Source organism: Phyllobates terribilis, unplaced genomic scaffold (genome assembly GCF_046119375.1).
Source record: "Phyllobates terribilis strain yellow unplaced genomic scaffold, ASM4611937v1 Scaffold_2__4_contigs__length_985480577, whole genome shotgun sequence".
NCBI lineage: Eukaryota > Metazoa > Chordata > Amphibia > Anura > Dendrobatidae > Phyllobates > Phyllobates terribilis.
This window is the reverse complement of record NW_027362762.1, coordinates 150,819,879-150,891,967: the sequence shown is the minus strand read 5'-3', so window position 1 is coordinate 150,891,967 and position 72,089 is coordinate 150,819,879. Positions and strand designations below refer to the sequence as shown.

Sequence of the window (72,089 nt, the reverse complement as noted above, 5' to 3'; positions counted from 1 at the left end):
CCATCACTCCCATCATCCACATTAGCTGCCCTGAGGCAATACTTCTCCCGTGGGGAGTTATCCCATACTCGGCTGCGCAAACAACATCAGCCTCAGCGGTCGGCAGCGCAGCGGCGGTCCCCGCTGACCGCAATCCACGGGTGGCGTAGTCGGACATTGTTCTTACCTATAGACTGCCACTGGTTTGACCGCCCTGGGCACGGACCGGGTCACCGCCACGGAGGACTACAACCCCCAGCGATCCGGCTCCGGGTATCCCCCTGCACCGCACAGGCCCAGGGGGCGCGTCAATAGCACACATCACAAGTATAGCCTGTCCTTCAAAAGAGAACTGCCACAATTGCCAGTAGCCATTTTGCAAACGGTGTGTGCCCTGTTGCATATACTTGGTGCAACTATGCCAGCAACACATGTGCCCAACATGAATTTTATAGGAACATTACAATTCATTACTAGTAGTAGAGAAATAAAGTAAATTAGGTTCTGATAGCCCTACTGCATGCTAAGCATACATGATTCATCATCGATATGTATGTTATTAGTCACATCAGTGCCATTGCAGCAAGAACATAAACTAATGAAGTTCGTCTTTCTTTGCATTTGCACCTCATGGTTGATTGACTTATTAACTAAATTATACAAAGATTTTCTAGGATCTCTGACTTCATTGCCGATAATTAATGCAATTGAGATTTGGCAGCTCTGCCTTAGGGTGTGCAAATTCTTTATGATGGCATCGAGACAGCAGTCAACCGCTATGAGCTAACTGATATTTTCATATAATGTGTGATAGGAAGGCTAGATCAGCTTTTATCGTCCTTACCCCTCGGCGACCTGGAGCCTGGGGTCATCTGCAGTGTGATGAGAAATCTAGATCAACCTTGAGCCTTTCTGGAGGGGGAGGCTGCAGAAGACAAGGAATATAAAAAACGAGCATCTATTGAGCTAATATTTAACATACAACTGAAAACTATAGTAATACTAGAAAATGTTGGCTGTAATGCTTGCTAAATCTGATTTAAAGATATATATATATATATATATGTATATATATATAAATATACAGTACAGACCAAAAGTTTGGACACACCTTCTCATTTAAAGATTTTTCTGTATTTTCATGAGTTTGAAAATTGTACATTCACACTGAAGGCATCAAAACTATGAAATAACACATGTGGAATTATATACTTAACAAAAAAGTGTGAAACAACTGAAAATTTGTCTTATATTCTAGGTTCTTCAAAGTTGCCACCTTTTGCTTTGATGACTGCTTTGCACACTCTTGGCATTCTCTTGATGAGCTTCAAGAGGTAGTCACCGGAAATGGTTTTCACTTCACAGGTGTGCCCTGTCAGGTTTAATAAGTGGGATATCTTGCCTTATAAATGGGGTTGGGACCATCAGTTGTGTTGTGCAGAAGTCAAGTGGATGCACAGTTGATAGTCCTACTGAATAGACTGTTAGAATTTGTATTATGGCAAGAAAAAAGTAGCTAAGTAAAGAAAAATGAGTGGCCATCATTACTTTAATAAATGAAGGTCAGTCAGTGCGAAAAATTGGGCAAACTTTGAAAGTGTCCCCAAGTGCAGTTGCAAAAACAAAGAAACTGTCTCACATGAGGACCGCACCAGGAAAGGAAGTCCAAGAGTCACCTCTGCTTCTGAGGATAAGTTTATCCGAGTCACCAGCCTCAGAAATCGCAGGTTAACAGCAGCTCAGATTAGAGACCAGGTCAATGCCACACAGAGTTCTAGCAGCAGACACATCTCTACAACAAGTGTTAAGAGGAGACTTTGTGCAGCAGGCCTTCATGGTAAAATAGCTGCTAGGAAACCACTGCTAAGGACAGGCAACAAGCAGAAGAGACTTGTTGGGCTAAAGAACACAAGGAATGGACATTAGACCAGTGGAAATCTGTGCTTTGGTCTGATGAGTCCAAATTTGAGATCTTTGGTTCCAACCACCGTGTCTTTGTGCGACGCAGAAAAGGTGAACGGATGGACTCTACATGCCTGGTTCCCACCGTGAAGCATGGAAGAGGAGGTGTGATGGTGTGGGGGTGCTTTGCTGGTGACACTGTTGAGGATTTATTGAAAATTTAAGGCATACTGAACCAGCATAGCTACCACAGCATCTTGCAGCGGCATGCTATTCCATCTGGTTTGCGTTTAGTTGGATCATCATTTATTTTTCAACAGGACAATGAACCCAAACACACCTCCAGGCTGTGTAAGGGCTATTTGACCAAGACAGAGAGTGATGGCATGCTACACCAGATGACCTGGCCTCCACAGTCACCAGACCTGAACCCAATCGAGATGGTTTGGGGTGAGCTGGACCGCAGAGTGAAGGCAAAAGGGCCAACAAGTGCTAAGCATCTCTGGGAACTGCTTCAAGATTGTTGGAAGACCATTTCCGGTGACTACCTCTTGAAGCTCATCAAGAGAATGCAAAGAGTGTGCAAAGCAGTCATCAAAGCAAAAGGTGGCTACTTTGAAGAACCTAGAATATAAGACATATTTTCAATTGTTTCACACTTTTTTGTTAAGTATATAATTCCACATGTGTTAATTCATAGTTTTGATGCCTTGAGTGTGAATGTACAATTTTCAAATTCATGAAAATACAGAAAAATCTTTAAATGAGAAGGTGTGTCCAAACTTTTGGTCTGTACTGTATATATATATACAGTGGTGTGAATAGTGTTTGCCCCCTTCCCGGTTTCTTTTTTTTTTTTTGCGTCACACTTAAATGTTTCAGATCACAAAACAAATTTAAATATTAGACAAAGATAGCACAAGTAAATACAAAATGCAGTTTATAAATGAAGTTCTTTATTATTAAGCGAAAAAGAAGTCCAAACCTACAGGGCCCTGTGTGAAAAAGTGATTGCCCCCCCGCCCACCTCAGGCAGCATGATGTCTAGCCTTTGAGGATCTTTTGGTCTGCTTCACTTTGTCAGGCAGGTCCTATCTAAATGATTTCTGGATTGAGAACTGGTGTGACAGTAATCAGGCCTGTGTGTGGCTAGGGAAATTGAACTCAGCTTCCCAAAGATGTGATAAACCACAGCTAACTCATGTTTTAAGGGTGGGGCAATCACTTTTTCACACAGGGCCCTGTAAGTTTGAATTTCTTTTTCCCTTAATAATAAAGACCTTCATTTAAAAACTGCATTGTTTTTTTTTACTTGTGTCATATTTATCTTATATTTAAATTTGTTTTGTGATCTGAAGCATTTAAGTGTGAAAAACATACAAAAGAATAAGAAATCAGGAAGGGGGAAAACACTTTTTCACATCACTGTATATAGGTTTAGGTCATGCCTCAAATGGAAATTTAGGTCATAAGCTACCCTGAAAAACACTGTGATAAAGCCTAATAAACTCCCCTATTAATTAACCTAAAAAAATTACATAAAACTGCACCGCCACAATGTGTGAACTGGGCCTACCTATTATTTTCCTGATGTCGATATAATTATTTTTTTATTGAGACCATAAATAGTTAACAAAACATTAAGATTTAGTCATCCAATCAAACCCTATCTAGGATTTCATAGTTTCATAGTTTTTAAGGTTGAAAGTAAGTCCATCGAGTTCAACCTATAGCCTGCCTACTGCCTTCCTCTGTTAATCCAAAGGATAGCAAAAACCCCATGAAACAGATGCTAGTTGCCCCATATTAAGGAAAAAATTTCTTCCTGACTTTACATACAGCAATCAGACTAGTTCCCTGGATGAACGCCCCATCTCAGAATCTAGTGCCCATAACCTGTAATATATTTTTCAAGAAAAGCATCCAGGCCTCCTTGCACTTTTGTAGTGAATGAACCATTACAACATCATGTGGCAAAGAGTCCCCTAATCTCACTGCTCATACAGTAAAAAACTGCTATCTGTGATTATGATTGGGCTTTCTTTCCTCCAGATGTAGAGAATGCCCCCTTGTCACCACCGCAAGCTTTGGGGTAAAAAGATCATTAGAAAGATCTCTGTTCTGTCCGCTCATATATTTATACATTGTAATAAGATCACCCCTAAACCTTCATTTTTCCAAATTTACTAATCCCAAATTTGATAACCTGTCTTGGTATTGCAGTCCACCCTTAATAACCTTGGTCGCTCTTCTCTGCACCCGCTCTAGTTCAGCTATTTCCTTTTATACACTGTAGACAGTACACAGTATTGTAATGTGGCCACAGTAGTGACTTCTATATAGGCAAAACTATGCTCTTGCCTTGAGCATCTATGACTCTTTTAGTGCATCCCATTATTTTATTTTACTTGGCAGCAGCTGCCTGGCACTAAAGTTGAGTTTGCTGTCCACCCATACACCCAAGTCTTTTTTTTACTCAGTGTTCTACAATTTAGCGCATAATTATACATTTCATTTCCTATACCCAAGTGCATGACCTTACATTTATTTACATTAAACTTCAATTGCCATTTTTCATTCCAAGCCTCCAGCTTACATAATTCCTTCTGTAATATTAAATTATCCTCCTCTGTGTTGATTACCCTGCAGAGTTTAGTATCATCTACAAATATTGAAATTCTACTCTTTATGCACTCTAAAAGGTAATTAATGAATGTGTTAAAAAGAAGAAGGTCCAATACTGACCCCTGTGGTAGCCCACTGTTAACTGTGACCCAAGCTGAGTGTGTTTCATTAATAACCATCCTTCCTATCCCTGAGCCAATTGTTAATCCAGTTACACAAGTTTTCCTCTAGTCCCATTTCTCTCAATTTATGTACCAACCTTTTAAGTTTGCTCTCAGTGGGAAAAATAAGATAATCTTGTAGTTATGATACCTTTTAATGGCTAACAAAAATAAAATAATTGATGCTGCAAGGCAAGCTTTCGAGACAACTTAGGTCCCTTCCTCATGCATGGTATAGCAAGATATATGAAGAAACACAAATATATGCACACAAAAAAAAAAAGAAAAGCAGATGCATGGTATAATAAATTGACATTGAAATAAACAAACAAACTGAGCTTAGAGAGTGAGAGTGAAATAGAGTGGTCAAACATTTCTGTGGTCCGGGACACAACTTCAACAATATAAAAGTTGTCTGCTTCACCGCCGACACCGGGCCCACAGCATCTCACCGCCCCTGCCACTGCCGGGTTCCTGAGGGAGGGACCCTGCTTCCTGCTATGCCGCTCCACCACCACCGCAAAACCCCCTGCTGCTGGGGCACCGCCTTCTCCCACCCAGGGCCCTCTGCAATGCTACACTTCTGCCGGCTTCCTGAGGGACCCCGCCTCCTGTGACCCTCTCTCCACTGCTCCCCCGGTAAGAGACCTATTCAGACTATAAAAACGGACCCCTATCTTACAAAAGAAAAAAAATCCCATTTCCACCCCAAAATGTGGGGTGCGTCAAAAACTTGTTTCCTTTGCTGAACCTTCAAGCTTCTGCTCCCCAATTTATATCAGAGTAGTAGAAGTCCCCCATTATAATTACTGATCCCTGATTGTCTGCCTCATCTATTTGCTTTATGGGGATATTTTCTGCCTTTTCCATTATATTTGAATTATAACAAACCCCTATCAATATTTTATTATTCCTTCTCCCTCCACTTATTGCCACCCACAGTGACTCACATTTTCATTAGCCTCACATATTTTGTTAACAATATAAATCTAAACTTCCTGGAATTTCAACTGTAAAGTTCTCAACAGTCCAAAATTTGCATGAATTGTCCCGAATTATTTTTTGTAGTTTGGATTTTTGCCACTTGGGGCAGGATCTAAACGTCCATATTATACCAACTGAGGTTGCTACAGGTAATAAACTAATCCAACAAATCAGCTGAAGACACCAAAGCATTTATTACCCAGTAACAAACATTAAAATTACCTACTTCCATGGGGATGGTTATTTTTGGACCCAAGTTTAGAGTATTAACACCATATGACTGGCTAGGTCAAGAAATTATGCTAAAAAGGCCTTAATGCTCAACTTTGTAACTAAATACTGGACTTGCTAGTTTCAAGATGATGAAATTGAATTTCTCACCTGCTAAACCTTCAAAATGAACATAGGTATTCCATAGGGATGTGCCAAAATAAAAAAAGTTGTTAACCTTGTCCAATATAATTGTTTGCCACTAGAGATGAGCAAATCTTTTGAAACTCAAATTCGTTAACTTTGTTGAATGTTTCCTAAATATTTGATTTGCAGCTAATCAATTTTCCACAATTTACAATAATGAAAATACTCCAATTGCCTGAAGGAAATGAGAATTTTTCCCCAAAAATAGTCGAGAAACGCAGGTACTCCAATTGCCCTGAAAAGATGTATATAGCAGTCTAAGGTCTCCTAGAACTATATCCAACCCCCTTTGAGCTCTTTAACCCAAACAAAGCCTTATTAAAGTGATGTTAACTGATAGTAACGAAATATCCTGTTTAATATTTCACAGCACAGACAGCCTTTTCATTCTTTAAAAAAAAACTATGCAAATAGCCTATCCAGAGAGGAAGAGGACAGAAACTCTAGAGTCAACTTTGGAAGGAGCACACCCAAAAGTCAACATCAATCCCTTAGAAGACATTGCCACATGACTTAGGATAAGAATCAAAACCAGAAACTCCCTCATTATTGCAAAGTAGTAAAGCTGATTTGGCTACCTGAGCTAAATGAGAATTTGATTAAAGAAAATTGCAGATACCAAACAGCAGGATTTTTTTGTTTCAGAAAAAAGTTTGCCTTTTGTGCCTAGCCCTGCATATGGGCCTTTCCTACACAGTGTCCTACCAGGGTAATTCACCCTAGTTGATGACCAAAAACTTAATTTCACAAAAAAATGAAGGAGAAGCTGAGAAGGCTTTCTTCAAGAAACAAGGGCATCTTGGTATGTTCCACCGAGGCTGAGCGCACGCGATCATTTCACAAAAGGCAGCACAATCCAAGTTTCTATATCATCGGATTAGTGTGTTTTCTAGGCATATATATGGCAATTGACAATGCAAAGGACAGAGACTAAGAGATTACGGAATTCAATAGTTGAGGATGATCATGGTGATGATGACAACGACCAGGCACTACTTGAGGACGTGGCCTGGTTACCAGAAAGATGACCAATAGAAGAAGGAGGACAGCTTGAGTCTTCCTCACATTGCTGCTCAGTTCACTTCCCCCACAAGAGCAGGTGATGCCACTTCCTGTGCGGACTGAGAACCTTGCTTCGTAATTTGTGCCGGAAAGTCCATGGTTTATTTTCCTACTGCAGAGCCTCCATACTACAATAGATTGGTCTTCAAGCACATATTTAGAAAATCTTGCCCACAATATTCAACTTGAGAAAAATAGAACACATGAAATTATTATTATTATTATTATTATTTATTTATATAGCGCCATTGATTCCATGGTGCTGTACAAAATACAGATATCACTTACAGTAAACAAAACTAACAATGATAGACGGGTACAGAGGGAAGAGGACCCTGCCCTTGCGGGCTTACTTTTTAAAGGAATGGGGAGGAGACAGTAGGTTGGGGGGGTTGCAGTAGCTCCAGTGTTGTTGAGGTGGCAGCAAGCAAGGTTATGGCAGGCTGTAAGCTTGTTTGAAGAGATGGGTTTTCAGGTTCCGTCTGAATGATCCAGATGTGGTGGATAATCGGAGGTGTTGAGGCACAGAATTCCATAAGATGGGGGATATTCGGGAGAAATCTTGGAGGCGATTGGATGAGGAATGAATAAGTGTGGAGGAGAGAAGGAGGTCTTGAGAGGACCGGAGATTACGTAAGGGAATATATCGGGAGATTAGTTCAGAGATGTACAGAGGAGAGAAGTTATGGATGGCTTTGTAGGTCAGTGTTAGTAGTTTGAACTGGATACGCTGGGCAATTGGGAGCCAGTGAAGGGATTTGCAAAGGGGGGTAGCAGAGGAGTAGCGAGGAGAGAGATGAACTAGTCGTGCAGCAGAGTTAAGGATGGACTGGAGGGGTGCGAGAGTGTTAGCAGGTAGACCACAGAGGAGGATATTGCAATAGTCAGGGGGGGAGATGATGAGGGCATGCACAAGAAGTTTAGTAGATTGAGGGTTGAGGAAAGGACGGATTTTGGAAATATTTTTGAGCTGGAGGCGACAGGAGGTGGCGAGAGCTTGGATGTGAGATTTGAAGGACAGGGCAGAGTCAAGGGTTACTCCGAGGCAGAGGATTGCCCGTACAGGGGAAAGTGTGATGTCATTTATTGTGATAGAAAGATCAGGTGGGGAAGATATGCGAGAGGGGGGAAAGATGATGAGCTCAATTTTGTCCATATTGAGCTTAAGGAAACGAGAGGAGAAGAAGGAGTATATAGCTGATAGGCATGCTGGGATTCTGGACAGCAGAGAGGTGACATCGGGGCCAGAGAGGTAGATCTGGGTGTCATCAGCGTACAGATGGTACTGGAAGCCATGGGATTTTATGAGCTGTCCCAGGCCAAGGGTATAGATTGAGAAGAGTAGGGGCCCTAGGACAGAGCCTTGAGGGACTCCAACAGAGAGGGGGCGGGATGAGGAGGGAGTGTGGGAGTGGGAGACGCTAAATGTGCGGTTAGAAAGGTATGAGGAGATCCAAGATAGGGCAAGGTTTTTGACACTAAAGGAAGAGAGGATTTGTAGTAGGAGGCAGTGGTCAACTGTGTAGAAGGCAGAGGACAGGTCAAGGAGAAGGAGTACAGAGAACTGTCTGTTATCTTTGGCTGTAAGTAAGTCATTAGTAATTTTGGTAAGGGAAGATTCGGTGTAATGGTGGGGGCAGAAGCCAGATTGTCAGTTGTCGAAGAGACTTAGATGAGAAGTGAGAGGAAAGTTCAGTGTGAACGTGTTGCTCAAGGAGTTTGGAGGCAAATGGTAGCAGCAATATGGGGCGGTAGCTGGACAAGACGGTTGAGTCAAGGGATGGCTTTTTGAGATGGGCGTGAATGTGCCATGTTTGAAGGCTGCGGGGAAGGTACCAGAAGTTACTGATAGGTTGAAGAGATGGGTTACAGATAGGATGAGTGTGGAGGTGAGGTTGGGGAGGAGGTGGGATGGGATGGGGTCGGATGCACAAGTGGTGAGGTGTGATTTGGAGAGGAGACGACTAAGGTCTCCTTTAGTGATGTTGGAAAGAGAGGTTATGGGGGAAGGGCAATGATCTGGAACACAAAGGGGTTGTGGTGGTTGGACAGTAAAGACTTGCCTTGTTTGGTCAATCTTGTTTTTGAAGTGTGTGGAAAGTCCTCAGTTGAGATGTCAGAGGTTGGAGGGGGCAGTGGAGGGAGGAGAAGAGAGTTAAAAGTGTTAAATAACTGTTTGGGGTTGTAGGATAAGGAAGATTTGAGGATTGTGAAGTAGGCCTGTTTAACAGAGGTGAGTGCTGATTTGAATGCGAGTGTTGCTTGCTTGAATGCAGTGAAGTCATCTTGCGAATGTGTTTTCTTCCAACATCGCTCTGCAACCCTGGACGCTTGCCGAAGCCATTTAGTGAGGTTGTAGTGCCAGGGTTGCCTATTGACTCGCCGCACTCCGCCATGCACAAGAAGGGTGACCGAGTCAATAGCTAATACGAGAGTGGCATTGTAGAAAGCAGTGGTGCTGTCTGTGGAGTGAAGATATGGATGTCAGTGGTAGAATAGAGTCAGAGAGTGTGTGAGTGTCTAGATGTGCAAGGTTTAAATAGACTTTAAAAGGCACAAATTAAAAGAATTAGATGTGAATGAAAAACAGGCGAAAAACACCACAAATTAAACAAAAAACATTATTATTTTTGCCTATTTTTTCATAATGTTGGTTTGCACCTTTTTTTGTTTGTGCAATATTTATCTTTCTATTTCCATTTTTTTGTGGGGGGTGAATAGGGTTTCTAGAGGTTTTCACCTCATTCATCATTTGCGACTTTTAGAAAAATCACAAAATACACTCAAGATCCACCCAAGATAAACCAGGAATGATTTTATGTTTGCCTGACATTTGGGCAAAAATGTTGTGCCATTTACAAAGCGTGTAACATTTTACACTAAAAAAGTAGGAAAAAATGACAAAAATAAAGTCCATTTTTGACGTGCAAAATTCACGAACTGCGTGCTCTAGAATTGTAGAATTTGCTGCAAAAAAACAAGAATGAATTCATGATGAATCGGGCCTAGGGTTTATAACAGCTTAGGAGATGGACTGTTCATAAAACTGACTCAAACTGATAATGTTGCTCTCATTATCTTGCTGTGACTAAAATGAATGATGTGCCATATATTCCATTATAGCCTCAGCTTCCTCCATACTAATATGCTTGCCAAAGGCTAAGTTGACCTGTGTTTGGTAGTGCTAACACCCGGACGGCTGGTGCTGGTGGTGGCTGTGGTGCTGCTACTTATAGTTCCTCCCACACTCTGATCCATGGCATCTTTTTTTTCTTTCACATTACCCCATCCATTGTCACTTTTTCCATTTTATACACATGTACAATTCACTTTTTAAAAATGCTCAAGCACAGTTTCTAACACTCAATAAAAAGGGCTGAGCAAGAAATTGTAGGTAAGTAAATATGACGTCCAAAAAGTCTAATGCAACAACGGCCCATAGTATTGGTATGGCATGTAGGCATGTAAAATGTGACTACCCAAACAAGTGTATAAAACAGACCTATGCAATGAAATGTGTAGATTTTGTTTTTTATTATTATTTTGGTGAACAAAATTAAATCCCCCTTCCCAAAAATTACATAACAAAAAATATCAGATTGGTACACAAGCAAAGCAAAATGCGGCAAAAGCCTGAAGTATTGTTATGCTATGTACGGTTGGCAAACTGGATTAGTAAAAGAATTATGCAAAAAGTTAAATGTGAAATTCTAAAAAAAAAAAAATTCCCATTTTTTTTTACATTAATCTTTCCCCATTGGTAAAAAGAACAAAATAAAAAACGTTGCCCGTCAGTCACAACAGTACATTATATTACCCTGTGATGTCTCCGTGCGACATTTTCTATTGTCTATACTTTATTATTGTGTCAGCTTTGCACACTTTAGTGTATGTAATTGTATATTTATACCCTGGGTACCTATACACTTTGATTTTCAGTGTATTATTGTGGAGATTAAACTGTTTAATGGAAATACAGAAGTAAATCAAGTAAGATGGGCAACATTATATTACCCCAAGGTAACAAATCTCAATAACTGCAAGAATTATAACAACACCTTTCTCGGGCCTAAAAGTAGTGATTACATCTACAGTAGGGATGTATCTATTGGAATAACAACGTGCTTTCATTTCTCTAAAACTAACACTTCTACATGAATTCTTGTAAATACTGTAATCTGATTCAAAGCAAATTCCTTGAGCATCGTCACTGGACTTGCTGCCAATAACTAAGCGCATTAAAAAAGTGTAATCATTTGTACAATGATTTGGAATAAAAAAAAAACATCCAAAAATACATTTTTAATCAATATAAGAGATTATAAGTAAGTTAAAATCACAGGGTGCACAATATTTTTCAACTGATGTGTTAAATTAATGTTAATGAGTGTCATGAGAAAGTATTTGAAATAAAGTCCTTGAATACCTCTTTAAGGGGAGTCTTATAGAAAGATGAAATATTGGTTATATCAAGTTTTAATGACTTTTTTATATTTTTGGCAATGTTTTTGTTTCACATCACAATCTTTATTAAAAAAAAATAGTAATCTTGCAATTTGCACACTGGCCACAGGGGCTTTTTTAGGTTCATACTTCCTGTCCTTTCTGGAAGAGTTTTCAGCAGTTTCCTTATCATCAGAGGCAGGATTACAATGACAGGTAACCCCTCTATACACAGCTGATAGCACAGTATTCACCATTTACAAGGGGCGATGTCATATCTGACCTTGCTCTTCCTCTCTTCACAATGACCTTTGCACACGCTTATTAGATGCTTCAATACAAAATACAGGGTCTGAGTCTGTTCATTGGTGCTAATGTACATGTGCTGTTTTCTGAAACAACAGGTAGTTAAAGTTTAAAATAGCCCAAATGGCCAGTGTGAAAACTGCAAAATTTCCCTTATTCAATTTTAATACAAATTGTGATGCAAAAAAAACCTGCCGAAATCTGAAAGGCATACATTTAACAGAAAAATTGGATTTAAACAATAGGTCTTTTTGTGATGACAGTTTCCCTTTAAGACTTTCTGTATTATAAACCTGAAGTTTTGGATCCATAATTAGTCTTGGAGGAAAAATTGTTTTCAAATATATATTTAATATTCTAAAATAAGGACTAAACGTTTGAATTTTGGAAATTTGTAACTGAAGTGAGAAATGTGTATATCCTCTAAGAAGAGCATTTACATGCACCAAAAATAACAGTTGTACTTCTCAAGGCTGTCACTAAGGCCAGCCTAAAGCAACCAGGTGGCAGCTGAAATAACTGGTTCTTTTGCATTGTTTAAATGCGTTAAAACGAGAAAAAAAGAATATATTTTGTAAGTAGTTTTACCTGAAGTTTTAGTACCACTTATTATCTACAGCTCCTATGCAGATCTACTGTATGTGCTTCCATGGTAACAGACTACAAACAGACCCTGTGTAGTCTGATGCTGCAGTTACACTCCTGGGCATCTGTTCTTTAGTTTTTCTATGTAAATGGATAGAAAAGTAGCACTTGCGTGCATCTGGAAATTAATTTTTCTTTTACGAACATTGACAACAAAGGCTGTTGAGTCAAATTGGAAGTAACCATTTTTTGTGATCTTGCATATCTTCACATGCTTTCATTGTAATACTTGCAGCCCAAGGCTTCTTAATCCCTTCACCTCATATGTTGTGTCCCTGACTTTGATGTGAGCTGAGTCCGCATTTTTAATCAGCTATGTGTCTTTAAGAGCCGCAGGTGTATCAGAGCTCCACCCGCAGCTGTTAACCAGTTAAATCCCGCTGCCAATCTCTGACAGTAGGATTTAACAAGTGCCAACCGGAAGCGCGCCACAAATCCCGCCTATCGGTGCCCCCATGGCCCGCATTCATAGGATATTGTGATTTCTGCTATACATAGCACAGGCAATCAGACAATCACAGCTTCAAGTCTCCTAAAGGGAATATTAAATACAGTAAGAATTTAAAAAAAATGTCTTTTTTAAAAAAAAAAATAAAAAAACACAAAAATTCAAATCACCCCCCTTTTGCCCTATTGAAAATAAAACAAAAGAAAAATATACACATCTTAGGTATCGCTGCATTCAAGAATGTCCGATCTATCAAAATATAAAGTAAATTAATCCGATCAGTAAACGGCGTAAGGGGAAAAAAATCAAAACGCCAGAATTAAGTTTTTCTGGCCGCTGCAACATTGCAATAAAATGCAATAAGAGACGATCAAAACATCGTATCTACCCCAAAATCATTTCACTAAAAACGTCAGCTCGGGGCACCAAAAATAAGCCCTCACCCAGTCCCAGATCCCGAAAAATGAAAACGTTACAGGTCTCGGCAAATGAGGACAAATGCAAAACCTTTTTTTCATACAAATTTCAGAATTTATATTCACCACTTAAATAAAAAATTAACTGTACACGTTTGGTATCTTTGTATTCATACTGACCTGTGGAATCATATTACCAGGTCAGTTTTACCAAATGGTGAACATGGTAAATAAAAAACCCAATAAACAGTTGTGGAATTGCACTTTTTTTGCAATTTTATCGCACTTGGATTTTTTCCCCAATTTGCAGTACACTACATGGTAAAATCAATGATGCCATACAAAAGTACAACTTATCCCGCAAAAAACAAGCACTCATATATATATTGACGAAAATATAAAAAAGTTATGGCTCTTGTTAAACAAAAATTAAACATTCAATTAGATAAAGAGGTTTGGGACTCAGGCCAGCCTCTAGTATTGTCTGAGATGTCAACTTTCTGCCAGGGTTGTATTGAAGGTGTGAAACTATTTTACATGCTTTTGAGGATCTCTCTAAGCTACAACAAGTTCAAGTAGGACTAATCCTGGTCTGACAACTGGAAAAAGGTCACTTGACTTAAAGAGTAACAGTTGTTTTCATTTTCATTTCATAAATCAATATTACAAATGAAAATAAGTAACTTTGTGTCAGGAACTCCACAGGGACGACACCGGGGAGATCACGCAATATCTCGCCATTGCCGTCACGCTGTCAGTATTTCGTCCAGAATCGCGAGCACACGATCCAGACTACTCACTCCTTAGGTTTTGGCAAGCGACCAGTGAGAGTATGGGCGTCACAGCTCTGGATTCCAAAGCATGGAATACATGTTTACGCCCCCGTACTGTTACTGTCAGCTTCACGATAGCCGATTATTAATATTATTCTCTGCTACCATCGTCCAAATTTGAAATATAATACAGGCCTGGGCGGACGCCTGAGTTTTTGTAGCGTATATGGCTTCAGGGTAGGGAATGATTACAGGACAAAATAAAAACAGAACTATTACATTTTATATTTAATCCAAAAGGGAGGCAGTGTTTAGGAAAAATATATACAAGGATGTTACAAAGGAGACATTAAAATACATAAGCAGTTACATAAAATAAACAGCATGAAAGAGGAAACTTACGCTATACAGTTCGCAGGGACGAAGCAGCATAGATGGAGGAGGGGCTCCCCAGTTTAATTTGAGCATTATCGAAGGTGACCCATTGCTTATAGTCCTTATATCCCCCCCTGGCAATGAGTGCTCCTCTATTCTCCATGGGTTCTCTTATACCTAAGGGGAGATCTGCCCACACGCCCCTCGTGACATCATGTGGGCTGGTCTCCAGCCTGTACATTTTTATTAAAAATGCTAACTTCTGGGATAACCTATCGCTCGTTGATCCCAGAAGCCCAAAAGTGGTATCATATTTTCTATTATGATTTTACCTTCATTTAGAGACCACACATCGCATAGTTGCAGTCTGCTATTCTGGTGTTCTTGCGCTACAGCTCTATGCAGGGTTTTACAGTGACAGGGAAATATGCATATTGCTCCTTGGCTAATTCTGCCACTAAAAATATAGGTCCCGTTATTATCGGAGTTATGGAACTTACAATATTCCATATTACATATCAGAGTCGACGTGTCTATAAACTTCTTTTTGAAGCTCGGTAAGCAAGCTTTAACAGCTACACGCAAATTATTGCAATCCTGCAACTAATTACCCCCTGCGTCTGCCAGGGACAAGATGCTCGCATTTTAACTAGGCTGGTGGCACCTATCTGGCCAGCATTTGGGTACTGACCAAAAGAGGAATAAGTGAGGGAGTGAAGGGAGGCTTGGGAGAAATGGTCAATATCTATGGCGGGGGGAGGAAGACTATTTTCAATATTCCTCAATATTTCCCTGACACTTTGTAATATATGTTATCATATGCCATCTTTTATCTCAGGAATGAGAAAGTCTGTCTTCACTGAATACAGATTTTACCATAGAATTCAGAATATTGATAATGACTGATCAATTCTGTCCGAGAAAGAAGCAGATTTCTCTGATAAGATATATAGCAAAGTTTCTTATTTTCATGTGTACTATTAATTTATGAAATAAAAATTAAAACAATTATGCTTTAAATTAAACTTAAAGAGGTCGACCACTTTCTGTTGTTAGTGCAGCTTTCCTCACACACTGAACAGCACTTTTGTCTATACAATGGATACTGATGGAGGAGCATGTGACCAGACCTCCTCCAATTGTAAAACACCTCACATGGAAAAGCTGCTTTTCTATTGGAGGAGGCAGATGGACAAGTCTGGTCACATGCTCCTCCGTGAGCAGCCATTGTATGGACATGTCTGGTCACATGCTCCTCTGTCAGCAGCCATTGTATGGACAGGTCTGGTCACATGCTCCTCCATCAGCAGCCAATATATGGACAGGTCTGGTCACATGCTCCTCCATCAGCAGCCATTGTATGGACAGGTCTGGTCACATGCTCCTCCATCAGCAGCCATTGTATGGACAGGTCTGGTCACATGCTACTCCATCAGCAGCCATTGTATGGACAGGTCTGGTCACATGCTTCTCCGTCAGCAGCCATTGTATGGACAGGTGTGGTCACATGCTCCTCCATCAGCAGCCATTGTATGGACCGGTCTGGTCACATGCTCCTCCGTCAGCAGCCATTGTATGAATAGTAGTCCTAACAAGAGGAAGTGGCCGACTCCTCTTATAGGCACTCGGTCATAGAAAAGGCTTTGTGCCCAGGGTCAAGTAACAGTTATATTTGATCATTTTTCCACTTGTCTCTGGTCTCTTCCAGGCAAAAACATTTCGGTTTGCACCATTTTCTTTTTTTTTTCTATATGCATGAAGGACAAATGTACAGTATAAATATATAAAATATATAACAGAATCATTTTCAAGGCACAAACAAATGAAAGCTGAAATGTTTGAATAAAGCCTATTTTTTTAACAAGATGTGAGCACTCATTGGAAACTTTACCATGAATTGAGATAAAAAAGAGATCACTAAATCCAGGAAAATTGGCTGCATTGCTGTATAAGAAGGAACAACCGCAGTAAACCTACTGCAGACACCTAGAAATGGGGAGCCAGACCACACGGCACCAGAAACTAGGACTCAACCACTGACCACAGTGATCAGTAAAACCAACATTGACATCTAAAAAGCTTGCCCCACCATTATGCCAAAAAGCAATACATTATTTACATATAGGATAAATGTCTTCTTCACATTGAATCTGTTTAATCTTGTGATTAATTTAACTTTTAATATAAATGAACAAGTCAAAATATTTAATTGAAAGTTTAGTTGGAAAGTGGTAAGAGTTTCGTTTTAAGACATTATCCCATACTTCTCGGTTTACATTCAGGGTTATTTTGTTGGATGTCAATGATGCCTTAGAATTACATGACCTTATTTTATATTTTAGGTCTCATTGTGATGTATAATTTCCACAGACCGTTCTCTAAGTATCCCGTTCTTCACTGATCTTATTTAGAACATTATGTTTTCATTGCCTGTGAAAGCTAGGCAAAGGAAGTGACAACTACTACTATAACTACTACACCAAGTGTGTATGTACCTTTACAGCATCAGACATGCAGCTGCTCTTGGCCCCTGGAGACAGAGGGCCCTTTAGAGGTTGGTTTCTATTCCTTTTCTTATTGAGTGTTGAGACCTTGTCAATGCCGCTCTTCCAAATAGGTACTGCAATATTAGCAAACAAGTGAAGAGAGCGCACTGTTATTGCTCATTGAAATGGAGAGAACGCACCAAGCAGGGAGAGATGAGACCAGCCCAGTCCCCAAAATAAATGTCACTGATGACATCCTGTTTCATGGGTTTGGCTGGTCTCTGTTCTCCCCTCTTGGTGCGTTCTCTCCTTTTCAATGCACACTGACAGCATTCTTTCTTGCCGCCTCATCTCTTCCCTTTACAGCCGGCAAGAGCGCAATGTCAGTGTGCATTCAAAGGAACATAGTGCAGGGAATATAAAGCAGAGACTAGCCCAGCCCCTGAAATGGACATCACTGATGATGTTCTATTCCAGGGTGGTGACAGTGATGCGCCCAGGGGGATGGGGGGGATGACTCGGCGCCCGGGCCTTGTTGTTGCCTGATCTTGGGGGATGTCGCGGTGGCCGGCTCCCGAGCCCGTACCCTGGGGTCACTCTTAACCACTTCGCACCAGAGCCTGTTTTTGCCTTCGTGACCGGGCCAATTTTTTCAATTCTGACCACTGTCACTTTATGAAGTAATTACTCTGGAACGCTTCAACGGATCCCCCTGATTCTGAGAACGTTTTTTCGTGACATATTGCACTTCATGATAGTGGTAAAATTTATTCGATATCACTTGCGTTTATTTGTGAAAAAATCAGAAATTTGGCGAAAATTTTGAAAATTTTGCAATTTTCAAACTTTAAATTTTCATGCCCTTAAATCAGAGAGATATGTCACACAAAATAGTTAATAAACAACATTTCCCACATGTCTACTTTACATCAGCACAATTTTGGAACCAAAATTTTTTTTTGTTAGGGAGCTATAAGGGTTAAAAGTTGACCAGCGATTTCTCATTTTTTAAACAAAATTTACAAAAACATTTTTTTAGGGACCACATCATATTTGAAGTCACTTTGAGGGGTCTTTATGACAGAAAATACCCAAAAGTGACACCATTCTAAAAACTGCACCCCTCAAGGTGCTCAAAACCACATTCAAGAACTTTATTAACCCTTCAGGTGCTTCACAGGAATTTTTGGAATGTGGAAGAAAAAAATTAACATTTAACTTTTTTCACAAAAATGTTACTTTAGACCCAATTTTTTTTATTTTCACAGGGGTAACAGGAAAAAATGGACCCCAAAATTTTTTGTGCAATTTCTCTTGAGCGCGCTGATACCCCATATGTGGAGGCAAACCACTGTTTGGGCGCACGGCAGGGTTTGGAAGGGAAGGAGCGCCATTTGACTTTTTGAATGTAAAATTTGTTTGAATAATTAGCGGATGCCATGTTGCAATTGGGGAGCCCCTGATGTGCCTAAACAGTGGAAACCCCCCACAAGTGACACCATTTTGGAAACTAGACCCCTTAGGGAACTTACCTAGATGTGTGGTGAGCACCTTGCACCCCCAGCCGCTTCACAGAAGTTTATAATATTGAGCCGTAAAAATAAAATTTTCACATTTTTCCCACAAAAAATGTTTTTCATTCCCTAATTTTGCATTATCATAAGGGTAACAGGATAAATTGCACCATGAAATTTGTTATGCAATTTCTCCTGAGTACGCCGATACCCCATATGTGGGGGAAAACCACTGCTTTGGTGTACGGCAGGGTTCGGAAGAGAAAGGAGCGCTATGTTGGCTGGGATAGGCAGCAGACACCATGTCACATTTGAAGAGTCACTGACATGCCGAAACAGCATAAACCCCCACAAGTGACCCCATTTTGTAAACTACACCTCTCAAGGAATTCATCCAGGGAAGTAGTGAGTATTTTTTAATTTTTAAATTTATACCATTGGGCAGTGAAAAAAGCATAATTATATTTTTACCACAAAAAAATGTTTTACCCTCAGATTTTACATTTTCACACAGGGCAATGGGTAAAAATGGTGCCGAAATGTGTCACACAATTTCTTCTAAAAGTGTCAATACCCCATATGTGGCTGTATCGTACCGCTTAGCCATACGGCGAGATCTAGGGGGGACGGAGTGCTATTTGACAATTGGAGAACAAATTATTGTAGAATAGGCATTTGGATTTGGGAGCACAAAATTTTCTGAATTTCTTTTGGGGGGCAAGGGCCATTTCGCTTTTCCAGAGCCTTTCTGCTACCAGTAACTTGGAAGTCCCTTATATTTTTAACAGATGACGGACCTGAGTGGGGACTAGCTTTTTTTGAGGACTGAGTTGAAGCTTTTATTGGGAACACTTTACGTAACATTTATCCGGCGCTCTAGGCTGAGCACTTACATCGGGATTTCCATCTAAATTTCCAAGTGATGTAATTCAGATGAAACCCCTGCGGGATCCATTCACTGTAATGAGGCAGCAGAGTTACTCTGGACTCCGTCTGGCCTCTGTTTAGCGGTGTCCTTTTTTTTCAGAAATGCACAAAACTGTGGCCAACCGCACTTTTATGCACGCCTAAAACAAATGACACCGTGGGATCCCAGGCCAGACGGCATCCACAGTGCCTATATCTGTCTCATTACAGGTAATCTTCCGTCATGGGTTCTGGCTGAATCACGTATTTCAGAGATTTACACGGAAACTCTGGGGTAAGTGCTCAGCGCAGAGCGCAGGATAAATGTAAGGCTCTGCGCCTTACTGCGATCTTTGGGAGACATAATAAACTAATCAGTAGCAGGTGAAGAATTGGTTTTATTTATTTTTTAGGCCGTTCCTAGTGTGATATAACTGATTAGATTACTTTATTCTTCGTGTCGGTGCGATTACAGAGATACCAGATTTATATTGGGTTTTTATGACTGACAGTTGTCACACACTAAAAGACGCTTTTTTTTGCAAAATCTAGTTTTTGCATCGCCATATTTTGAGAGCTATAATTTTTCCATATTTTGGCCGACAGAGTCATGTGACGGCTTGTTTTTTGCGGGACGAGTTGACATTTTTATTAGTACCATTTTTGGGTACGTGACATTTTTTGATCGCTTTCTATTCCGTTTTTTTTTAGGTAAAATTAACAAAAACCAACAATTCAGGAATTGTTTTTTGAGGGTTTTTTTATGACGTTCTGCGTGTGGTAAAAGTGATCAGGCAGCATTATTCTTCGGGTCAGTACGTTTACAGTGATACTACACTTACTGTATTTTTTTATGTTTTGGCGCTTTTACACAATAAAACCATTTTATAGAAAAAATATTTTTTTTGCATTGCTTTATTCTGAGAGGTATAACTTTTTTATTTTTCGGCTGATGGAGCTGTATGGCAGCTTGATTTTTTGCGGAACAAGATGACGTTTTCAGCGGTACCATTTTTATTTCCATTTTGCTTTTTGATCGCATTTTTTTCCACTTTTTGTTTGGCTATATGAGGAAAAAGCATAGTTTTTTGCTCCGTTTTTTATTTATTTTTATTACAGTGTGCACAGAAGGAGTTAATTAGTGTGACAGTTTTATAGCTTGGGTTGTTTCGGACGCGGTGATACCAAATATGTGTACTTTTTTTATTTTTGCATAAATATACGGATTTATCGGTTTAATATTTTATTTATTTATTTTTATTTATTTTGTAATTTTTTTTAACAGTTTAAAAACATTTTTTTTTTACTTTTTTTTTACATTTTTACTTAATCCCTGTATGGGACATTAATTTTTATTTTTCTGATCACTGATCTCATGTAATGTAATAGACATGTATTACATTACATGAGATCTTCGCTGGCTGTTTCACAGTCAGTCTCCTGCCTGGCTTCAGCTGCAGGCTGAGCCAGGCAGGACACCATATATGGCAGATCTGGAGGCGGTCATGTGACCTCCAGCTGCCATAGCAACGTCAGGTCCTGGAAGGTATAAAGAGGCCGTCGGAGAGGTAAGTGGACGACCCCCTTTCCTCCTGCTGTCTTCTATATGCCGCGATCACTATAGATCGTGGCATATAGAAGACAGCAAAGGGTTAACATCACTGGGACCTGATCCAATCAGGTCCCGATGATGTTCCCTGTCAGAGCTATCGCTCTGCACCGCTCCCGCAGGGCTTGCAAGATCCTGGGGGTCCTGAGCGCTGCGGGACCACCCACCATTTTTAAATGTCCGCGCTGCACAGAGCCCAGGCAGCGCTGATGTTTATCTACAGTGGGCGGTCGGGAAGCAGTTAAAAAGGGGGACGTTATATGGGATAGGGGAATGTTCGTGACGCCACCTGTGGTGTCTGGTGAGGATCACCAGCCCTGCGACAGTCCTCTGAGGCCGGTGTTCAGGCAGCTTAGGTGGTGCGGCTCCCCACAGGTGGAGCGGGGCCTCAGGGCAGTGTAGAGAGGGTGTAGAATAGAGCGTCGGTGGGTGCAGAGCCGTGGAGGAAAGAACAGACAGAGGCGGTACACTGTGTTCCAAATTATTATGCAAATAATATTTTCTCAGATTTTCCCAAATTACCTATATGAATTGCAGTCATTGTAATTTTCCAGTCAAATAACTATTAGAGTACAACTAAAAGGTTTTTGTACAAACTGCCTATGATAACAGTATATTTTAAAAAAAATAAAAAACTCAAACTGCACTCAAAATGCGTGTTCCAAATTATTATGCACAGCAGAGTTTTCAACCTTTTCATTTTAATAAAGAACAAAAAAATGGTCATTTTTGAAATTATAAGCATTAGCAGGTTATTACAAACTGAAATCAAACAGTTTTCAACTCAAAACTTTATTCTAGGTGATGTTACATTTGCACATAGGACCCCTTGTTCGAAAGGAGCTTCTGAACTCTCTCGTCCATCGAATTTGTCAGGTTTTGGATGGTTTCTGCTTCAATTGTTTTGCATGAGGACAGAATACCCTCCCAGTGCTGTTGCTTAGATGTGAACTGACTCCCGCCATCATAGACACTCCTTTTGATGATGCTCCAGAGGTTCTCAATGGGGTTGAGGTCAGGGGAGCATGGGTGCCACACCATAAGTTTGTCCCCTTTTATGCCCATAGCAGCCAGAGATGCAGATGTGTTATGTGCAGCATGAAATGGGGCATTATCATGCATGAAAATGATCTTGCTGCGGAATGCACGGGTCTTCTTCTTGAACCATGGAAGGAAGTGCTGCTTGAGAAACTCAACATACATTATGGAGTTCATCTTTATCCCTTCAGGGATCCTAAAAGGGCTGACAATCTCTCTCCCCCATGATTCCAGCCCAAAACATTACTCCACCTCCTCCTTGTTAGTGCTGTAGCCGTGTTTGCATGGGGTGTCCATCAACCAGCCATCCTCCACTCCATCCATCTGGACCATCGAGATCATTTCATGCATGATAATGTCCCGTCTCATGCTGCACATAACACATCTGCATCTCTGGCTGCTATGGGCATAAAAGGGGACAAACTTATGGTGTGGCACCCATGCTCCCCTGGTGCATGGGTACGTGGTTCCCCCTCGCTTTGGTTCCCCCCAACTCCTCCATTCAGGCCCGGTGCACCACTATGGTGCTTTAGGCCCCCTACAGAACTGGAGTGGTGTAGTGTTGAGTGTGTGGTTGGGGTCCTGTGTAGTACTCCATCCTTACCTGGGAGAGGAGATACCACACCTCGTTCTGAGGTGCAGTACCCCTGTGGCGACTGAACCCTCAGGGGCGCCACAACAGCAGCTGTGGCAGTGACCCCAGAGACAGACCACTGATGACTCATTTCAGAATCCACAGTGCATGCTGGGATAGTCAAACAAAACATCAACAGAAAATAAAAACAAAACAGAATGTTAGAGTATAATTGAAGTATATTAGAAAATAATTAGATTTTAATTGAAGTATATTAGAAAAGTGGTCAGATTAATTTCAATAGTTAGACATTTAGTATGAAATTCACTGTTGGTTTTGGACAATTCCTTTAAGAATAAACTGGAGAGGTGTGAGAATGTTAGTGGGAGGCCATGGAGGAGGATATAGTGATAGTAAAGGCAGAAGATGATGAGGGTATGCACTAACATTTTAGTTTAGTTGGAGTTTAGGAAACAACAAATTCCTAAATATTTTTTTTTTAAAAATAATAATTAATTGAAGTCTTATTTGTAGTCCCTCTTTATTATGCTGTAAATAAAACAGGCTGCACAGGCCAAAAGGTTTTGCTGCTAACATCTTGGTAACTAAGGTCTTGTGAAATCCAAGCGTTGACGCAACATGCCTGTGGTTTAAGGACAGATTCAGACGAGCAAAAATCCAGGTACCCCCACCAAGATATACAATACCAATCTGCTCTGATTAATGCATTTTGATGCTTTTTTGTGTGTTTTGTGTGTTTGTGTATTACAGAAACACTGGAATTCTCTACCTAAGAATGCAACTGTGCTTTTATTCTACATGCATTTTTCCAGGGGTCCTCATAAAATCCACAGTTCAGTAGTGTCTGTAAATGCACAATGGGGATGAAATCATATCCACTTAAACTGTTGAACTGTTACAGGGAATCTGTCACCACCTAATCTGAGAGCAGAATCATGTAGAGACAGAGACTCTGATTCCAGTGATGGGTCACTTACTGGGCTGCTTGTTATAGTTTTGATAAAATCACTAATTTACTAGCAGATTATGTATTATTATTGGCTTTACTTGCTTATATCTAGAGGACTAGATGACTAGTAAACCTGCTGCTAGGTAGTCCTTCTTATTCATGAGCTCTGTATAACCCCACCCCCACCACTGATTGGTAGTTTTCTGCCTATGCACAGTATACACAGAAAGCTGCTAATTAGTGTTGTGGGCGGCATTACACACAGCTCATCATTTATTCAACTGGTACATCTGCAGCAGAGAAAACAGTGATTTTATCAAAACTGCAGGAAGCATCCCAGTAAGTGACACATAGCTGGAATCAGGGTCTGTGCCCCTCATCTTGATGCTCTCAGTGAGATAGCAAAAGGCATGTGACAGATAAAATTAGATTTTAATAATTTTAAATGCAGCAGACTTTTTGCTAAAAAAAAAAAAAGCAGTGGAAAAAGTGCAGCATTTACACTACTTGGGAACATGGCATCTTCATTTCTGGAAAAACTTCATCACTGACCCAACTCTCCCAGACTCCTGAGTGACAAATCTACGTAGTTTTGCAGTGATCTGTCACCTTCTGCTTTTTTGTGCATAAATTCTGGTAAGATAGATAATAAAAGTGCTATTACGTCCCCGAGAGAACAGTCAGACTTGTACTCTTGTGTGCTATGAAATATACATCAGACTCCCGTAAGATGAATATCAGCCTCTCTCTATTGTCAAGATGTTTAAAAAAATATTTTGCTTTCTAGTAAAGTTACACCAGACAATACTAATTTGCATATGATTCGCATAAAACCGGTATCAAAATAAAATATATGAGATGAAATCTGAGTGGATATTACATAAAATAGGTTTAGGAAGGATTAAATACTTTAAACAGAGAAACCTTAAGCACGACTGATTTACGATATCTCTATAGATTATGTTCTGCGCCCGTTTATTAATTGACAGGATACAATATATCAAAGATTCTCTAAAAAAAAAAAACAGCTTCGGTACAGCGTCACTTTAATCACTGCTTATTCTCTCATTATTTCTGCGCAGACATCAAAAGAATACATTTTATTACTGATCCTATAAAATACTACTACACTTACACAATCTCTTTTTTTTTTATTGCACTGTTATAGGCATCATTAAAAATACAACGTCGAGGGCCTTTCACCCAACCCAATATATTTCCATACGTCTAGTAAATGTCCAGCAATTAGCGCAAGAGTGATAAATAAAAGAATATAATAGTGCAGATGCCGTATCACCTACAGCTCTGCATTAAGGTCATTATACAAATAATTTACATATTATAATAAGGTTCTTCTCTTCCCACAGCCACGATAAATGCATGAAAATGTCCACATTTTAACACAATTAATCACGGGGGCCATGGAAGGGCTAGGCTTTGTGCTGCATGTGTTTGGCTTAGCACAGCTTGATAAATATACTTTGCAGGTTCAGCCCCCCAACTACCGAGGGGCTTAGAGAAGATCCCGACGGATGAAGGTTTTGTAGCAGCAGGTGACATATAGGAACCTAATACAAGGCTACATTACCATATCCTACACAGGGCGCCACAGATAAAGAGGCCCACCGGCCCGTCCTGTTTGTCCTTTCCTACGTGGCACTAACAATTACAGCGTAACAGGGTGTACTGAAGTGTATTACATGATAAAGTGACTTATCTAATATATGACATGCATCAGAATGAGACTTAATGAAATGGTTTAGAGAAGGAATAGCAGAATTATATGCCAAGATAATAGCGCTTTCTGTAATGAGGAGCCCAGGGGCTGAGATAAAGGGTTATGGACAATGCACCTATAATGCAATGATTCACTTGATTAATGTCTTCTCAAGCTAGAGCTGGGGAATTCTTAGTGCCATATAAAGTCAAGGCAGTAATATTCATGAGAAGAGTTGTAGTTTAATGGGGTTTATTTAAGCATCTGTGTAATATTGGGAAGTGAATTTATATGTCAATGTGGAAAACTCAAGAGTATCATAAAAATTCCTGTAATTAGCAATAAGCGAGGATTTTGCAATTTCGAATTTATATTTTAGAAAAATGTAGAAAATGATCGCACGGGAGAAAAATCACATTTTCTAAATCTTATTTCTAGAATAACTGATGTTATTTGTGTATGATAAGATGCAGGAGAACGTGACATAAAAGAAGCCTACCAGCAGTTTAGATCCTATCTGTACTGTAGTAGTTTACCAGCATTAATGAGAAAATGAAGTTTGATTTGACTCGCTGCTCCAGAAAGTTCTCCAATAGTTGATATCCAAGCTACTGCAATGCCCTGCACATGGGGTAAGCGACATAGCGAATCAGAAGAACTATACTACATTTCTAATTGGAGGTATTTGCTAATATTATTATTATTATTATTATTATTATTATTATACCTACTACATATTGGGATAGGATCTTGAAGATTGGAATATTCCTTTAAGGCTGAAGTGCACATGTCTCTCTGCAGCTTTTGGGGGACAATTTTTTTTGTCCCTTAACTACATATGTAGCACCCTGAGGACTCGGCTGCTACAGGGGTATTACACCTCAAGCCAGAGGTGTGGTATTCCACTCCCGGGTAAGGATGGAGTGTGGGACTGAGCTCAGATAGCTGCATACACTACATACATCCCATTTCCGGGGGACAGACCGACGGTACTCCCACCAGTATATGTGCAGGTACGACAGTGTCTGTCCCTGGCTGGAGTGGGAGGGGGGGTGGAACATCCCAGTAGTGTAGGGGCAGATAGGGGGAGCAGTCTGGGTAAGGCTAGGAGCTCATTGGGTGCTGGTCACCTGAGCTCACACATAGAGGGAGTATATAAGGTGGGCACCATCTTAGATCAGGGTCAGTCTTCTGTAGAGGGTCAGTCAGTCCTGAGAGAGGTCCAGGAGCGCCTGCAGAGAGAAGAGAGATAGGAGAAGAGAAGGACCCAGAGGGGGAGAAGAAGGAACCCCAAGAACCCAGTATACAACCAGAAGGGTGAAGGGTTGGCACGCAAGGGAACCGGATCCCAAATTGGTGGAGGAGAGAAACTACCCTCAACTAAGAACCGGAGGCTGCGACATTACATGTGGAGCAGCCCCTCACCAAGTCCACTAAGAAGGCACACCGAGCATAGGGTCAGGGAAGCCAAAGAAGGTTCACCCAACAGGAGACCCGAGGGAGCCGGACATAAGTGGACCCCTGGTGGGAACGGCCAGTAGAGAGGACAGTCAGAAAGGGAGCTCAGGACCACGCTCCAGAATTGCTTGGGGGTTGGCCGAGTCCAGGACCTGGTGGACGCAGCACGGCTCGGGCGGTCACTCAAGGCCAGAGTGACCAACAGAACAGCAGTAAGTAAAAACCCTGAACTGCACAGTCCGACTCTGAGTCTTCTTACCATCCACACTGCACCACCACTACCACCATCCTCTACACCTGACCCCCTGAGGCTATACCCCTCCCGTTGGGGGTTATACTACCACAGCTGCACATATACCACCAGCCTCAGCGGACCCTGCTGCAGCGGCGGCCTTTTGACCGCAAATCAACGGGTGGCGTAGTCGACACTAAGAACAACTAATAACATCTGTAAAGACTGCCACACACTGAGTTTGACACCCTGGGCACGGACCGGGTCGCCGCCACTCGGAGACTACAACCCCCATCAGATCCGGGTAATCCCCAAACAGCACTGGCCCAGGGGGCGCGTCACATATATTTGTGACTACATAATCATTTTTGCAATTGGGTTACATTAAATATTTTGCACCCTTTGGCTTTTACAGGATGCTTTTTTTCCTGCACTTTCAACATTGATGTGGTCTGTGAAAATAAATTTGCTGGGAGGAGCTCAGAAAAAGACAGATAAAAAAGTTTACAAACTCTTACAAACTCAAAAGCTTACTGGTGGATTCTCAGTTAACTCATTATGAAGCCAGTAATTGACAGTGGAACACCAAGGCTATTGTGGCGCCCCTGAGGGTTCAGTCGCCACAGGGGTACTGCACCTCAGATAGAGGTGTGGTATCTCCTCTTCCAGGTAAGGATGGAGCATTATCGGACCTCCCACCACGAGCGTATATAGCAGGGGCCCTCAAACTACGGCCCGCGGGCCACATGCGGCCCGCGGAGGACTTTTATCCGGCCCGCCGGGCAGTGGGCAGAGGAGAGCGGTGTCAGCGCCCGCCCTTCCCCCCACTTGCTCAGGGCCCCGGCAGGCGGATACTTACCTCTCCCCGGGCCTCTGCAGATCCGCTGTCTTCCTGGTCTGCGCTCCCTGTAACGTCTCAGGTCAGGGGGTGCGGTGACGTCTTTCCACCGCGCCCTCCCCTGAGCCGTCACAGGCAGCGCAGAGAGGGACAACGCCGGAGACGCTGGAGTCCGGACCTGAGCAGCGGCAGCAGGCAAGGAGGGAGGTGAGTATTGGATTATTTTTTTTTTAATGTATGGAGGCATGGGACATAATATTAGGGGTGACATCCTGCATGTGGCATTATATGGGGGGGGGTGACATCCTGAATGGGGCAATATATGGGGGGGGTGACATCCTGAATGGGGCATTATATGGGGTGGTGACATCCTGAATGGGGCATTATATGGGGGGGTGACATCCTGAATGGGGCATTATAAGGGGGGGGTGACATGCTGCATGGGGCATTGTATGGGGGGTGACATCCAGTATGGGGCATTATATGGGGGGTGACATCCAGCATGGGGCATTATATGGGGGGGTGACATCCTGAATGGGGCATTATATGGGGGGTGACATCCTGAATGGGGCATTATAAAGACAGGGGAGTGATATCTTGCACGGGGCATTATATGGTGGGAGAAAGGGAAATCCTGCATGGGGCATAATAAGGGGGGAACAGCCTGCATAGGGCATTATAAGGAGGAAACAGCCTGCGTATTGAGGACCTATGCTGCCTATTGGGGACATTTACCTGCCTATTGGTGACATTTACTTGCCTATTGGGGATATTTACCTGCCTATTGGGGACCTATGCTGCCTATTTGGGACATTTACCTGCCTATTTGGGACATTTACCTGCCTATTGGGGACCTATGCTGCCTATTGGGTACATTTACCTGCCTATTGGGGACCTATGCTGCCTATTGGGTACATTTACCTGCCTATTGGGGACCTATGCTGCCTATTGGGTACATTTACCTGCCTATTGGGGACCTATGCTGCCTATTGGGGATATTTACCTGCCTATTGGGGACATTTACCTGCCTATTGGGGATATTTACCTGCCTATTGAGGACCTATGCTGCCTATTGGGGACATTTACCTGCCTATTGAGGACCTATGCTGCCTATTGGGTACAGTTACCTACAGTGCCTACAAGTAGTATTCAACCCCCTGCAGATTTAGCTGGTTTGATAAGATGCAAATAAGTTAGAGCCTTCAAACTGCAAACGAGAGTAGGTTTTATGAACAGAAGCATAAATCTTACAAACCAAAAAGTTATGTTGCTCAGTTGAATTTTATTAAATTTTAAACATAAAAGTGTGGGTCAATTATTATACAACCCCTATGTTTAATATTTTGTGGAATAACCCTTGTTTGCAATTACAGCTAATAATCGTCTTTTATAAGACCTGATCAGGCCGGCACAGGTCTGTGGAGTTATCTTGGCCCACTCCTCCATGCACATCTTCTCCAAGTTATCTAGGTTCTTTGGGTGTCTCATGTGGACTTTATTCTTGAGCTCCTTCCACAAGTTTTCAATTGGGTTAAGGTCAGGAGACTGACTAGGCCACTCCAACACCTTGACTTTTTCCCTCTTGAACCAGGCCTTGGTTTTCTTGGCTGTGTGCTTTGGGTCGTTGTCTTGTTGGAAGATGAAATTACGACCCATCTTAAGATCCTTGATGGAGGAGCGGAGGTTCTTGGCCAAAATCTCCAGGTAGGCCGTGCTATCCATCTTCCCATGGATGCGGACCAGATGGCCAGGCCCCTTGGCTGAGAAGCAGCCCCACAGCATGATGCTGCCACCACCATGCTTGACTGTAGGGATGGTATTCTTGGGGTCGTATGCAGTGCCATCCAGTCTCCAAACGTCACGTGTGTGGTTGGCACCAAAGATCTCGATCTTGGTCTCATCAGACCATAGAACCTTGAACCAGTCTGTCTCAGAGTCCTCCAAGTGATCATGAGCAAACTGTAGACGAGCCTTGACATGACGCTTTGAAAGTAAAGGTACCATACAGGCTCGTCTGGAACGGAGACCATTGCGGTGGAGTATGTTACTTATGGTATTGACTGAAACCAATGTCCCCACTGCCATAAGATCTTCCCGGAGCTCCTTCCTTGTTGTCCTTGGGTTAGCCTTGACTCTTCAGACAAGCCTGGCCTCGGCACGGGAGGACACTTTCAAAGGCTGTACAGGCCGTGGAAGGCTAACAGTAGTTCCATAAGCCTTGCACTTACGGATGATGCTCCCAACAGTGGAGACAGGTAGGCCCAACTCCTTGGAAAGGGTTTTGTACCCCTTGCCAGCCTTGTGACCCTCCATGATCTTGTCTCTGATGGCCTTGGAATGCTCCTTTGTCTTTCCCATGTTGACCATGTCTGAGTGCTGTTCACAAGTTTGGGGAGGGTCTTAAATAGTCAGAAAAGGCAGGCAAAAGAGATCTTTAATCCACACATGTGAAGCTCATTATTCTTGGTGCCTGAACTACTTCTTAATACTTTAGGGGGACCAAACAGAATTCTTGTGGTTTGAGGGGTTGAATAATAAATGACACTCTGAATTAACTTTTAACGTTTTAAAAAAAAAAAAAAAAATTTGCTGCAGTGCATTTCCCACTTCCAGGCTGATCTACAGTACAAATGTCACAATGCCAAGTTAATTCCGCATGTGTCAACCAGCTAAATCTGCAGGGGGTTGAATACTACTTGTAGGCACTGTACCTATTGAAATACCGGTTGATTTAACTTTACTTGTTCTTCATTTTAAATATTGTATTTGTTCCTGTATTGTTTTTTTTACTACAAAATAAGATATGTGCAGTGTGCATAGTAATTTTTTCATAGTTTTTTTTAAAAACTATATTCCGGCCCTCCAATGGTCTGAGGGACCGTGAACTGGCCCCCTGTTTAAAAAGTTTGAGGACCCCTGGTATATAGTCTTTATACGTGGAACGTATAAAGACTATATAAGGATGGAGCATCACCCAGGACCCCACTTCACCACTCAACACTATACCACTCCTGTCCTGTAGGGGGTCTAAATGCACCAAGATGCTGCCCCGGCCCGGGATAGAGGAGATGGGGGGAACCAGAGATAGGGGGAACCAAGTAGTGGGTGAGGGTGGAGGACACACTTACAGGGAGTACATACAGTATAATATATAACCTACGGCCATCTTAAGTTCAAGGTCTTTGATTGTGGTCTTCTGTCAGGGTCCAGCAAGAGTCTGCAGCTGGCTGAAGATACACGGTCCTCGTACTCTGGCCTTGAGGCGAGGAGTGGGTCATAGTTAACAAGTGTCTCTGCCCGGTCAGGGTCCTGTTCTAAGAACGCCATGGAGGGGAGTAGAGGAGATAGGCTCCACAGGCAAAAGGATCCCAGGGGGATACGGACGGAGCGGAGTCGCCACCTGTATTCTTTACTCTGGCTTAGCCAGAGGGATTCCTGCTGCAAGAGGGGTGACCGGCCCCCAAGATCTGACTGTGTACTTCACGTCACTGTTGGAAAAGCCCGGCGGCTTAGTGGATCCCAGGGAGGAACACAAGCGGGAGGAGATAAGAATGAGAGGAACACACCAGCGGGGTCTTGACAGGTGCTCCTGATCTACCTAGGAAGTGCTGAATCCCCTACCCGGTGGCCGCAGTACACCGTGTGTAGCAGAGAGAAGCTTTGCGGCTGCAAGTTCATCGAAAGTGAGTAAAGACCCGGATGACTTCATTCACTGCCTCCGCTTGATTATTCCTGCGCGGCACTGCACCCACCATTCCTCCACACAGTTCATCAATCACTGCCCTGAGGCCTACTCCGCCTGTGGGGAGTAGTACCAACCCAGCTGCCAGAACACCAGCCTCAGAGGACTGTCGCTGCGCTGGTGGCATTCACCAGAAACCACAGGTGGCGTAGTCGAACAACCACTCATCCAAAAGCCCATTTTTTATGTGACAGCCCTGGGCACGGAACGGGTCTAGGCCACAACTGCATCCCACCCGCAACATCCGCAAGGCCCGGCTCCGAGTATGCCCCATTTGCTCAGGGAGGGCGTCACAACTTGGCGTAGTCGGCAGGATTGCGTGCCCACAGCAACGGAAGAAGTTAATCCCCATTGTCGACGAGTACTGTGCGCCTTTCACAAAAGACTGTCGTTACACACTCAATGTGGCGCCCGCCCAAGAAGAACGGACGCCATTATGTGCAAAAACAACAGCAACTTAAGACCTCCCATCGTGGGCCTGGCTCCCTAATGGCGCCAAATGTGCAGACCGCCCCCTCCAGCAGAGACTGTCCGCATAGTAGTGTCCGTCAAGTCGGATGGGACATCCCAAGGAGTGCCCGTCAGCCAGCCGACCTGGAGCTGCCCCAAAAGAAGGAGGAGAAACAGACCGCACCTAGCAGCAGAGATGGGAGCAGCCAAGGAGAAAGTCTCCGTCACTGGCCCACCAGCTGCTACCTCCCTCACTATGGAGGGAATCTACTTGACCGCGGAGGAGGCCAACTTCCTCCGCGGTGAAACGCAGGATCTGACCTGGAGGGTCGAAGAGGGGGACAGCTCAACGGTGCTCCCACGAGACAGAAGTGCAGGCACGACAGCATCTGTCGCTGGCTGGAGTGAGGAGGGGGAAGCACACCCAGTGATGTAGGAGCAGGAGGGGAGGGTTTCTGGGCATAGGGAGGAGCCCATTGGTTGCAAGTCACCTGGGCTCATACACAGAGAGGGAGGTATATAAGGTGGGCACCATCTTAGAAGTTCAGACAAGACAGTCAGAGGAGAGGAGTGAGAGAAGGAGTTCAGCCAGAGAGGGCTGACAGAGAGCTGTGGCTCAGTCAGGGCCCAGCTCCACGAGGCAGGCCTGGAGTGAAGGCCAGAGCCAGAGGAGAAGGACAGTAACAGCAAGGAACAGAAAGGAAAGAAGGAAAGAAACAGAACACCAAGAGAGGCCCAGAGACACGAAGGCAGAAGGAACCCCAAAGGTCCAGGAGATTGCGGGTGACGGGTTGGCAGAACAGGGTACCGGATCCCAAGTTGGTGGAGGCGACTAATCCTCAGCCAAGGACCGGCGGTCGCCATCATATCTTGGTGCGACCCCTCACTACACCTACTAGAAAGGCATACCACATAGGGTCAGGGCAGGGAGCACGAAGCCCACCCAGGAGAAGGCCCGAGGCAGCTGGACAAAAGTAGTGTCACTTGTGGGGCACGGCCAGAGAAAGGAATAGAAGGGAGTCCTGGGCCACACTCCGGAATTACCTGGGGGTTGACCGAGCCCCTTGCCTGGTGGACGCAGCACGGCTCGGGCGGTCCTAGCTGCGCACAAGTGACCTGGATGAGAACTGTGAGTAAAGCATTTGAACTGCAACACCTTGTCTCTGTGCTTTCTCACCGCGTCGGCACTATTAGTACTGGGACGCCCGCACCATCACTCCCATCCTCTACTACACTGCCCTGGGGCTGCACCCCTCCCGTGAGGAGTCACACCACCTCAGCTGCATACCCCATCAGCCCCAGCGGTCTGCCTTGCAGCGGCAGTCCGCACTGGCCGCAATCCACGGGTGGCCTAGTCGGACAATTAACTTAAAACCTTACAAATAGGCTGCCACTGAATTGACTACCCTGGGCACGGGCCGGGTCATCGCCACGGAGACTACAACCCCCAGCGATCCGGCTCCGGGTATTCCCCGCACACACGTGCACGCACAACACAGGCCCAGGGGGCGAGTCACTTCCACCAGGAGGCAGGATGGAGCTTCATTCGTAGCCTACAGTTTAACCGGGACATATTTGTCAACCGGTGAGACGTCAAGCCGCGGCTGGAGCAGGGCCACCCTGGCCGGAACCTCTACCCGGGCGATTTGGTGTCCTACACTCGCCACCACGGGGAGCGTGGGTGGTATGCCCTGGATGTCCACAGGGTATTCAAGGAGGAACGGTCAGGCTCCGTCGGGAAAGAGGAGCCATTTCCCCGGTGGGGATACCACTTTTGAGCAGCCCCGGGAGATGCATCTCCCAGTTGTTTTGAACTGTTCCTTGTTTCTTAAGTTTGTTACACCTGGATTCCTTTAAAATAAACATTTGTCCCTGCGGACGTTGAGCAAGAGGCAGACTGACACTGTAAATAGTTTGCACCTATTTAGGAGCTCCCTATTGGTTTTATGTAAAACCGCTTCTACCTCTGACCTCAGAAGCAAAACCTGTCTGGTGTGGTTCTACTGGAGGTCCAACTAGGGATCTTCATGCCCTGCAGCCACCCCAGTGCCTACGTTGAGGGTTTTGGGCAGATCACTCATGCTGCTGAACTGACACTTTCTACAGTATTTTCTACAAGAATAATGTCTCTTTAATGTTTTATATATATTTATACTATATATGTATCTTGCAACGTTAAAAGTGTCCAAACCTCCCATAAAGGGAAGATTGTTTTACTGTTTACAAAAACTTTTGAAAAATGTTTGAATGTCTGTACCAAACTTTACTCTATTGCAGCCTGCGGACGTGCTGTGTTTCACTGGGGGGGAATGTGGCGCCCCTGAGGGTTCAGTCACCACAGGGGTACTGCACCTCAGATAGAGGTGTGGTGTCTCCTCTTCCAGGTAAGGATGGAGTATCACCCAGAACCCCACTTCAACACTCAACACTACAACACTCCTGTCCTGTAGGGGGTCTAAATGCACCAGGGTGCTGCCCCGGCCAGGGATAGAGGAGATGGGGGGGAAACAGAGATAGGGGGAACCAAGTAGTGGGTGAGGGTGGAGGACACACTTACAGGGAGCACATACAGTATAATATATAACCTACGGCCATCTTAAGTTCAAGGTCTTTGATTATGGTCTTCTGTCAGGGCCCAACCAGAGTCTGCAGCTGGCTGAAGATACACGGTCCTCGTACTCTGGCCTTGAGGCGAGGAGCGGGTCAGAGTTAACAAGTGTCTCTACCCGGTCAGGGTCCTGTTCTAAGAAGGCCTTGGAGGGGAGCAGAGGAGATAGGCTCCACAGGCAAAAGGATCCCAGGGGGATACGGACGGAGAGGAGTCGCCACCTGTATTCTTTACTCTGGCTTAGCCAGAGGGATTCCTGCTGCAAGAGGGGTGACCGGCCCCCGATATCTGACTGTGTACTTCACGTCACTGTTGGAAAAGCCCGGCGGCTTAGTGGATCCCAGGGAGGAACACAAGCGGGAGGAGATAAGAAGGAGATTAACACACCAGCGGGGTCTTGACAGGTGCTCCTGATCTACCTGGGAAGTGCTGAACCCCTTCCTGGTGGCCGCAGTACGCCGTGTGTAGCAGAGAAAAGCTTTGCGGCTGAAAGTTCATCTAAAGTGAGTAAAGATCCGGATGACTTCATTCACCGCCTCCGATTGTTTATTCCTGCGTGGCACTGCACCCACCATTCCTCCACACAGTTCATCAATCACTGCCCTGAGGCCTACTCCGCCTGTGGGGAGTAGTACCAACCGAGCTGCCAGAACACCAGCCTCAGAGGACTGTTGCTGCGATGGTGGCATTCACCAGAAACCACAGGTGGCGTAGTCGAACAACCACTCATCCAAAAGCCAATTTTTTATGTGACAGCCCTCGGCACAGAACGGGTCTAGGCCACGACTGCATCCCCCCCCCCCCCCGCAACATCCGCAAGGCCCGGCTCCGAGTATCCCCCCATTTGCTCAGGGAGGGCGTCACACTATAGTAGTGCAACATATTGGGACTGCAAAATCATTCACTGTTTTGGCTTTTACAGGATTTTTTTTTTTCCTGCACTTTCAACTTTTATGTGGTCTGTGGTCATAAATTTGCTGAGAGGAGCTCAGGAAAAAACAGATTAAAGAGTTACAAACTCTCCTGACAGATGTAAGAACAAGCTTACTGGTAGATCCTCAGTTAACTCATTCTGAAGCCAGTAATGGACAGTGCAGCACAGAGGCTGTAGTAGGCAACATTTTTAATGCAATCCAGTTGCAAAATTTATTTTTTTTAGCCCCAAATACATGTACTTAGGTAAAAAAAAATGCCCCCAAAAGGTGGTCTATACTTTAAGGAGTGCTATAAAATTAATAAATAGCACTTTCCTACTGATTCCCTGCCACTTATCCACACCATTGGCCAGATCTCCTCTCCTTCCCTTTTGGCATTGTTGCTGTTGTGACTGCTGCAGCCACCGATGCGACCATCAGTGGCTTCAGCAGCCATTAGTGAGACCACTATATTAGCAGCAGATCTTCCTGAAGCTACTTACAGTATGTCTGAGCCACACTACTCTCATTTGCTGGTATTGAGTCCTTATATTCTTCCTCATAGTTCCTCCTCAGGGCAGAGCCATGTTGCTACAATCAGAGCCACTATGCTACGCTTGCACTAAAGTCAGGCTCTGCTTGGGCCTAAACTAAAGTCGGGCCTTTCCTCCTCATTTTACTCCTTGAAACCAATTCACTGAAACATAAAATAAGTACAAAAGTGTACCACTGGCCGAATAGTATATTAAATTGTAATATATTGATACCTCTAGCTATGGGGGAGCTGTCTCTCTAAAAGAAAACCACTACTGCTACCTTGTGGAGATAGATATCCTAAAAGTCAGTGTCAGCCTTGCAACATGATTGGGGATGTTCGCTAAGCCATCCAGATGTACTGAATACAAAAGATCCAAGGTACCAGATGTTCTCCTCCAAAAGGTTATCTGTCACAAATCCTAGGAACGCAGTGAGTGACAGCTCTGCCACTCAGCCGCCAATAGATGGGAGGGGCATGCTGGGCTGTCAGTATTGTCATGGGATAGTCCAGCTGCCCAATCAGGGACTGGGATGTGCTGATTATCCTCATTCTAATTAGGCATAGTCCAGCTGCCCCATCAGGGGCTGGGATGTGTTGGGCTATCCCCAGGCAAATTAAAGATTGCCTAGTGGTCCAATCACAGGCTTTTCAAGCCTTATACAAAAAGTAACACAGCTCGCTAAAGAGGCGGAAACTGATAACTCCATCCAGTTAGTACCATGAGTGAGACAGTTTTCTTTCTTTCAAGATAAGAGCTAATTTGCTTACCATTTATCTATAAACTAAATGAAAAGTGGCATTATATTACTGGGTCATGGACCGGGTCACCGCCACTGTGACATCTCCCCTAGCAACGACTGGCCCGGCTACCGAGTACCCCACGGCCCAGGGGGCACGTCATGTGCTTCTCACCCTGTTAGTACCCTTATTTCCTCCCTCTCCCATTAGCACCCCAGAAAGGAAAAGGTATTTCTCCCCTTTGTAAACTGCCATATACTATAATGGAGAGATTTACATGCAAAGATGACCACCTGCAACAGTTAAAGAACTTTACACCTTTATGAAGTGCCAAACTGAGATAAAGGGACCCAATTCTAATATGTATGAGGGGCATAGAGATTGCGGTGCACTACTCCTTCTTTTCTCTGGAATGGAAACTATATGCTAGCAGTACTGTGGCTGTTAGAGCTCTCCTAGTTTGCTGGTCACATGACCATTTTTGCCTATTTAATCCGGCTTCGCCCTCCTGGCCTTGCTGGACTTCATTGTATTTTCTACTCTTGAGCTAGCTTGGTACTCTGTTACCTTTCTCTGTTAGTTTTGCTAGGTCTTCTGACCTCTATGTTCTATGTTGTGTGTTTGTCTTTTACTGCTACAATTTCTGCTAGGAGGTGTCCAACTTTATCTCAGTCCCTAGTTCTTGTAGGGATCCCTCCCTTGCATCTATAGGTCTTCGTACAGACTAGCCGAGGACTTTAGCGGGTCTGATCGCAGGATCAGGTTCCCCGTTACATCGTAGGGATCCAGTTTAGTTCTATTGTAGGGACAGATCTCCTGTCTTTCCTTAGTGCTTTTAGCAGATCATAACAGTAAGTCCAGCCCAAAAAATTTCTCTAAGGAAAGACCTCCAGTTTCCATCCTGGTCTCGGTTCAAGATTTGGCTCAACGCTTGCAGGGACTCTCTCTGGAGGTGGCCGAGCTCCAACAACACGTGAGTAGCTGTTCTGGAGCACATTTTGTAGAGCCAAAGGTACGTCTGCCTGATCTATTTTTTGGTGAACAACAAGATTTTTTTTCTTTTAAAAATGCTTGTTTATTGTATTTTCGTTTAAGACCCGGATCCTCTGGTGATGAATCACAGCGCATAGGGTTCATAATGTCACTTTTGCGCAAGGATCCTCAGGGATGGGCTTTTTCTCTCCAACCTAGTGATACGTGCTTTAGATCAGTGGATAGTTTTTTTTCTGCTTTGGGTTTGTTGTACGATGATCCTGATCGTGTCTCATCTGCTGAGTCTGAATTGAGACGTTTGAGACAGGGATCAGGTAATGTGGAAAAATATTGTTCTCACTTCCGTCGGAGGTCTGCCCAGATGGGGTGGAACGATTCAGCTTTGAAAAGTTTGTTTCTTGCGGGGCTAGGTGAAAGGGTTAAAGATTTGCTGATTGCTTATCCCACACCTGGAAACTTGCAGGAGGCTATGCAATTAGCTATACGGGTGGACAGGAGACTGCGTGCAAGGGTTAATGAGAGCAAATCCTCTGCTATGTCTGCTCCGAGTCTTGAGAGGGTCTGTGCTGACAAAGGAGAGCCGATGGAGATTGGGGCGATGACACCCCGCTCTCAGGAAAAGACCGCAGGCTTTCTGAAGGTTTGTGCTTCTATTGCGGAAATTCTGGTCATTTTATTAAGAACTGTGTTCTTCGTATGAACAAAGAAAAAAAATGGTCAGTTATGCACGTATAGCCTGTTTAAATACTAAGGGAGTATTCCTATCTGCTACTACCGCTGCTCAGGAAGAATTAATTGAATTTCGGGTATTTGTGGATTGTGGTTCTACTCTGAATGTGATTGATGGGGGATTCTTGGAAAAACTTACATTAAAACCTAAACCTTTGTCATCCCCTATTGCTGTGGTTTCTGTTGATGGCTCTCCCTTGAAAAGTGTTACTCACAAGGTCTGTGAGTTTCCCCTCACTATTAATGGTGTTCATCAAGAGAATTTGGATTTGGTAGTATTGAATAATTTGCCTTCTCCAGTAATATTGGGGTTGCCATTGTTAAAATTGCATAATCCTGTACTGGATTGGTCTACCAATGAAATTAAGTCCTGGAGCCCTAAATGTTATGACAAGTGTTGTAACGGACGTATTGCTGCGGTGGAAAAAGGGGAATTACCTGTACCTATTCAGGATTTTTGGAGAGTTTTTTCTGAGGAGGAGTCACAAATTTTGCCTCCCCATAGAGACTATGATTGTACCATTGAATTTGTCCCTGGAGCAACTCTTCCTAAAAGTCGTTTATTTAATCTTACTATTCCTGAGAGAAAGGCTTTGGAGGAATACATACAGACAAGCTTGGCCGCCGGTCACATTAGGCCTTCCAAGTCTCCTGTGGCTGTTGGATTTTTTTTTGTTGTTAAAAAAAAAGATGGGGGTTTACGTCCTTGTCTGGACTTTCGTGAGATTAATAAAATTACTGTACGCAATCCTTACCCACTGCCATTGATTCCTGATTTGTTTAACCAGTTAGTGGGGGCCAAGTGGTTCTCTAACATTGATCTCCGGGGGGCATACAATTTGTTGCGCATGAAGGAGGGTGATGAATGGAAGACTGCTTTTAACACTCCTGTGGGTCATTTTGAGAATCTGGTTATGCCTTTTGGTCTTACCAATGCTCCAGCATTTTTTTAGAATCTTATTAATGACATCCTTAGACCTTTGATCAGCAAAAATGTGGTTGTGTATTTGGATGACATTCTGATTTATTCGCCTGATCTGGAGTCTCATTGGCGGAGCGTATGTGAGGTTTTACAGTTATTAATGGACAATTCGCTTTTTGCTAAGCTAGAGAAAATGTGAGTTCGCTGTACAGAGAATTAGTTTTTTGGGTTACATTATCTCCAGTGAAGGTTTTGAGATGGACCCGGTGAAGGTTCAGGCGGTTCAGGAATGGCCTAGGCCTATTGGTTTGAAATCGATACAGAGGTTTTTGGGTTTCGCCAATTATTACAGAAAATTCATAAAAAAAATTTCTATTATTGTCAAACCGCTGACCGATCTCACTAGGAAAGGTGCTAATGCGGTTCAGTGGACTTCTGAGGCCATTGAAGCTTTTGTGTTTCTAAAGGAGAGGTTCACCTCTGCTCCCATCCTTATGCAGCCTGATGTGACTAAGCCGTTTTTGGTTGAGGTTGATGCTTCTTCTGTGGGGTCGGTGCGGTGTTGTCTCAGGAAAGCAAGGATGGAGTACATCCCTGTGCCTTTTTTTCAAAAAAAATTTCTGAGACTGAACTTAATTACGATATTGGTAATCGGGAATTGCTGGCTATTAAACTCGCATTTGAACACTGGCGTCATCTCTTGGAAGGTGCTGAATTTCCCATTCAGGTTTTCACTGATCATAAAAATCTGATCTATCTTGATGCTGCCAAGCGCTTGAATGCCCGTCAGGCTAGGTGGGCACTTTTTTTCTCGCGGTTTAATTTTTCCGTTACTTACATCCCGGGTACCAAGAATGTTAAAGCGGATGCTTTGTCTCGCAGCTTTTCTCCCATGGTCGGTGCTGAGGAGGAGGAGGAGGAGAGCATTTTACAAGAAGGTGTTGTGATTGCTGCATTGGACTCCGTTTTGGAGGATGAGATTCTTTAAGCTCAGGAGAATGCCCCATCTAACACTCCCCATGGGAGATTGTTTGTGCCTAGGACCTTTAGGAGAGATTTGTTTGTTGAGTGTCATGAGTCTCGGTTGGCAGGTCATCCAGGAATTTCTGAGACCAAGAGACTTGTGGGTCGCAGTTTTTGGTGGCCTGGATGGCAGAAGGAAGTCATTAAGTGGGTGCGTCAATGTACTGTGTGTGCTAGATCTAAGTCTTCGCATGCTCCTGCTGCGGGGTTGCTTTGCCCTCTGGAGGTTCCTAGTGCACCTTGGACACATCTGGCTATGGACTTTATTACTGACCTTCCCCCCTCTGAAGGTTTCACGGTCATCTGGGTGGTCGTGGACCGTTTTAGCAAGATGTGTCACTTGGTTCCCTTCATCAAACTGCCTTGCGCTAAGACACTCGCTAAGGCCTTTGTCAAGGAAATTGTCAGACTACATGGCGTTCCTACTGACATTGTTTCTGATAGGGGCCCTCCGTTCGTGGCTCGTTTTTGGCGTGCCTTTTGTGACAGGTTGGGAGTTCATTTGTCGTTTTCATCCGGATATCATCCTGAGTCTAATGGCCAGACAGAAAGAAAGAACCAGGATGTTGAGCAGTTCTTGCTTTGCTTTGTGGCAGACAATCAAGAGGGGTGGTCTGAGTTTCTGCCACTTGCTGAATTTGCTCTTAACAACAATACATCCTCTTCTGCTGGGTGTTCGCCTTTTTTTTGTTGTTCTGGGAGACATCCGTCTTTTGGGTCATTCTCCAAATTGGTATCGGCTGTGCCTGAGGAGGAGAGTTTTTCCGGTGATTTGGAGAGAGTTTGGATGGATGTGCGTGATAATCTTCAGGAGGCTAACAATAAATCTAAGAGGTACTTTGATAGGAAACGGCAAGAGGTTTCGTTTGCTATTGGTGACATGGTTTGGTTGTCCTCTAAGAATCTGCGATTGAGGATTCCTTCGAAAAAATTGGGTCCCAAGTTTGTAGGGCCCTTTAAGGTGCTTCAGATAGTTAACCAATCTGCTGTTAGGTTGGAGGTTCCTACCTCCTGGAAGATTAATCCGGTGTTTCATGTTTCTCTGTTGAAAAAAGCTGATGTGTCGGTTGGTGACGCCTCTGCCACTGTTCCTCCGGTGGTGGAGGACGGGGAATATGAAATTTCCCGCATCCTAAATTCTAGACGGTATAGAGGGAGTTTGCAGTATCTCGTCGCTTGGAAGGGTTTCGGACCCGAGGATAACTCATGGGTGAGGGCGGATGATGTTTCTGCTTCCAGACTTGTCAGAGCGTTTCACAGGAGGTTTCCTGATAAGCCCGGTCCTAGGGGATCCGGAGGATCCTCTTAGAAGAGGGGGTACTGTTAGAACTCTCCTGTTAGTTTTTTTCTAGTTTGCTGGTAACATGACCATTTTTGCCTATTTAAGTGTGAGGAGGGGGTACAGTTTGGAGAGGATAATGTGGTGGGTAGTATGAGGGCATAGCATGAGAAGGGGATCACAGAATGGATATGGAGAGGGGACAGAATGAAATGGGGGGCACCATATGGAGAGAAGTTAGCATGGCAGGAGGACATTGAGGAGCTAGGCCGTGGTTCATAAAGATGGACAGTGTGGCAGTTATATCTGATAATGACAGACCCACTGATGGTTATAGCTGATAATTGCGGACAGTGGGGTGGTTATAGATCATTAAGGCGGACAGTATAGCTAGTGTAGCTCATAAGTTCAGAGAGTGTCAATGCCAAATACCATAGGAGGCTTATTTAGGTTATAGCATGGAAAGATATTTTTATGCAGTGGGCATTTTAATAACACTCCTATTTTTAAGGGCACCATGTCGAGATGTGCTGCAGAAGACCGGAAAAGAGGGGAGTCTGGAGAGACAAGATTTGGATGTGAAAAGTCATCAAGGAGTCTTGTCAAGATGGAGATGAAAAGAAAGTACAACTTCAATCAGAAAAGAAGTCACCTGGAAGTAAATGTTTATTTGCCATCCTGCCTGCATCTCATCAATACTATGGATCCTGTATGGTCTGCAGTCTGATAATGAGTGATAACAGCAAACCCAGCATCTCCTTACAATTGTTAAGGACATACTGGAAGTTGTAGATTCATGTGATACAAATGTATATGGGGTTGACGTGACAAAACAATTGATTACTGTACTAAGCTTGGTGATGTAATCATGTACTTATGGTGATTCTGATGATGCATTCGTGTACTGATGGTGGTTCTGGTAATGTATTCATGTACTGATGAAGGTACTGGTGTATTTATTAACCTATGGTGCTTCTCATAATGCATTCATGTACTGATGGTGGTTTTATAGATGCATTAATATACTGATGGTGGTTGTGGTGATGAATTCACGTACTGATGATGGTTCTGGTGATGCATTTATGTGCTGATGGTGGTTCTGGTGCTATATTCACATACTTATGGTGGTTCTGGTGATGTATTCATGTACTAATGGTGGTTACAGTGACCTATGTATTTACTGGTGATGGTTCTGGTGCCTTATTTATGTACTATATATGGCTCTGGTGTTCTATTTATGTACTTATAATGATTTTGGTTTTATATTCGTGTACTGATGATGATTCTGTTGACGAATACAGCACCAGAGCAGCCATCACTACATGAATGCCACAAGAACCACAATCAGTACAAGAATTTGACACCAGACACCAGTGTTTTACGCTTGCTGGTATTTTTTGGTGAAAAAAGTAACAATTTTAGGTAAGTGGTGGTTATAGCTTGTTATCTGTCTCATTGAAGGGGGGAGGGTGGGATGCGTTAGGGGTCCTGTTACCTTAGTCTCTGACCCATTCCTTTGCTTGGGAGCTGAGGGTTCATCAAGGGAGGGCAACATTGGCTTCATCGGCCTAGGGCACCAAAATACCTTGAAACAAAAGAGGAAAAAAGTCAGCTCAACTTACTCAGACATCAGATGCACCGAACAGCCAGCAGTGCCCCGGGAGATTAACAGGAAAAAACAAGGAGTGATCCAGCATCCAAAAGTCTTCTTTAAAATCAATAATCCTTTATTGGAAAAGTATTTTAAAAATCATATGCAGAAAAGTCACAGCCCCCACGGGAGGAGGTGATATACAGACGCGTTTCAAACCTTATGGTCCTTAATCATTGTACATCCACGCCTCCCATGGGGGCTGTGATTTTTCTGCATAAGATTTTTTAAATACTTTTCCAATAAAGGATTATTGATTTTAAAGAAGACTTTCGGATGCTGGATCAATCCTTGTTTTTTTATAACCAAAATACCTTGTCCCGTCCCTGCACCACAGACAAACATGTCAGGAGCCAGGTGGCTGGGGGCTGCTTATAATGGCATTATTGTAAAGAAATGCAAGAGCACAATAGGGTCTTATCAAGGTTAAAAAGTTGATGGATAAAGGTAAAAATGGCTCACCTTATATGGTTGTATGAGACACAACACTTAAAGAACCTAGAATCCAGATGCAGCAGCTTCCATAAAATTATGAGATTAAATTATCAGGATTGGAAGTGTTTCTGCACTCTCTGGAGTCACAACACAAGTAGTGGTAGATAAAATTGTAGATTTATTGTTGACACCTTTCATAGTCCACCGACTCCTTCTTCAGGACACCAATTCATAAATAGCTACTTTTGGCTATTTATGTATGGTTTTCCTGAAGAAGGAGTGGGTGGACTCTGAAACGCGTCGACAGTAAACCTACAATTTTATCCACCACTACTTATGTCGTGACTCCAGAAAGCGCAGAAACACTTCCAATCCTGATACTTTAATCAAAATGGCATTATAAGCTACATGTGTCCTCTGGCCTGCAGTTGAACTTCTTAGTTTAGATAATCACCCTCTTTGCATGTTTTTAGTTAGTGTTGAGAAGCAAGTCAAATTATATCCCAATATGTAAGATCTCATAAATATACATGTGGATGTGGATGTTCAATCAAGACTAAAGTTGTATAATTTGTTTTTTGTTTGGATGCACTTATTCAATGAAAAACAATGGCTGTCAAATTGTGCCTTTCCTCTTCATGATCGATGTTTACGGTTTAATCATGAGCAAAATCATTTTGTTAGTGTACAATCATGTAGTCAGCAACAAGCATCTAAATGCATAGTCAAATTTCCTAAGAGCGCATATAAACAAGATAACAGGTTTATTTTTGCTTATTTAAAAGACTTTTACTAAAGCTGTATGTATGGGGATGAACAACTGATAATAAAACCATTTAGTCTGTATACAATTTGCATATATGGAGATCTGCGGAAATTATCTTTTAGGTTACATAAAATATAGATCAGCCAATGAATAAACATTTTGCTAGTTCATTTTTTTCAATTCTGACCACTGTCACTTTATGAGGTAATAACTCCGAACGCTTCAACGGATCCTAGCGATTCTCAGACTGTTTTCTTGTGAAATATTGTACTTCATAATAGTGGTAAAATTTCTTCGATATGACTTACGTTTATTTGTGAAAAAAAATTACATTTGACGAAAATTTGGCAATTTTCAAATGTTTCATTTTTATACCCTCAAATCAGAGAGTTACGTATGTCATACAAAATAGTTAATAAGTAACACTTCCCACATGTTTACTTTACATCAGCACAATTTTGGAAGCAACATTTTAATTTGTTACAAAGTTAGAAGGCTTAAAAGTTGACCAGCGATTTCTAATTTTTACAACAAAATGTACAAAAATTTATTTTTTTAGGGACCACATCACATTTGAAGTGACTTCTGAGTACACTGATATCCCATATGTGGGGGAAAAAACACTGTTTCGGCGGATGGCAGGGCTCGGAAGGGAAGGAGCGCCATTTGACTTTTTCAATGCAAAATTGGCTGGAATCGAGAGCGAACGCCATGTCGTGTTTGGAGAGCCCCTGCTGTGCCTAAACAGTGGAAATCCCCCACAAGTGACCCCATTTTGGAAACTAGACCCCTCAAGGTACTTATCTAAATGTGTGGTGAGCACTTTAAACCCCTAGTTGCTTCACAGAAGTTTATAACATAGAGCTGCGGAAAAAAAAACATATTTTTTCCACAAAAATAATCTTTTAGCCCTAAATTTTTTATTTTCACAAGGGTAACAGGAGAAAATGGACCCCAAATGTTGTTGTGCAATTTCTTCTGAGTATGCTGATACCCCATATGTGGAGGAAAACCACTTTTTGGGCACACAACAGGGCTCGAAAGGAAAGGAGTGACATTTTGGAATGCAAACTTTGATGGAATGGAGTGCGGGCGTTGTATCACATTTGGAGAGCCCCTGATGTGTCTAAACAGTGGAAATCCCCCACAAGTGACCCCTACACCCCTCAAGGAATTTTTCTAGAGGCATAGTTTTATAGTAATGATTATAATGCTTTGGTTTTACTGGTGTATGAGTTCATAATGTGTTGGTATGTATGAATTGTGTGGAGTACATCAGATTATAAAAGTATGTTTTGTCAACAGGGTAAAATCAAATTTTATTAATTTGTGGACTTGCGGTATGTGTGGTGGCCAGGTTTCTCAGGGCAGGTTTCACAGTGGTAAATTGTATCTTTTCGGATTCCCCTCATGGAGCATTCTCTGCATTACTTTTGTGATCTTCCCTTCCTCGCATTTTGGGGAACCACTCCTGGAAAATGTTGACCTGGGACGATACGGGCAATATCAGTTTCAGAAGTACTAGGACCCTCATCTTCCTGAGCCAAGCATTTGGGCCTTGATGACTACCTCCTGAAACTGAAGTAAGGTCCCAGTATTGCCTGCAGATCGAAACAGCGCAAAAGCATTGTACATTACCATCGGTACAATGTGCATGGCCAATTTTTTGTATCATACTTTAGCTTTTTGCATGGCACTGTATGGTTTGGGGACCTGATCTGAGAGATCTACACCCCCCATGAACTTATTATAATCCAAGATACAATCTGGCTTTGAGATTTGTGTTGTGGTACCTCGGACAGAGACAAGGGAGCTGATGTCATGGTGTGTGGTGGTCAAAATAAGGACATCAATCTTGTCCTTATACTTGACCACCAGCATGCTGTCGCTGCATTGGAGTCTGCTTTTGCCCTTTCTCAGCAGTTGCCCAATTAGCGGCTTTGGGAGGCCTCTCTGATTTGTTCGCACGGTGTTGCATGCAACTGTATCTCTGGCAGAGAGGGTCTTTCAGGGGGGCAATCTGGGTGTCCTCCCTTTCATAGACCCTAAATCTGTGGGTGTACCTTGAGGTATTCTCGCACAGCTTGAACAGTTTAATTCCATACCTTGCTCTCTTACTGGGCAGGTATTGTCGGAATTTTAGCCTCCTTTTGAAATGAACTGGAGATTCATCTATAGCGATGTCCCTTTGGGGGTTGTACACCTCAGCAAATTTTCTGCTGAAGTGGTCAACTATTAGCCAAATTTTATATAGACAATCAAAGGTAGGATCATCTAGGGGAGGACACTGTGCATTATCACTATAATGCAGAAACTTTTGGATCACTTCAAATCGTGTCTTTGTCACGGCCATACGAAATACCGGTGTACTGTAAAGAATATCAGTACTCCAGTATTGCGGAAGCAATGGAACAGGGATTGGGGAACTGCTGCTGCTGTGATCACAGATGAGGCACACAGCAGCCAGAGGCACAGGAGGCAGGAGATCGCAGCACAGATCTCAGGAGAGATCACAGCACACAGCAGGAGCAGGAGGCTCCACAGACAGCTCTGGATTGCAGGGGGGATCGCACTGGCTACCAATGAATCTTTTTCTCAGGTACACAGAAGGGTCTCACAACCGCTCTGCATGCCAACTCTGAGGTAAATGTGACATGCAGAAGTAGTGCTGTTGCTTTAAAAGCATTCAGCAACTATTAGAAGTAACACAAGCACAGGAGACAGGAAGTGTTGTGCTCCAGAAGCATCCAGCAACTAGAGGGGTTAACACAGTCACAGGAGAAGGGGAGTGTTTTAGCAGAGCTCCAGGGGGATTGTGGGGAACTTGTTATTATAATCTGGCTGAAGCCAAAGAGAAAAGTGGTGTGTTATCTGTATCTGACCGAAGGCAACTGAACAGGATTCAGATCAGGAGAGAAATTAAACATAGGTCAGATAAACTCCCTGAACTAACAGTGGAGAGTATTATCAGGCAGGAAGATAAGGACTGGATCATCTCCCTCATGAAACCCTCCCCCCCCCCTCCATCTCCATGCAGGATAAAGAATGCTGTGTACTATTGAGTGCTTGTGAAGGAAAAGCCTGTGGTTGTGTTTGCATTAAAAATGTGCTGTACTGTGCATACAGGATAATAGACTGTGTACTGCTGTGTTGCAAATGAGACTGTACTGTTATTACTAGAGCCTGTTGCTCAAAGAGACATTTGCATTGCACTGGCCGTGCCTCATTAAATGTTACTGTTCTACTGTTTATGAAAACTCTTGTCAGATGTGTCTGACGCGCCCCCTGGGCCTGTGTTGTGCAGGGAATACCCGGAGCCGGATCGCTGGGGGTTGTAGTCTCCGTGGCGGTGACCCGGTCCGTGCCCAGGGTGGTCAATTCAGTGGCAGTCTTTTTAGTGTGATAAGGTCCGACTACGCCACCCGTGGATTGCGGTCAATGGGGACCGCCGCTGCAAGGCAGACCGCTGAGGCCGGTGTTATGTGTGCAGCTAAGAATGGGATGACTCCCCACGGGAGGAGTACAGCCTCAGGGCAGTTAGCGTGGATGATGGGAGTGATGGTGGAGATAGTCCCAATACCAATAGTGCCGGAGGAGCAAGAAGTCACAGACAACGTGTTGCAATCCAATGTCCTTTACTCACAGTTTGTATTCTCCAGGTCACTCTCGCGAAGCAGTGACCACCCAAGCCGTGCAGCGTCCACCAGGCAAGGGACTCGGTCAACTCTCTTTCTGGAGTATGTCTCAAAGCTCCCTTCCGTCCTTTCTCTGGCTCGTGCCCCACCAGTGACCAAGCTTATGTCCAGCTCCCGCGGGCCTACTCTTGGGAGGGCTACGTGCCCACGTCCCTGACCCTATATGGTATGCCTTCCTAGCAAGGTGTAGCGAGGGGTCACACCAAGGGCTGGTCACGACCTCCGGTTCTTGGCTGAAGATGATTCGCTTCCACCAATTTGGGATCCGGTACCCTGTTCTGCCAACCCGTCACCCGCAATCTCCTGGGTCCTTAGGGTTCTCTCTTCCTTCTCGTTCCTGAGCCTTTCTGTTTCACTTGTTACTTCTGTTCTGGTCTTGTTCCCTTTTCCTTTCCACTGTTCCTTCTCCTCTCTCTCTCTCTCTCTCTGGCCCCAGCCTCTGTGCTAGGCCTGCCCAGGGAGCAGAGCCCATGCAGCAGCCCTGCTCCCTGCCTTCTCCACTTCTCCTCACAGACTGAACTTCTTCTTCTTTCTCTGTGCTGGCTGGGCCTCACAGGCTAGGCCCGCCTCCGGAGCAGAGCTCCACAGAGGCCCTGCTCTGTCACTTCCTCTCCCAGACTGAACTGAACACTGTTCTAAGATGGTGCCTACCTTTTATACCTCCCTCTAGCCATGAGCCCAGGTGACTAGCAACCAATGGGCTCCCACCTATGCTCAGGAACCAACCCCTATCTGCCCCTACAGCACTGGGTTTCCCTCCCCCCTCCCCACTCCAGTCAGGGACAGATGCTGTCGTGCCTGCACTTCTGTCTAGTGGGAGCACCGTTGAGCTGTCCCTCAGAAATGGGGTGTGTATGCTGTATGCAGCCTACTGAGCCTTGATCCATACTCCATCCTTACCCAGGAGTGTGATATCACACCTCTGGATGAGGTGCAATACCTCTGTAGCGACCAAGTCCTCGGGGTGCTACATGTCTGGTCAGCAACTGAATCTATCGTGTGCCTGAGAGAAGCTGCAGCCTATGGTCGCCCTGAGTAATGGTTCCCCCAGGATTCCAACTAATTTATGTAACCGGTCTCGCCCCTATCTGAACTTAGGCGGCGTGCGTGTAACATAAAAATGGCGTGCAGAGCGGTGATCGCTATTTTAAATTAACCCCTTTTGCGCTGATTGGCCAGAAACTATTGTTCAGCCAATAAGCGCCAAAGGGGTTAATCAGGCGAGGTTGCGTCACGATCACCCCACTGCCCAGGAGCTGTGGTATGGTCAGACCATGTTACTGTATGGTCAGACACAGCCATTACACAGTACACAGCAGGGGCACATTTATAACATTATCTCAACACAGGAACATTATTTGTAAACACATCCAATTGTGAAACCTATTATTATTCAAAGATTTATTGATTAAAATGTTGATTAAAATTAACTTTGTTCGTGGGAAAACTCCTTTAAGACAAAAACCTGGTTTATACAATGGGTCCTTTTCTGATGACACATTCCCATTAATTTCTGTTCTTTTCTCTTATTGTCTTAAAAGGCAAATTTGCCCTGTACACCTTCTCAGGCCAAGTTCATTGTGTCAGGTTATGGAAGAGCACAGAATTTTAATGTCTATAAATATAATATCCATGATATGATGCGTTAAGTTCCATGAAGTCTGAAGGAAAGAGGCATATGTTATCTGCGCTGCTTCTTTGTCCTGCAGCTTCTATATTTGAGTGATAAATAGGGCGACATTGGCTCTGGAAGACTTTGGGCTTAGTGGAGCCTCAGACAGTACGGCACACGTTTGACTATATAAGTCAGGCCTGCGTGCAATTCATTACAACAAAACCTTGCTCTCCATATGTAACAAGTCTTTAGCAAATTCTCTCCAGACGGAAGAGGAAAAAGTTTTTGCCAGAGATGGTGAAAAATGATTTCAAGAACTTTTTTTTTCTTTATCTTTCTCCAGATGTTAAACCAGCTCCCTGGACAGAGAGAAGAAGCAGCCTTGTGTTGTTAACCCATTCATTACAGAAATTAAAGTAGCGGGATAAGGTAGCAACATGGATTGATCTCGGAGGTCATAGATGAGCATGTCATGTAAAGGATGTTTCCCAGGACAAATCTCATGAACAGCAGATTTGTTAGCACTTCATGCCGTCTTGTAGGAGGAGAATTTTAGTGGATGAATTGATACTTGAAGTTCTTCAGACTTACTATTACTAAATGATCTCCAACATTTGAAAACCATTACCTGGAATACTTTGTGGTTGGACAGGTGGATGTATGTACAGCATTCCTCTTGTGATCTAAACATTGCCAGTAAATGTAAGGCCAGGTTTCAACATATTCACGAAAGAAAGTCCTCCAGCCGTGTTCCAAATAAAAATTTATTTTGTTCCAACATTTTAAAAAGATAAAACATCTTCAAGTATACTCCAATGTAGAAGTTATTTTTTCTTTAACTACTTGTTTCAGACTGTAACTTAGTCCTTATTTATGGATAAGGACTGAGTTGATATTCCATGAATAAGGACTGAGTTACAGTCTGAAACACGTAGGGAAAGGAAAAAGAACTTCTACATTGGGATGTACTTGAAGATGTCTTATCTTTTTAAAATGTTGGAATAAAGTTTACCTTCATATTCGGGACACGGCTGGAGGACTTTTCTCTATTTTAGTTGTGCCACACCGGGCAGGAATGGCTTTCTCCGTCCCGAGCAGCTCATAGTAGTCTATACAAAGTTGAGCTGTTGTTTTCGACAGTGTGTTCCATATTCACCCTACACTGGTAAATTCTCCTGACATATATATCTAATATTGCCCTTATAGCATTGGTTTGTCCAGTACATATCTATTTCTCGTTGCTTCTACTGTATATAAAACCATAATGGGCTACACCTTTACACACAACTGTGTGAAAAACTTTCTTTATATAGATTTTTCTCAATGAGAGTGATTATTAAACATGTATACAGTTACAATCATATGTGCAAGCCTGGCACCAACAAACCCTTGCCTATGGCTGTGCTTCATAGTAGATAGATAATATTACAATACACTGCAATATTACAGTATTGCAGTGTATTGCACAAGTGATCGCAGATTCAAATCCTGGGGGACCGAATAAAAAAAGAAAAAAATGAAAATATTTTTTAAAAAAGGCAAGGTGTAAAAACAAAAATCGAAAATGGTACCCAGCAGTGACTCTGTCAACTAAGAGCCTTCATAAACCTGGAGTTGGCCCTGCATATGGTTCCTACATTCAACTGAACCTTTCAAACTGAACATAATGCATCTCATAGTCATCTTCATTTACTGAGACTGGCTTTTCTACCCTTATCCACATGCATGTCACTTGACAAATAGTAAGGTTTTAATACTAGAGGTTAGGACCATCCCGAATAAGGTCACCATGACGTGGTGGGATGGCTTTTACATTTTTTGATCAAAATTATGTTAATTAAGTACCCTATGTTATTTTCATGCACTATTGCTGTTTATTTACTGCAAGGTATTTGCTCATTTTGCTTTTTTATCTTAGGTTTTGTCTGTTTAGTGGCCATTGTGAACATGCACCTACACGTTGCATGCACAGCACCTTATATTCTAGTCCATCTCTTTAGGTTTTCTTTTTTAACAAACCTATAAGACTTTTTTAGATTTTAGTGGTTAAAAAAGTTCAGGACTTTGTACTCCAGTCTATTAACAAGACATTTTGAGTGAATTTGCACAAAATTTATTATAAGGAGCTGACATCTTGACATGTTTTGGACTATGCTTGCTATGAGAAGTAAACTGAATTCAGAAACTCACTTCAAGGCTAAATTCACACATTCGTATTATACAATCCATGCGCAGACCACCATATCCAGCCCATCTCCTGACCCAAACTGACAGCCTCATATATGTCTATAGGTCAGACCAGGTATTCATAGACTGTATAATATGGACACGTGAATTCAGCATTATATGTGTTATTGGAGAACAAACTGAGGGCAAATAGGTGTGATGTTATTCACCTGCTAATTTTAAAATTCTTGGATCAAATGGGCGATCGTAGTGTATAAGCCCATTGCACAACATGGCAACCACTTTAAGTGGCTTTCTAGCTATAGCATTTAGATTTACTAATGCACTGCTCAAAAAATTAAAGGGAACACTTAAACAACAGAATATAACTCCAAGTAAATCAAACTTCTGTGAAATCAAACTATCCACTTAGGAAGCAACACTGATTGACAATCAATTTCACATGCTGTTGTGCAAATGGAATAGACAATAGATGGAAATTATTGGCAATTATCAAGACACCCTCAATAAAGGAGTGGTTCTGCAGGTGGGGACCACAGACCACATCTCAGTACCAATGCTTTCTGGCTGATGTTTTGGTCACTTTTGAATGTTGGTTGTGCTTTCACACTCGTGGTAGCATGAGACGGACTCTACAACACACAGAAGTTGCTCAGGTAGTGCAGCTTATCCAGGATGGCACATCAATGCGAGCTGTGGCAAGAAGGTTTGCTGTGTCTGTCAGCGTAGTGTTTAGAGGCTGGAGGCGCTACCAGGAGACAAGCCAGTACACAAGGAGACATGGAGGGGGCCGTAGGAGGGCAACAACCCATCAGCAGGACCGCTACCTCCGTCTTTGTGCAAGGAGGAACTGGAGGAGCACTGCCAGAGCCCTGCAAAATGACCTCCAGCTGGCCACAAATGTGCATGTGTCTGCACAAACGGTTTGAAACCGACTCCATGAGGGTTGTATGAGGGCCCGACCTCCACAGATGGGGGTTGTGCTTGCAGCCCAACACCATGCAGGACTCTTGGCATTTGCCACAAAACACCAGGATTGGCAAAGTCGCCACTGGTGCCCTGTGCTCTTCACAGATGAAAGCAGGTTCACACTGAGCACATGCGACAAACGTGACAGAGTCTGAAGACGCCATGGAGAGCGATTTGCTGCCTGCAACATCCTTCAGCATGACCGGTTTGGCAGTGGGTCAGTAATGGTGTGGGGTGGCATTTCTTTGGAGGGCCGCACTGCCCTCCATGTGCTCGCCAGAGGTAGCCTGACTGCCATTAGGTACTGAGATGAGATCCTCAGACCCCTTGTGAGACCATATGCTGGTGCGGTTGGCCCTGGGTTCCTCCTAATGCAGGACAATGCCAGACCTCATATGGCTGGAGTGTGTCAGCAGTTCCAGCAAGATGAAGGCATTGAAGCTATGGACTGGCCCGCCTGTTCCCCAGACCTGAATCCGATTGAGCACATCTGGGACATCATGTCTCGCTCCATCCACCAACGTCACATTGCACCACAGAATGTCCAGGAGTTGGCGGATGCTTTAGTCCAGGTCGGTTAGTCCAGTAACACAGGTACTTTAGATGCAGTGACACAGAAACACAGAGCAGCCAGTACAGGGTTAATAAACAAGGGGGATTTACTGTAACAGGGTCAATCTCCACGCAGGGAGTAACAGGGGAAATATGGGGACAACAAGGGAAGTAGCAGGTAATATGCTATAACTGACAATCCACAGTTGGGCTAGATGTAGCAGAGTCGACACGGTTGTAATCGGCAGTTTTTTCACTTAACTGACTCTTGCTTCTCACAAGGCAGTTGCCGGCTGGTGCCGGTGTTGCTTTCTTCCGGCTTCCCCGCCTAAACAATGCTCCGTCTTCTGGTGGCAGCGGGCGGTCTCCAGTTTGACCCGCTGAGCCCCTAGTCCATAACACTGCACCTCACTTGCTCGGCTCCAGGGATCCTGCGTCTCTTCTCCCTCTAGTCGGGCTTGACTCCCACTGTCCACTGCTGCTTTTCCCGTGCAAAAATTCCTTTTCCACCCTCTTCCTAGACACGAGCTCAGCTCCCTAGTCACCTGACCCCTCAGCTCTTTCTCTCGACACACCCCCAGCTTCCCGGTCACCTGACTCCTGTCTCATAGTCTGTCTTCCCCCTGCAACAAGAGGCACGGCCCCGGCAGTTCCGGATCCCTTGTTCTGAAAGTACTTACACCCCAGTCTTCCCCCTTACAACCTCATCAGGAGCATGCCCAGGTGTTGTAGGGAGGTCATACAGGCACTTGGAAGCCACACACAACACTGAGCCTCATTTTGACTTGTTTTAACGACATTACATCAAAGTTGGATCAGCCTGTAGTGTGTTTTTCCACTTTAATTTTGGGGGTGACTCCAAATCCAGGCCTCCATTGGTTAATACATTTGATTTCCATTGATGATTTGTGTGATTTTGTTGTCAGCATATTCAGCTTTGTACAGAACAAAGTATTCAATGAGAATATTTCATTCATTCAGATCTAGGATGTGTTATTTGAGTGTTCCCTTTATTTTTTTGAGCAGTGTATAATTAGCATACATTGATCAGTAGAGCAGTGTGTTACCAATCTGTAGGAGTTGGAGACTGGCCCAGTAGAGAATTATAGGCTCCACTAGTGGTTCCAATTTCTGACACAATAGCAAACTCTAAAGTGTTCAGCAGAAGACAATAACATTTAAATTTTAACTTGTTTCTATTTGCTTGCCATAAGGCTACGTTCACAGAGTTTTTCAAGGTTTCAATGTGTTCCATAACAATGCATTTTTAAATTTCAAAACGTCTCTGGAAGTCCTCTTTATGTGGGGACGTTTTGGAGGACTTTTTCTTGTCCTAAATGGTTTCCTTAAGTGGTTTTGAAGCGTTTTGGAGATTTTTTCTTGAGCATTTTTGAAATCCTTATGATAGCACAGTGCCTAGTTTAGAGTGGATTCCATAAGGATTTCCTTTAAACAAGTGACATGCACTTTTTTTTTTCCACCAGGCTTTCTCCTGAACCCCTTCAGGATAAAAAAACACTCCATAAAATTCAAATTCATTGAAATGGACTGGAAAAAAAAAATCTCCTAAAAATGATGTCTGAATATAGTATTAGGGTCTATATCTTATAAGCTGATTTCAAATATTCTTTGAGATTTAATGATGACATGTTCTGTGTAATGAGAATAGTTTTGGATGGAATTAAAAGTGCAAGTGCAGACGCTCTGTAGGGTGGATCCTCGTTTTCTCTGGCGGGCCCAAAGTACTGCAACAACACTGCAGATCAACATGCATTTCTGTTGTTTTGTGACACTATAACACTATGTTCAGTTATATGAAATTTTTTAACACGTCAATGTCTAGAAAAAACAAAAACAAATACAGAATACAGACAAAAAAACAGCCAGTAGTCTACTGACAGACCTGCCACCGGGAGTATTTCCAGATCCTGCATCTCTACTCTCAGAGCAATCCATTGTTGGTACCGTTCTTATATTTGTGTTTTATAAATAAAAGTAAATCTTTTCTGCAAACAGGATATATTTACTGTAATAAAAGCTCTGTACGCCCAGATTTATGGGAGACGTGACTGTAAGGCTTGGCTGGCATTTACCCAGTTTTTACCACACCAAGCTTTACACGCTGTTATTACACAAGCCTGAAATGTATAATTAGCTATTTAGAATAATATCATGCAACTATGTGCCTGTTTACCAGAAGAAAACATTGCCTAAGGTGATTAATTTAATGAAGATTTTATTGATAGCTGGCATTCTAAGTTAAATGTTATCTTGCACTAATTGTAAATGTTGGGGACTGTGCATAAATAACACACATTATGGTGACATTTACAATCAGTATTCATGCGACTGTGTATAGGGATTTGTGAATTAACCTCATCATTCCCTTCCTCATGTGTCACAGCAGACAGCAATCAAAACATTGTCACAGTTCCATATTTCAGTTTATTGTTACATGACAGGTACACATATCACGCCATAACTCTAAAGCGACATATGCTCACACACCTAATATTCTATAGAAATCTGCCCATCTGTTGATATACGAGTAGTTCTAAATGTCAGCAAAAACATCAGCTCCCTTTTTAGACCTCTTTACACATGTGGGTTTTGATGCCGTTTTCTGTGCCGAAAACTTGAGTGGATAAAAATGAGAAGTATTAGGCTGTGTGCACACATGGCACATTTTTACAGCGTTTTATTTTATTTATATTTTTGTTTCGGTTTTTTTCTGCAGAGAAGAAGCTGCGTTTTACAGTACCAGCAAAAGCTATGCAATTTTAGAAATCTCATGCAAACAGATGTTTTTTTTCCTGATTGAATTGGAAAACTGCAGCATATTTGAAAACCTACAGCATGTCAAATCTTTCAGCATTTTTGCCGCTTTTTTCACCCGTAGAAAGCAATGAGAAAGTGCTGCAAGTCTTTCCTTTGGGCACTTTCTTCTTTTTTATATCCGCTCCTGACTTTGCGTAAAACAAATATTCCAAAAACTCAATTTTTCCTGCATGATTCTTGAGTCACTGTAAAAATCAATGGCAAGGGGAGGAGCGGAGCAGCTGGGTCAGGAGTTTAAGAGAGGAATGATATCTGTAGGGACAAGAGACTTCCTGTTTGTATACGGAACAGAAAAAAGAGAATTATCTGGGTAGAAAGGCAAAATGAGCAATTGTAAGTGCACAGTGCTATATAATATAATGACTGTAATATTAAGAGGATTACAACTTTGATGGGAGGAGGAGTGCTTCTTTAATGTAATTTTTCTTGAACATTGAGCTCACATAAAACCACAAAACCACCATAGAGTGCCAAGACAATAATACTGTGCACACCATTGGTGCAGCTGCACAGGGGCACAAGAGGTAATTGGGCTGCTACCACCTCTAAAGCAGGTGAAATTGTGCTTTATGATGAGCTATTGGACTACAAAGGGCCCATATACTGTCCTTGCACAGGGGCTCTCTTCTGTTTGTATCCACTCCTGCATATACTGTCCATATAATGCTGCTATATACAGCTAAGATAATATTGCTATATACAGTGGGGAAAAAAAAGTATTTAGTCAGCCTCCAATTGTGCAAATTCTTCTCCCACTTAAAAAGATGAGAGAGGCCTGTAATTGACATCATAGGTAGACCTCAACTATGAGAGACAAAATGAGAAGACAAATCCTGAAAATCACATTGTCTGATTTGGAAAGAAATTTTTTTCAAATTTTGGTGGAAAATAAGTATTTGGTCAATTACAAAAGTTCATCTCAATACTTTGTTATATATCCTTTGTTAGCAATGACAGAGGTCAAACGTTTTCTGTAAGTCTTCACAAGGTTGGCACACACTGTTGCTGGTATGTTAGCCTATTCCTCCATACAGATCTGCTATAGAGCAGTGATGTTTTGGGGCTGTCCCTGGGCAACACAAACTTTCAACTCCCTCCAAAGGTTTTCTATAGGGTTTAGATTTGGAGACTGGCTAGGCCACTCCAGGACCTTAAAATGCTTCTTACGAAGCCATTCCTTCGTTGCCCTGGCGGTGTGCTTGGGATCATTGTCATTCTGAAAGACCCAGCCACGTTTCATCTTCAATGCCCTTGCTGATAAAATGAGGTTTGTACTCAAAATCTCACGATACATGGCCCCATTAATTCTTTCATGTACACGGATCAGTCGTCCTGGTCCCTTGGCAGAGAAACAGCCCCAAGGCATGATGTTGCCACCCCCATGCTTCACAGTAGGTATGGCATTCTTTGCATGCAACTCAGCATTCTTTCTCCTCCAAACACGACGAGTTGTGTTTCTACCAAACAGTTCTACTTTGGCTTCATCTAACCATATGACATTCTCCCAATACTCTTCTGGATCATCCAAATGCTCTCTAGCAAACTTCAGACGGGCCTGAACATGTAATGGCTTAAGCAGGGGGACACGTCTGGCACTGCAGGATCTCTGGCGGTGTAGTGTGTTACTGATGGTAGCCTGTGTAATGTTGGTCCCAGCTCTCTGCAGGTCATTCACTAGGTCCCCCTGTGTGGTTCTGGGATTTATGCTCACTGTTCTTGAGATCATTTTGACCCCATGGGGTGAGATCTTGTGTGGAGCCCCAGATCGAGGGAGATTATCAGTGGTCTTATATGTCTTCCATTTTCTAATTATTGCTCCCACAGTTGATTTCTTCACACCAAGCGGCTTGCCTATTGCAGATTCAGTCCTCCCAGCCTGGTGCAGGGCTACAATTTCGTTTCTGGTGTCCTTCGACAGCACTTTGGTCTTCACCATAGTGGAGTTTGGAGTGTGACTGAGGTTGCGGGCAGGAGACTTTTATACTGATAACAAGTTCAAACAGGTGCCAGTACTACAGGTAATGAGTGGAGGACAGAGGAGCCTCTTAAAAAAGAAGTTACAGGTTTGTGAGAGCCAGAAACCTTGCTTGATTGTAATTGACCAGATACTTATTTTCCACCAAAATTTGAAAAAAAAATTCTTTCCAAATCAGACAATGTGATTTTCAGGATTTGTTTTCTCATTTTGTCTCTCATAGTTGAGATCTACCTATGATGTCAATTACAGGCCTCATTCATCTTTTTAAGTGGGAGAACTTGCACAATTGGTGACTGACTAAATACTTTTTTTCCCCACTGTACAGCACATCACTAGGTATGCAGTGATGGAATACAATATCTGAATGCCAAAAGAGCTCACATTATACTTTTTTATATCTTTCATTGATAAATTAGTTTAAAATGATTGCTGCAAAATGATGGTGTCATATAAAGTATGCTGGAATTCCACTGCAATTTGCCTTAATATTTCTTATGCCATGCATAGCAAAGTAACTAACATAAATTAGACATACTGAAAATTTATTTTGTCAACCAAAAAAAAAATAATAAATTTGGGACAAGCTTGACCATTGTAAGAATTAATTCAAGTTCAATTTGCAAGATATTTATTAAAGTGGTTATCCAGGACTATTTTGTTTTACTAAGCGCCTAATAACTAATAGGCAGGTAGTTTGCCTGTTCTACCTGGCACCGGCAGAGAACGGTCATTGATGGCTCTTGCCGGTGATTAATCTGCTCCACATCAACAGAGCAGCTCTTCTAAGCTGCTCTGTCGATGAAGCGTGGCTGCCAGCATTATGCTGATTGACAGCCGGCTCCCCGCAGTTAGGAAGCGGGGAGCCAGTTGTCAGTCAGCATGATGTCAGGATTCACCGCCAATCAACAGAGCAAAGAGGAAGAAAAGCTGCTGCTCTGTCAATGTTACATCATTGGAAGCTGCTGAATCGCCGAGAGGAGCAATCTGTGACGGGGACAACAGACAGGTAGTTAGGTAGCAACTACTTGCTTGTTAGTTTTTAGGCCCATAGTAAAAAAATAAATTAGCCCCAGATAACCTCACTTTTGTTACATTTCTTACAGACTCTTTGAATACATGACTCCAAAACAGAGCCAGCTGACATTGGCGTTGTTTGTCCTGGACACAAATTCATTTACCATATAACATTTACAATATTGATGTTTTCATATGTGGCCTTTGGGCCCTCGCAGGAAGAGCCAACACAGAATCCTCGGATATTTACAGCTCACAATCAGTTATTTTGAAATCGCACAGTTGAAATGTTCCAGTCTTGTTGCGAAGAGATTGAATTTGCAATTTTTCTTAAAAGTGTAATCATTCCTTGTTCACAAATTATATTTATTCTTATTAAGGGACCTCATCAACCTTTACATAATTGGGATTGATACCTTAGAAAGTTTATCTATCACTGCATGGCTTGACTTTACACACATCGCACTTTGCCAATATCGCACTAGCTAGCTCAAACTTCGAAACGTAATCGAAATGTCAGCTTTTTTTTTTTTTCCAATTTTCCATATTCTCCAAGGTCTTGTTTATCTTACAGGATTATCGTCATCTGTGCTGAACCTTCAGGAATCAGTGGGACTGCAGAAAGGATTGTCACTAAGGTAAATAGCATAAAAAGATATCAATATATCAAGTGGCTATTGAGTTTTGCTTGGGTGAACATGAAGATATATTGACCGATCAGTCCAGGAAGAGCAAAGGAACAGTAAATATTGACTGAGGCAAATCCCTGGTTAATATTCCTCCCCCAGTTTCCACACTCCATCCATCTTGATAACCAGGAAGGTCACAGTTAACCCTCATGTACCTTTGTGTCTTACCTTCCACCTATTGTATATTTGTGCTGGAGATTTCTTCCAATCCCAAACAATAGAATAGGATGATACAAAAGCCGAATAAAGTGAGTGAGTGTGAATGGATATTCATTTAATACTCTACACAACATATTGGAAATTCTGTACAGACTGATGGAAATCCAATCGTGTTCCTAGATTAGTCCTTATTTAAAGAACATAAACAAGGCAGTATCATATATTTCATTTACAGTGAACTTTGGGTCAGGTATGAGAAGCTTTCTTCCAATGCGTTACAAACAGTAGAGTCATAAGGCTCCTATACAACCAGACTCTGACGTAAGGCAGATATTCTTCTATGGCAAGACTGGTTCTGCTGAATTAGTTTCACTTTTTTATTTCTGTTGTTTTATCCTAATAAATATATAAGCCAAGTCTCTGTAAAAAAAAGCTCAGAGATGTTTTCATCATAATGAATTAATAAAACTAATGCTGTGTCAAAAATCTGAAGTTCACAATGCGAAAGGAGAATAAGTTGCTACAAGACACCTATGATGAAAACATTTCTTCCCTGAGAAGAAAAGGATTGGGCAGTAAAATTCATCATGTCTGATCTTTAAAGGGGTTGTTCCATCAACAAAGTTAATTTTAATCGGATCTAGCTCTCCCTTGAATAAAGTTGTTTGGACTTAAAGGGCTTTTAACACAAACCAAGTTAATTTTAAAGTTGATTTTAATCAATAGATCTTGGAATAATAATAGGTTCCACAATTTGATAAGTTTAAAAAAGTGTTCCTGTGCTGAGATAATCTTATAAATGTGCCCCTGCTGTGTACTGTGTAATGGCTGTGTCTGACTGTGCAGGGACATGGTCTGATCATACCACAGCTCCTGGGCAGGAGAGGAAGAAAAAAAGTATACAGACAGGACAGCAGGGAATCACAAATAATTCTTTCCTTGAGATAAAACATTTTTTGAAAAAACAGGCAGGAAAATGCTTTATCTCACAAAAAGAATCACCTGCAATCCCCTGCTGTAATGTCTGTATACTCTTTTGCTTCCTCCCCTACCCAGGAGCTGTGGTATGATCAGACTATGTTCCTGTACGGTCAGACACAGCCATTACACAGTACACAGCAGGGGCACATTTATAAGATTATCTCAGCACAGGAACATTTTTTTTAAACACATGAAATTGTGGAATCTATTATTATTCCAAGATCTATTGATTAAAATCAACTTTAAAATTAACTTGGTTTGTGTTAAAAGCCCTTTAAGTCCCAAACACCTTTATTCAAGGGAGAGCTAGATCTGACTACCCAAGTTGTTGTAGTTTATCAGTCTTACAGAAATAAGTGGGTTTGGCCAACTTAGCTTACTGTATATGTGTATGGACACCTTTACCTTGAATGGCCATAAACAAATGTAATAAAATAATTTGCTATATTTTAATGATGCCTGCCTGTAGTTGTTTAGCACAATAAAGATATGTGCACACGTTAAGTATTTGCAGCCGAAATTTCTGCACCAAAACGTTTGCACTTACAGCACCAGAAAAATAAGTGAGATTTCTGAAATCTCATGCACACACTGCTTATTTTTTTTCCTGCAGATTTGAAGTTGTTTCAGATCTGCAGCATATTAATTCTATCAGAGTTTCAAATGAAAATGAAAACGCGTCAAAAAAATCATGTATGTTATGCAGCGTTTTTCCTGCCAAGAGATGCCTTTTTGGCGCAGAAATTTCTACTGCAGATACCGAACATGTGCACTTACCCTAGTAGGTCCTGCTTTAGGCCTCATTCTGATGTCAGTGTTTTTCATGCATGCAAAAAAATGTTACCGGTGCCATCAGTGTTTTAGATCCGTGTGTCATCAGTGTATGGTCAGTGTGTCATCAGTGTTTTTCACGTATGGATAAATAAATTACAAAGCTTCTCCTATCCTTTGTGATGTTAAACATCGACAGCACACGGATGGATGGCACACGGATGACATCTGTGTTCTGTCTGTGTTTTTCATATAGCCATAGACTTGTATTGGCACTTTTCATTCTTGCTGCCGGAAAAAAACATGGGACATGTGAATCAGGGTTACCAACTTGACTTTTTATTTTTCCTTCACAGCTTATCAAAAAATCATGAACAGACACATTTTTTGACGGACACATTGGAAAACCATAATAAATCATTATGATTATAAGTGATACATGTCTACAGCCCATAATTCTGATGTGAAGACATCAGCTGCGTTCACTGTAAAATGATTGAAGAATTACAGTCAAAATAATCTGTATACATTTTTTCGGCTTAAAAAAAAGCACAGGTGCCAACCCCCACGCCAAGTTAGGGACACTATTAGGCCTAAAAATAGGGTCAGGCTCCCAGCCGCTCTCAATTGTGGTGTATTTTCCTTGTTATACCCAATTACAACTTGCACCTAAAAAGTATTACCCTTTAATTCCACTAGCCAAGTGACTGGGTAAATGTTAAGTGATATTAGCTAAGTGTATTCTTATTTACATTCTCTTAGTGTCTTGTTTGGCTCTATTAAGTCACTTATATCAGTTTTGTTCACGGTGGTATTTTTCTACTACAGGGTTTTCTAGGGTCAGTGAGGGCAAGCCGACATTGAGCGGGGGCGCCATATCGTTTTCTAGGGTGTGAGCCTCCGCAGCAAGGTAGGGTAACCGCTAGACAGCAACTAGGCCCAGTATTCCTTTTCCTCACATATATGACCCTTCCCTGCTCTACCATTTATAAGCCCCTCTTTTTTATATTTGGTAATAAAGCTTCTTGTATATAGTAGGTGAGGTTTTTTTAGTGTTGTTTTTTACTTGTTGGGACTTGATAAGGTATTTATCTCTATTTGTGAATTACTAAGTTGCAGTACCAGGAACTGCCACACATAAATGTCCGGCGCTGTGTTTGTGTAAATAATGATGCTATTGGTGTGTGGAGTATTAACCTGTAGTAATGAGTCAGTAAGTATGGAGAACCAACTGTCTAACTTATTTTCATGCAATAGTAGAAAGGGGTATACAGAAAATTCTGCTTTTTTTGTTGGTCAAGAAGATATCCAATGGAGATGATGGTGTTGAACATTAATCAACGCATTTCAGAGTTGACAAAATTGATTGGGTTTTTATCCTGATGAAGGAGTTTGTTCAACTCTGAAACATGTTGATTAATAAAACTGCTCTTTGTTCAACACCATCATTCCCATTGGATATCTTCTTGACCAGCAGCACAGCAGATTTATCCGTATATCTCTTTCTACTATTGCATTTACTGCTGGTTTTATTCCTACATATGGAACAACAGCAGCTGGTATCTATATCTGCATAAGAGTTGTGCCTGACACAATCCAGCCAGGTGAGTAATACCATACTATCTACAACCTTTATGGCCCGGGTGATGCCCTATTGTGCACTTTTTGTCACTTTTTAGCTATAACATATGTTATTTTTCTGGAATCAAATATTTATTAACCGACAATGAATCGTGGAATGGAAAGCAACAGAAAATAAACAAACAAAAATAACATTTTGATAACAGGCCTCCAGGTCATAAATTCTGAAGATGTAATGGGGGGAAATGCAGCTTATCCAGTTGCTTTATTCAATCCTTTGGCACTTTTAGCTTTCGAGGTAGACTGACAGCTCCCAATTCACCCTGATTCCTACCTAGGTAGCTCTTTCAAAAGCTCTTTAAGATTTTAGGAATTTTGATTTACTTGTTTAGTTACTAATTTATGGTGTTTTCATTTTTTGATATATTATTTACTCTATTTCTGTATCCATTGATGCTTGATACATAACTAATACAGCAGAACACACAATTGTTTTTTAAATATTACCATGAAGACAACACAGTGCCAAGATTATTGGAAGTGTCAGTCAAAGAATAGAAACATTGTCATTTCCAGCTCATCGAATATCATTCATAGAATAGTTAGATCAAATGGTGAAGCGTATTAAGGTGGTTGTCCAGGATTAGGAAACAGGGTCTGTGTTTTTGCCAGAACCAGCGTCGTTCTTGTCAGTCCAGGGATTATACAACTATTGTCGAGTGATACACCTGACATAGCCCTACAGGGAAGTTAGGACATGTGAAAAACTCTACTAAAGTCTGCATAAATACATGATGGACACTCCGGAATCTAATGGGAAAAACTAAAGCTGTTTTTTTTTTCTTTTAGAATAAAAACTGTTCGTAAAACCACACAATCCTACTGCAAATCTCAGTGATGTTGACAACATGGTGGTTTGTGGATACCTCACAAGAGCAGATCCTTAAAAACTAAAAATGTAAAAATAAAAGAAACCTTATAGTAAACCTGCTGCAGTCTACATGAGAACAGCAAAATTGGAAAAGATTTTCTTTTTCATCAACGCAAAAACCCCAAACTTTAAGCAAAACTTTATATTATTGACCAAGATACCAAGGTTTTAAATGAAAATCCTACTGAGAATTTGTGTCTTACATTTGACGTAAGTGGATTTTTTTCTCATCATCATAAATGGGTAAAATTGCATAGTGCTTGTGAAAGCAAGAAACTTTGCAAATTGCTCTCAATGGTCCAAAAGGGGATGTTTTCCAGCACCAAAGAAAAGTAGTTAAAAGTTAGCCTTTAATCATATAGGATAAAAAAAAGTGTCATAATGTGCACATATTAAAAAAAAAAACATAACACAAGCATTTTGGGTAGAAAAACCCTTAATCGTAGGTTATGATTAAGGGTTTTTCAGCATTATGGGTTTTTTTAATATGTGTACATTCTGCCATTTGTTGAGTTATGTGTTATTCTGTAATGTCTTTATTGTCTGTACAAGTCCCCTCTAAAATGTAAAGTGCTGCAGAATATGTTGGCGCTATAGAAATAAAAATTATTATTATTATTATCTCTAACACAGGAGTGGTGAGCTGAATTGACACTTTTTGTATAACTTTGCAAATTGCTTCATAATAAAAATCATCTCCATTCTCAAGAACGGAAGGATTTTTAATTCTATAGTTCACTGCTCATTGCCTAGGCTAGTGTTATGAAAGAAACAAACACTCACTCACAGGTAACAGAAAAAGGGAAGACCTACTACAGGGAGACACCACAGCCACACCCAACTGGTCCCTGTACAGACTAGAAAGACCGTAGCCGCACAACTCAAAAACTCTACCTCAGATCTGGCTCCCTAAAATGCCATTGAGGGGTTTCCCATACCTCCTGAGGAACTAGAGGGGAGGTCACAACACATTGCCAACAAGAGAAGACAAAAGTGTGCAAGTAGATACAAAACTCGGTGAGAAAATTAAAACATGTTTATATAGGGTAGAGAGGGTAAGCTAAAGAGAGCCAAAAGTAAAACAGAACAAGTATAACTTCCTAGAAAGCTAAAGAGTTGAAAGGAAGAGGAACTGGGAAGGAAAAAAAACAGACTCACTGCAGGAGTTCAACTGGTGTTTACCATGCTAAGTCCACCTAGAGGAATAGCCAGCAAGGAAGTGCAGTGAAGGGTGAACATATGTGGCACCCCAGGGGTCTGGTTACCTCAGCAATAGAAATATTATGTCTGAGAGCAAGTGGGAGGTTTCTCTGGTCAGGAGCCCTAAGCATGCAACACCGCCCGCCCAGACCTGGGAGGGGAGGAATCTGCCCTTATAAACTGGGTCTGGGGCGGGATTAGGACAGTCAGAGCCTGGAGACAGTTCCAGACACAGGGAAAGTGTCAGCAAGGAGCTCTGTAGGAGCAGGAGCGAGTGCCAGGGGCTGGAAGCTAGATAGCTCGCCCTGGCTGAAGACATTAAGACCGGACACGGAGTCCGAGGCTGGGGGACATCCAGGTCCAGCAGCAGAATCCAACCGGCAGGGGATTCCATGTCCTCTGGCCAGAGAAGCCCGGAGGCACGGTCACAAGCAAGGGACCAGCACCGCCATCGTGAAGCGGAGGCTAACAGAAGGCCCCAAGTCAACGGCCGTACGGGTGAGCACCACACGGTATACTCAGGGATGTGGGCTACTTCTACCCGCACACAGCAAGGTAGCCAGGAAAGAGTACAGATAGACGGGGAGGCCTACAACTCCACCTGGCCAGGGGAGATCCTGCTAGCTCTCAGACTGACCAGGCCTCTACTGCTAGCCAGTACTCCCGGGAGGGTCTGCTTTATAACATCAGTAAAGACCCTGAACTGCACTGCACGGACTCTGAGTTATTCCTGCTGCGCTCATGCACCATCACTCCCATCATCCACACTAACTGCCCTGAGGCTATACTCCTCCCGTGGGGAGTCATCCCGTTCTTAGCTGCACACACAACACCGGCCTCAGCGGTCTGCCTTGCAGTGGCGGTCCCCACTGACCGCAATCCATGGGTGGCGTAGTCGGACTATTATCTCACTAATAAGACTGCCACTGAATTGACCACCCTGGGCACAGACCGGGTCAGCGCCACGGAGACTACAACCCCCAGCAATCCGGCTCCGGGTATTCCCTGCACAACACAGGCCCAGGGGGCGCGTCACATATAACACCCAATCCAGAATGTGACAGGGCAGACCAAAATGGGAAAATGGAAAACACCTAGAGAAGAGCAAACCAAGAAAGGGGAAGAAAGACAATTGGAACCATCAGCATTTGGACAGGAAAGAAAAGGCAATAGCTCAGCAGAGAGGGGAACCTTCCACTCAGCAACGGGTCAGCGGATCAAATCCACAAAACGAGTCATGACAGCCACCAGCCATCTCTGCAGTCTATCAGCTATGGCTGATTACCTGGTTAAGGAACCTGTACTTGCAAGCTCTTTGCCATAAAGCTTGCAAGCGCTGCTCTGAAGCTCACCAGACTGCTAGATACGGTCAACTTCAGGGACTCCATGTTCCTCCAATACTTCAGAAGCAAAACTGCTTCTATTTGCAGCATGGGAGAGAGTGCAGGATGGGTCAGCAGCACAACCATTATTTATTTATTTTACTCACCTATATAGCATCATTAATTCCACAGCGCTTTACAGACATTATCGGCACTGATTGGGGTTCACAATCTACATTCTGTATCAGTATGTCTTTGAAGTTGGAGGAAACCAGAGTACCTGGAGGAAACCCACGCAAACACAGAAAAAATCAACACATGGGATTTGAACCCAGGACCCCAGCTCTGCAAGGCTACAGTGCAAACCACTGAACCACCATGCTGCTCATGCCACTGCCCAGACTGGCACTACTTAGGAGTGCACCCTTCCACCCGCATATATGAAGCCAGAATGTTGGGGAGTGCTGTACTCTTGAAGAGAGTTCATGAGAATAACCCTTTAAGAAAATTTGATCAGTTTGGCAAAGAATGGGAAAAAGTATTATGTTTAGGATTGCCATGCTGACAGAGCCGTGTCCAAACAGACTGATACCTGTAATTACTGCCAAAAATCCTTGTCCTAAATAGGGGGTGATTAGTATTGCATTACATTATTATGTATTGAATACTTGTGTTCCTTAATGGAAAATTGTATACAGAGTTTTAAGACACTAGAGTATTTGAGTTTACCTTGTACTCATCAATAAACTTTATGGAAATTGCCCTGGAGAACTCCTCTAATATCAGATCATGTGACAGTGAGCCTTGATGGTGATACTGACAAATTGTAATAATATTGCCATTGTTTGTATCATGCCAGATCTCAAATTAAATTCTCTAACTTTTAATTAAAGTTTGATGTTTTCATACGCAGTCTTGTGCCCAAGACTAAACTTTATATTTGTATTGATTGCTTGTCTTTTACTTTGCCCTTGAATCACAGCGATGCACTTGAATTTATTTAGCTTATAGTCTCCAATAAAGGAGAATCAATCTGCGGAGCTCGCCACTCTGAAGGAGAAAGTCCCACATCAAATTTTACTGTTTTATCATTCAGTAAATGGTTCATTTCTAGTATATGATAATATGTGTATAGGTCACAACTCCAGAGTGAACTTGTCTCAGAAATGTGGCATATGTGGGGCAAATAGCTGCATTCTGTGGGAAAACCTGGTGGTAAGTGTTTAATTTCACTACAGCACCTCCACAGGGGAAACAAAGTATTACACATTTCTTTTTTAAATTATCGGGTTGTCTATAAAATGTAGGGCTATTTGTCAACTACTGAGCATGTGTGATCACCAGCACTGGACATATTAGATGAATGTTCTTAGAAGGATTCAGAAGAACACCAAGGACCACCATATAAGTCATATCTAGAATTGGGTGCTTTTAAAAAACTATTATTATTATTGAAAAATTGGTAAATTTTGGACAATCTTAGATTAAATTAATTTTATTTTTTGGGACAATCTCTTTCAATTCTTCAGTATTAGAATCAGAAAATAAGGTTATAACTTACCAGTTGCAGACTTGCCAGGAGTCTGATAATTATAAGGGTCTTCCAGGGGAAGGGGAGAGCCTTAATGGATGTTATCAGGCGTTTTTGTTTATGTGATGAACCTGTAGCCGCCATCTTGGTAATGATAAATCATATCCAGGGATGGCCACACTTCAGCAGCCCCCACCCTTGGGACCTTCTGTTAAAACGTCAACTAGATAGTTTCCCCCCATCCAGGCTCCTGTAAGATAAGAAGCCTACTTAACACTTGAATGCTAGGAGCTTCAAAGACTTCGAGAGGAAACACAGCCAGCAGGGGGGGGTGCTTCGTCTATCTGTACCTGACCATTTGTCCCATAGGACTAGTTTCTTTGTCTGTCACAAGCATGGAGGCATAAGATATAGAAACATGAATAGTACACGCATGTTGCGTGGGATGGGCCAATAAAAAAATATCACGGCGTCCCGGAGCCATTGCGCACACAAGCCTCCGCGGTAGACGTTTGTACGTGCTCTGGAAGCCAAGATATAGCGCGGAGCCATTCCTGAGGACCGTATGGTATCATAATTGATATCAAAAGGTCGGTTACGGCGGCCCGAATCCATGGGAACCCCTGGGGGTATCATGAGACCATCCCAGAAGAAGTTATTGGGTTCCATAGAATTTGGGCTTCTGATCGAAGTTAGACCTGAGGGTGGAGACTGAGCCAGCTGACCTCACCAGCAGTGGGCGGGACGGGGCAGGTAAGATAGCAGGACAGACAAGAGACAAGTCAGTCTTGACCCAAGAGTGGTGTGCTGAACATCTGAGCACCAGCTGAGGCCACCAAGGGGAGGAGCAGTTTGACCATGCGGTGGTAGGCCTCAGCCTGTAACAAAGAACCGTGCCTGCGATCGCAGAATCCTCTCCCTGCGTCACAAGAAAATCAAGAAACCGGTAACTGATATGCTGTGGTGATTCTGTGTGTTGTATTCCATTGTTGTATAGTTTAGCCTGACCTTATACCTGTGTATATTTAGTTGTATATCGTGTATCTAGTGTATTATTATAATCAATTACCTCAAGTAATTGTGGGCCTGCCTTTTATTCTGCATAACGAACGCACGTCCGTGTGAGCTCGGCTCAAGCCAAAAACGCTACCCAGGGTTGGTTCCTGACCCGATATAGGCCCATTCACGGACTGGGCGTATATCTAAAATAGGGACTGGTGGCAGCATACCAACTGGGGATTGGGGAAGGCTGGTAGTGACGGTCGGAGGTTCAGATATATATATTCCTGGCGCGGCCAAGGAAGATATATATACCGCCCTCACTACAGAGGGCCCCGATACCCAGTAGGTTACAGGACAGTCTCTCTGGCGACCGCTTATCCTAGGTGCAGTTCCTTGACTGACCTGAGGCTAAGAGGGCGCTAGCGAGTTGTGCTGTGTAGTGACGTTGAAGGGATAACACACTACCGTGTTCCCTGCGCTGGTTGCAGCTACCTGGCACTACTTTCTCTAGGTGCAGTACCTTGACTGACCTGAGAGGTAAGGGGGCGCCAGAGAGCTGCACCCACCGGCCGGCTTTCATAACATTGGTGGCAGAGCGGTGGGATTGCAGAATAATAGTGTTGTGGGACCCCTACTCCCAGGCACTAAAGACTGCCAGTGGTAACTTCCACTGCTGGAGTCTTAAGGTCAGCCCAACGTTAGACGGTCAGGCTAAAAGTATAACAAGGTGTGTGCAAACTCAGGGTTGCAGCGGTGTCGGTTACCAAGATGGCAGACGGCACCAGGAGCAAGACCCTGCAAGAGGCTAATGCTACGGTCCGTGTGGCAGGAGGGGAGGACATTGTTACTCATGGCGAGGAGGAGTCCAGCCCGGGCACCTCAGGGAGCCAGTCCCCAGTATACGGTCCCGCAGTGGGCTGCCCACCACCTACCCAGCCCAGCCTGTCCAGATCACAAGCCCTTTTACAAGCGGCTATGGCAAGTCTCCAGTCTCATGGCGATGCCGTCTACAAAACCCTCCTGGCAGCATCAGAGAAGGCAGCGGAGGAGGAGCGTGCAGAGCGGGCTGCGGAGCGGGCTGCGGAGCGGGCTGCGGAGCGTGAAGCTGCAGAGCGCCGGGAGGCTGCGGAGCGTGAAGCTGCAGAGCGCCGGGAGGTTGCGGAGCGTGCAGAGCGAGCTGCGGAGCGCCAGCACCAACTGGACCTGGCCCAGCGGGGGCTTCCGCTAGAGCAACCAACCCATCAGGAGACCAAGTCGTCCAAAGTCCGAGCTGAGGACTTCCCTCTACTGGAGAAGGATGGGGACCTGGACTCCTTTCTGGTGGCATTTGAACGGACCTGTCTTCAGCACCATCTGGCCCGGGATCAGTGGGCCAGATACCTGACCCCCCGTTTGAGGGGTAAGTCCCTGGATGCCTTGGGGGACTTACCTGCCGGGGAGGTACAGAACTACGACTGCATCAAGCGGGCCCTGATCCGGCAGTACAACCTCACTCCCGAGTCGTACCGCCAGAAGTTCCGGAGCCTGCTGCGTGGCCCCAAGGACACCTGGACCGATCATATGCGGGCGCTGTTGAGAGCCGCAGAGCACTGGACCTCGGGTCTAGCGCTTACTACCCGCCAGGAGGTCCAGGAACTGTTCGTCACGGAGCAGTTCTTGTGGAACTGCCCAGAGGACCTCCGACAGTTCCTCCGTGACCGAAAACCAACAGGGGCTTCTGCTACAGCCGCCCTGGCAGACGAGTATGCCAATAACAGGGCGCCTGAGCTGAAGAAGTCTGCCAGCAGCACCTGGAGAGGGGGTAAGCCCAGTCATGCCCCTGTTTCCCCGGCCCCTAGAACACAAGGGGTGTATCCCCCTGTTGCCCTCTCCAGGCAAGGACCAGACGTAAGACGTTGTCATCTATGCAACAAACCAGGACACTTTAGGGCTGAGTGTCCCCAGCGCCAAAAGACCCCATCCCAGTCCCAGAGAGCGCCCAATGTTTTGTGTGTGGGAGGGGGTGGTGGTAGGTCCCTGGACAACATCCAACCCGTCACCATAGGCCGTTCTGCGGTCATGGGACTGCGGGACACGGGCGCTGAACGAACACTGGTACGGCCTGAGGTGGTGTCCCCCCAGGACTTGGTACCAGGAAAGACTCTTTCCGTCTCCGGGGTTGGAGGCGTGGAGCCGGCACTTCCCGTTGCCATGGTGTATTTGGACTGGGGTGCCGGAAGGGGGATGCGGGAGGTGGGAGTAACGCCAAATATTCCCGCAAATGTTTTATTAGGGACCGACTTGGGGCGTCTAGTATCGCAGTATGTACCCTCTGAACCCCCAAGTTCGGCCCCCCAAGAGTGTATTGATTTGTCTGCTGCTAATGCCAACCATGTTGTATGTAGTGTGTGTCCTGCTGAGGAGGAGGG

General features: G+C 43.3%; 1 long non-coding RNA gene across 1 annotated transcript; it reads right to left on the bottom strand.

The window, feature by feature from the left end:
* Positions 1-15,848: 15,848 nt before the first annotated feature.
* Positions 15,849-55,711, bottom strand: LOC141250530 (uncharacterized). Its single transcript, XR_012312711.1, has 3 exons — positions 55,588-55,711; positions 43,310-43,399; positions 15,849-16,283 (listed from the first exon to the last, which is right to left on the bottom strand). It is a non-coding gene; the product is annotated as an uncharacterized lncRNA (long non-coding RNA).
* Positions 55,712-72,089: the final 16,378 nt, after the last annotated feature.